The 72,089-nt window shown below is 39.8% G+C and overlaps 1 pseudogene; it reads right to left on the bottom strand.

Annotated features, from left to right (window-relative positions):
- Positions 1–29,335: 29,335 nt before the first annotated feature.
- Positions 29,336–37,613, bottom strand: LOC145655527 (cytochrome P450 2K1-like; annotated as a pseudogene).
- Between the last annotated feature and the right edge of the window lie 34,476 nt (positions 37,614–72,089).

Raw genomic sequence — 72,089 nt, 5'->3', positions numbered from 1 at the left:
ATCTTAGATTAATTTTCTTGCATGGTGTAGCTAACATTATAACATTGACTCACACTAAAATGATCTTTAAAATATCTACAAAGTGTTTGTAACACTACATGTTTCTTGGCAACATATCTACAACATTTAGTTTCCATTGTTAGAAAGGTTGTCTGTTGTTTGGCGTTAAGAGATAATTTATCATATTCCCAAAGCAGATATTGTGATAAAGGTCTCACTGTTCCCTGTGCCTGCATGTGAAGTTTGTCTTAATTAAGCTGTTGAAACCTTAGGGAACTGTTTCTTCCTTGCCACTGAAAATCACCTTGCGTGTTTACTTCAAGCTCAGCGAGGCAATGGCATCCTGTTGACTTATTTCTCCTTTGTAAGCACGCAAACAGTAAAAAGGTGGGGTTTTGTGCAAAACATATGTAACTGTTTTTAATAATCTGGGGTCAGTGTGTGCTTTTCTAGAGTTGTTTCACAAGCATTTTAGTGAAAAATATATTCAAACTGAATTCTATCCAATCTATCTCTCTAATGTCTCTAATAATAGGGCCGTGTGGTTTTGCTTATGGAAACCAGGCAGTTAGACAGTGTGTCGAATGTTTAATGAAGGGAGAAGATTATGAAGTCTTGGGTAATGTTATCACTGTGGAATTAGACACCCGTCTTGTTTTTATACCTCTTGGTGAAAAAAAATGACCCCTGAGAAGTTCTGATCAAAGGAATCTAGAAATTTTATAGACAAAATTTAAGATATAACCAAAGATGAAAGTTACAGCCTTACATTTCTTACATTACTGCCCTTCTGCAGACCTGAACTGTTTTGCCTAATGTGTAAGTTTTGAGTCACTTCATTTTTATAACATGACCCCCATTATTTTTCATGTTGAACTGTTTCAGTACTATTTTCATTGTAATTTAGTTGCATAAAATTGCACAATGTCCTGTACATTTTTGTTAAGAAAGCATTGTGTACTGAGCTACAACAGAACAGATGTCCATTTAAAATAAAGGAATATCATGGTTAGCTACATGCTTACTTATAAATGTTCAATAATAAGGGACTGTTTTTTGTTGTTGCTGCTTTAGTTTAGTGTGGAAGATCTCACTACCTCCTTGAGGCTGAATCAGTTAGTTAGCCAACAACTTTAAAAACGACTAATACGTTAAAGTTAAATACAAGCGGAAATATCGTACCTACTCGGTTAGAACGCATTGGCTTCTGATGAAACGTTAACACATTGAGTGAGCTGGCTAAAATAGCTAAGTAGCTAGCTAACAGTAATGTTTATTACCGCCGTAGCTAGGTTAGCTAGATAGAACCAAGTTAACGCGATTATACAGCAAGGAGACCATAAATAATTGTTAAGCTACCAGCACTTTAAGAAAACCATAAACATTCTAAGTATCTTGCTAAAAACGTTTACTTCTTAGTTCTTTGCTCAACCTAGCTATTGACCTTCACAAAGCTATCTAATAATACTTAAGTCAAATGTTAAAAATCAGAAGGTCATTCACAGTAGCTGCTCATGGCCGAGATCAAATCACCTGTCTGAATCCTGATGATGCTAGCTAGGTAGCTAGCTAGACGGGTACCATTAGCTTGATGACATGCTAACGGCTCGCTATTGTGGTTAATGTTCGCAAGCTCGCTAGCTAACTACAGTTGCTGCTAAAAATAAACTTTGCCAGGATGTGCCGACTGTCTATGTAACGTTAGCAACAAACTAGTCCAGCGCGCTCTACTACAATCAAGCAGTGTGAAAATATTACGAAACTGATGTTAATTACCTGTATTCAACCTTTTGGATGTGCCAACGAGGTCTAATGTATCGCAGTAGCGGAGATCAACACGCTAGTGACAGAAGCCTTGAGCGTTTGTCAGGAAAAACAAACACAAAAGAGGTTCTGTCTGCGTAACTTCCGGGAGAAGGGTGCACGAAATAGCACTCCAGAAAAAAAAAACAACCCAATCACATTACCATTTCAAAATGTGCATGTCACAAATGTCATTTTCCCTATATAGTATGTGTTTATAATTCAATTTGCTTTATACCACGCGCCTCTTTCTCTTTAATCTCTGTTCCACTACACAATAAGGTAGTGGTGTGATTAGTTGTGGTAGGCTGTAAGAGCTTCTTTGTGGATGTTGAGACAAGATTTGTTTTTGTTATTGATCTTTTTCATGTATATACAGTCTTTGGCATATGATAACTGCTGCTGGAAACTAGAAATGTAATATATTTCAATCGCCTAGCATATTTACATAACTGTTCTGTTAACTGAGTGGTACAATTTTTATCCTATACTGATCGCACATCAGACTGGAGCATATTTATGCTAGATTCCAGTTTGGCATGGCATGAATGAGAAAGCATGATTAGTCTATCCAACATGCTGTTTCATAAATTGTAGTGTGACGAAATGTGTGCATTTGTTAGTGAGGGCAGAAGTTAAACACACAGCCATGTTGCATGAGTTACACGTCATTGTCACTAATTACTTGGGAATGGGCCACCAAAAAATCCAGCTAGAAGCAGCCCTGTTATCAAAAGCGTATTGATGAAAGACTAGAAAATAGCTAACCCAAATACAACATGCACACTACAGTATAAATGGCAGTATATACATTTCACTGGGGATAAATATCAAGATGTAGACGTATACAATATGTAGAAGTAAATGAAACATTTTACAGTATACAATTCTATTTGCAAAATGAATTAAAATTTGTGACATGTAAGGTACAGTTTTGTAAACATGACAGTTCACTAGGCTGTGTGAATTGCTTCAGCAGTAATTACATTTCTAAGTTTTTCCTAATTCCTAATCACTATTTGCTCCTAAATGACTCCTTTCTTACTGATATTTTGATCTCATTGCTTATTTTGTTGTTGTGCTGTCTGGTGTTGACCATTTAAGGACAGATACCTCCTTCAAGTCTTGATTCCTCTTGAGGATTCTTTGTTACACCCATAGTTTTACCTTGCCAATGTCACCTTTGGCTTGCTCAGTGGGGGGTCCAGACTCTGACATCAGTAAAGCTGTTTTGTTACAATGAATGTAGTAAAAGGTGCTACAGAAATAAATTTGAATTCAATTGAACTGGTTTTCATCAGGACTGCAGAGGATTGTGGTTCAGCAAAGATATGCCATTGGGAAAGAAACAGGTCAGATGCTGGTTAGTATTGGTTTTGAATGCTTTAAAGTGTTTTCCATTGGGGAGTTTCTGAAATAAGTGACATCCAGGTGAAGGGATTTGCAGAACTTTTGGAGTTTCTAGACTGATGAAGCTCAGCAAGGAATGAGAAAGAGAAAAGAGAGAAAGAGAAAGATGACTTTCTGAGCGCACTCAATGATATGCTGCAGCTGGTTTCTGGACTGTGCATTAGTGGAGCCTAAAATGTAATTAAGCTTTTGATTAAGACATACCTGCGCTTCTGTACTTTCTTTGTAATAGTAGAATCCTGCATCTGAAATGAATTTGCAGGATTCCACTGCATTGACCAGTTTCTTAATGACTAATGAGGAGGGTGCAAGAGGATGCTTCCTGAAGTACATTATAATTTCCACATCTTGGTGGTGTTGAGATCCAGGTTGTTTAAGACACAGACACACTAAATTAGGTATATCTGGGAAAGTTCACTATTGGCTCACTCTAGGCTTAATTCTAAAACTAAAATATATATTTCTTTAACTTCACTTGGGATTCTCTGAACCTATGTAGACCCAGAACTAATGTATGCATCTGGTGTCTACAAAAAAGCTACAGTTCAGAATTACAAAATAACTCTATTTAATACCAAACATAGTTTGGAATCTGGAGGGTTCCATACACCCTGGAACATAACATTGTTTTAGTGTGGATGCAAAAGATGCAAAAGATTTGAAATTACCCACAAACCACGGACATACGAGTGAAATTTAGAAAACCTGCTGAGCTTTTTTTTTAGAGTACAGACATCCATTGGGATTTTATACCATGTAAATGTCCTTAAACAGAGATATGGACGCAGAATAACGTTATTGTGAACAGCTACACATAAGAAGAGTTGTTGTATCGTTATAGGCCATTTGAATGAACATAATTTATGGTCCAATACGGTCAAGCATATTTGGTCACAATTCCCATATTTTCACGCGCGAGGTCGAATCTTCGCGGTTACGAGAACTCGCGTCACCATGGAAGCAGTTGTTTTTTGACATAGTGTTTTTTTGATTCCAGACGATGAACTGTGATGAACGATGGTCTGAGAAGAAAATTCCGAGCAAGTCTATGTGTTTACATATACCCAACTTTCAAGATCGTACTGGAATTCAAAAGAGGAAAGTGCTTTTTATTCTTGTTGGAGAACACAGTCTTTGTAAATATCCTAATTGTCAACAATACTGGACAGTGTTGCTTGAACTGTAGCGTTACTGCGATTGCGATTGCTAACCTAGGTTAACTAGCTTAGCTAGTTAGCTAACGGATTCTTTCCAAGTTGAGCTCCTGACAAACTGACTTGGTGATATAGCACCTATCCAACACGCTGCTGAAGTGCGCTAGCTAGCCAACTGGCTATATTGCTTTTCCAAATCAGTGATTGGATCAATGAGTCTGATCAATGATGATTTATGCGCTAATATCGCCGGAGTTACACGAACAACTCCTTGATCACGAGAACTACCAGAGCCGAACAAATGGGGTACAAGAGCTGAAGAACATTATTTCAGAGCTGGACTTGAAAACCGTTTCCTCTGACAGTATTGTGGAATTCATCAATTTTTTACGTAGACTTCTGGATGATACAAACTTCAAAGTCTTGTATGGCACTTTACAGGTTATCAGCCTCCTGGTTCAAAACCTGGACTACGCCGTGGACAGACATTATAAACAGATTGTATGTGTGGCCCTCAAAACTTTGGGGGACACACGGACTGTTCCCCGGAATGAGTACATGAATATTTTTCGTCACCTCATGAGGATTGTAGGTCCACAGAAAGTTTTGGAACTTGTAATAGGACAGCTAAGGCACAAAAATTCCAGAGTCAGAGAAGATGTCATCAACATCATCACAGCTGCTATGCTCACACACCCCAGAAAAGACTTCAATATCCCCAATCTGTGTTCTGTAGTGGCTCCTTATCTTGCAGACAATAAAAAGAGGGTCCGACATGCTGCTCTGGAGCTCTTTGCTGTTTTTGACTGCTGTCTTGACACAGGAAAAAAACAGCTACTCATGAAGGCCATTGACAGGTTGGACTTCACTGGAGATGTGGAGGGACTTATGGCTGCAGTACAGGCACGAAGAGCCAGACATATTCTCCCCCGATTGTCTGCAGATGGTATGGTGGAATACGCACTGGTCATCCCCAAGCCTGGTCAACGGCGAATACCTCAGTTTGGCTCTGGAGCTGACCTGAACTGGGTTATTAATGGAGGGAAAGTTAACAGTGCACAGAGCCACCACACAGAACCAGATTCGGATCGACTGAGTGGCTACGGCAGCTTTGGTTCTCTTACAGATGGCCTCCAGTCACACAAGAGAGTAGTTAGCGCTAGGAAGGCGAAAAACAAGCTACCCTGGGAGAGGTCTTTCCTCCCATGTTTAGTAAACAAGCAGCCTTGCAGTGCATCAAATGCAAAGTTATCTGATAAGGTGGGTGATTACCTCATGAAGTTAATTTTACATGCACACACAGAATTACAAAAAAGGAAAAATAAGGTTAAAAATGAGAGAATGTACTATTTTGAATGCAGCTCCAAACTCAACAAGCTACTTTACCTTTTTTTTCCTTTATGTAGCTGTGAATCTTATTTATTTGTGTTAGGCTACAAGTTGTTTTCTATTCCATATTCCAATTTCCATCAACATTACTTCTTACATTACTGCCCTTCTGCAGACCTGAACTGTTTTGCCTAATATGTAAGTTTTGAGTCACTTCATTTTTATAACATGACCCCCATTATTTTTCATGTTGAACTGTTTCAGTACTATTTTCATTGTAATTTAGTTGCATAAAATTGCACAATGTCCTGTACATTTTTGTTAAGAAAGCATTGTGTACTGAGCTACAACAGAACAGATGTCTATTTAAAAAAAGGAATATCATGGTTTGCTACATGCTTACTTATAAATGTTCAATAATAAGGGACTGTTTTTTGTTGTTGCTGCTTTAGTTTAGTGTGGAAGATCTCACTACCTCCTTGAGGCTGAATCAGAAAAACTGTGGCACAAACTCTGGTAAGTAAATGTCTCTTTGTTTTCTCTTTGTGTCCTCTATTTTAGATTTGTCCTATTTTCTTACTAGGTTTTCAACATACAACCTATAAATACATGTTGATTTGTATTCCCATGTCTCTTGTGTCTTTTACTGTTTCTGCCTTTACTCATGCTTTCATTTTCACACCTTAAATTAGCAGCTAATTATCTAGCTAATTAGTGTGTGTGTGTGTGTGCGTGCGTGCGTGCGCGTGCGTGCGTGCGTGTGTGTGTGTGTGTTAATTTATCTGGACATTTGTCCTTGAACATGCCACCCAGACTTGTAACATGTAGGTCAAGACATGAAATGAAAATGTTAACTCATTGTTTAGTTTTAAATGTGTATGAGTACATGGAATACATTGAAGTGGGTTTCTATCAGTATTCGGACTGCTGCTATTAATATGGGCATTCTTCAGTACTTTTCAATATTCCTGTACTTTATGGAAAAAAAATTTGGCATCATGAAAAATATCCTAAAATCCACACCGAAGCATTAACACAATGTAGCAGTGTGTGGATTATGAAACATGGGAGTAGTATTTATTAGAAACACTAGAGGAAGTCTGAATTTGAGTGTATTTCATGCTCCAGTACTAATTTTAGCAGTGATATGTTTGTAGATGACTGAGTAGAGCACACTAGAGTGGGCACCATGACCACCCACATGCAGGGTGGGTTTACGGTGAAACACATTATTTGTTGGGCAGTTTTGTTTAGCCTAGGATGATAATGCTTCCTACCATTGATATAGAAGCTTAGTATAATACTGGCTATACATGTATATTGATTATAGTTGTCACTTTGTCATTATTTTAACCCGCCCCAACAAACAAACAAAACATTGTCATGTTGCTTTGCTGGCTTCTGATACCACATCTAGATGGCTGCAAACGCAATCATCTATATAACATGGCTTCTTTAATATGCTGGGTGAAACAAGGCCAGTGTTGAGCTCTGGTGTGCTGCAGCGGTCTGTGTGATGTAAGGAATTTGTGATTTTTACCAAGTCCTATTTTAGTTGGCATTGACATTATAAGACTGCAGGCAAGACTAGACTTGAATCTTTTATTGCAGTCTGTTGATAAAAGATCCCACCTGCACTGTTCAAATCCAAGAAGAGCCTACAGAGGTCTCCTGTAAACAATGTAACCATATGATTAAGTTTTCTTAAAATTATGTTAAAGTCTTTAGTTATAAAATCTAAATTGCTATTGCTCACTTTTTGTTTACCGCTTAGTTGTTTTTTGGTATGCATTTGTAGTCTGATGTGTGCCTATTAGTTACATATGCTGAGCTGATGCTTCAAATTGTCCTCAAGTTTCCTGTTTCTGTTTCATTCTCCAGATTCAGTAGAGCCTTTCCAGCCCGATGCTCCAGGATGGAAAAGAGAGACAGTGGGTAGACTTTGTCGAAGCGGTAGCCTTGGTGCGGACCCAGATATTTTAAAAGCAGCTAATCTCAGTGATTCTGACAGAGGTGACTTGTTGATGTTGATTTTACTTTATTTATATATACAAAATGTAGAAAATAGCACATTTGCATAATTTTTGCAATAGATTTGTTTTGTTGTAAAATATTGCTAAATAGAATAATTGGAATCAAGGCATCACTTGACCATAAACTTCACTCACTGAGTGTCAAATGAAAGGAGCTACTGAACATTATTTGCTGCCAAATGAATAGTCATGGAAGATTCTCTTGAGAATAGATGCTCTTTTCCATACAGGTTTGCCCAAAGCCAACCGCTTGCTGTCTGGTAACCCCAGTGTAGAGCGCACCTTTTCAGTTCCTTCCAATCCACCCCCCCCCGGGTCTTTTCTGCTGCCCTCCTACCCTCTGGCCACTCTTCCGGGAGTGCAGCTGACTCCCACCCTGCCTCGTAGATGCCATGCAAACTCCTCACTGTCCATGTCCAATACATGGCCCAACAAGCGAGATACGATCCCTCGTCACAGGGACCCCAGCTCATGGGGGGATAAAACAGGTGAGGGCATAGCTACATTGCTTAGAAAATGTGTCTTTGTTCAGTGGGAAACTGCCAAAGCATTTTTGGCTCTTCAGTATTTAGCAGTGTCAGAATTAAAAATGAATCATACTGAAATATCAAATTGTATTGAAATGTAAGATTTCAGGATTCAATTAAAAAAAAAAAAGAAACTGAATCATTGTTGGGTCACACATTTACATGAGCTCTACTTAATCTGGAATGGATGTCTTGCTTTCAGTTATTCTTTGTTATATCTTTGTGATATCTAATCACATTTTGAGTAAGAACTTGATAGTTGGTAACAAGGATGCCAATTACAGGATGAAAATGTAAACTGTTTACTGTGATTGTAATGCAGCTGCCTTCACTTTTGACTGGTGTGTTTCTCCATATGTGAAGTACACAGAGGTTGATGTGGCTTTGCCTTAAACTGACACTTTTTTACCACCATGACAGGAGTTTTTGGCTTCACTGGTGCTCCCTGCTACCCTGGAGTGACTCTGTCCCCAGAACAGGAGGAGTTGGTAAGAAAACCCCCCAGGGAGCCACTGATTGGGGTGTATGGCCATGCTGTTTCAGCTGGCCATATGGATTCGGAAGAAAGCACTGAGCCAGAAAAAGCAGCGGTGAGACAATGTTTATTTTGTTTTATTGAACAATCTGCTAATATTTATTGATTCCCTTTACTTTAATCTTTCCTAACTTCAGCAGTGGTTTTTGAATGTGCTGTTGATATGGAATGACTTTGTTGCCAGTTTGACAGTAAAATTTTGATAAAATAACGATTTGATAAGATTTTAATGCAAATTGACTCCTACGTTGCATAATTTCAGTCCGGTCCTCCAGGTTCTGATTGACAGTCTTGAATAGAGATGCTATGTGGTTATTCATGTATGTGTATTTGTTGGAGAGGGTAAAGCCGTTTAGGTTTGCAAGGGTTAAGATGCATCAACATCGTCTGGAGCAGCAAGAAGTTCCGCCTATACAGGGGGAGTGGCAGAACATGCAACGATTGAAGCAGAACTTTAGACACATGGCATTTGACGTGGGCTCAGACGACACGGCATCTCTGAAAGGTAACGGTTGACCTCAATGAATGCTCCTCCTCGTGCTTACTGAGACTCATGGAAGCTCTGTAGTCACCATAGCCTGTTAATCTCCTTCCCATCAGATTTGCAGCGCAACGGTAGTGTTCTAGCATCCACGAAGGCTGAACTCCTGGATGATTTGCCCTCGAGCCCCAACAGCACACACGCACCCAGAAGCCTGGTCAAAAGTTTCATTCGTCCCAGCCCTCCCACGGCTCCTTCCAGACGCATGCTGCCACGACGCCAACAAGCCCCCAGTCTGAACAGAGCATGTCCACCCCTTTCAAACTGCTCTGGTGAGTGTCACCTGTTATTCTGCGCTTCATGCATGGTCACTGCTCTTGAGTAAATAGATTTGCTCTAAACGCTGTATCACACAATTGTGTTTTAAAGGCCCTGCACAGTTGTTTGTTTAAAAATGCAAAAAAACAAAAAAAAAAACAACCATATATATTCCAAAGAATGTTAAATATTCCAGTCACCTTCCTACTATCATTTTTTTAAACCATAAAACGACATTAAAAAGAGTGTTGTCCTTTTACCATTCTGCTGTTTGGGCGTGGACCTCAGAGGATTCATTGACAGCCTCTGTGTGAAAAGCTATTAGGGATTTTGGTCAACAGCAGAATCCTTGCTGTGTTTAAATAGACTAATCAATTAGAGGACACCACAGTTCGTATTTTAAGAATACATTTATAGCAATATCATCTGTGCATTTATTACATATTGATCATGTTTACATTAAAGCTATTAAGGAACGTTAGCTAACTAGCGTATATTCGGCTGGTTAATCAGGTCTAGCTAACAGGCTTTGACTACGCACGGAGAGAGCTAAACATGGGACAGGCAGAGACTGGTGGCAATTTCAAATAGTGTTGGTGTATCATAACGTTATAAAAAATACATTTGTTGACCCAAATTGCACAAAATTAGCAAACGTTTGCATGTACTAACGTTTTGTTATATTTTCCATTACTTGCTACGGTATTGAATAAAGTGTCGAATGAAAACAATGGCTGTTAATTAATATCAAAGACTTACTAACTTATCAATATTACCTCCAGTAAGTGTGGGGAAAGGTGTTGTGTTTCAGTTATAGTCGGCAGGCAAATCTAGAGCTGTATTGAGCTCAGTTTGCAAATTATTTCACAGTAAAATGCTTGCTACAAACTCTTGTATTGGGTGTCACTTAGACCCCAGAAAGAAATTTGAGCAACCTTGATTTGGTCTTGTTTGCTGGAATAAAATGTAGAGTAACCCTTTTCCCGTTTGTATACAAAAACTGAGCATTTGTATGTACATGTCATCTCTGTTCCTTGAAAAGAGCTATGTGCAGTGATTGAAGTGTAGTAGGGTCAGTTGATTTCACAGTTCATGTATATGCAATATTACATAGCTTATGATTCCCTATAGTCAATTAGTGTTATCTGTGACATCAAAGATAACACCACATAAAGTGTAAGTCCTAAATAGAAGTTAGGCGGTATAGAAAAAATAAAACAATTAGAGGTTGTTTTATGCACTCTACAATGCCCAATAACTACTGAACTGAAGCAGAAGTATGAAGATAATCACATACTTCCAGCTAATACAACATTTTGAGTAAGGAGAAAAAATACTGTGCAAGGCCATTAAATGTAGTTGGCCATCTTGAATAATGTTATGTTTTGCAGTCAAGTTGATTTGAAACAAAGTTGAACTGGTAGCCCTAAAATAAGTAGTCAGTTTGTTTGTGGTGCGGTATTCCTCTTTAGATGAACTCACACCAGGAACCCCCAGGAAGAATCCCCATGAGCAGCTGGCTTTGCGGCCGTTCTCTAAACTGGACCTTGCTGTCACTCAGAGCTTCAGACTGCTTAGCTCTGATGACTGGTAAATCTCATACCTGTAAAATTATGATGCATTTGGCTAGGGTCAAGTAAAACAGTTTAGTAATTTATGATTTTCTGCATATATGATACATATGCTTAGAAATTAGTAAAGTGATTTTATCACTATCACTTTTTTCCTTTTGTCCCCTCTTTCATAATCTTTTTTCAGTTATGATAACCTACTTTTACAGTTTGTGTTTGTCCAATATTTTCATACAGGGAGAAGAAGATTGATGGCCTGATACTCATGCGTAGTTTAGCACGGTATCACTCTGATGTGCTTAGTAGTAGGCTTCATGATGTCTGCCTTGTTCTTAATCAAGAGGTAAGTGACTATATCTGCTCACTATTGCGTCTGACTCCTTGTAACTTCCTGTGAATCTGTCTGATTCCTAAAATTAACCTATAATACCATTAAATTTTTTGTCATACACCATCAGCCTATGTTATTGAGACATTGCTGCCAAAAACTACACAGATCTTTCAGTAAAGTTAGTATAATGCTTGAAATTATTATAAAAATAATTTTCATCTAAGGGCATTTTAGATGCCATATTTAACTGTAATAATGAGTGATGAAGCCATTTCTTGGCATAACACAAGCTGGAATGTCTTCCTTCCCCCAGGTTCAGAACCTACGCTCTGGAGTGTCACGCGTGGCGGTGGTGACCTTGGGAGAGTTGTACTCTGGCCTGCAGAAAAGTATGGACCAGGAGGTGGAAGCTACAGCCAAGGTCCTCCTCCACAAAGCAGGAGAGTCCAATGCTTTTATTAGGCAGGATGTGGACACAGCCCTGGACTGCATGGTGCAGAACTGCACCCCCACCCGAAGCATGAACGCTCTTCTCGCTGGAGGACTCGGGTCAGTTAACTTGCAGTTAGCTTTCAGCTATAGCTTTCATCTAGCTGCAGCAGTCAAGAGGCCAACAAATGAGAGCGCTTTGGCTGCTGTTTGCTATTATTTTCACTTATCCTTTGGTGTTTCGAAATGTTTTTTGGCATTGGACAGTATTTTTGTTGATTTATCCTCTTAAAGATTTTTTTTAAAGCCATCAAATAGAATAGGATAATTTGATTATGCCTTTAGTTCATAGATAAGTGTATTAAGTTACTTTAAAGATGAAAGAGTTAAACATTGCACTGTATACATTGACTAGATTACTACATATTTGTTATTATGTCATACTTTTTTGAGTGCCTTTAAATATTTCCTTCTCTTTTCTCGTTTGTGTTCTCCTCAAAAGTCATTTGAATGCTGCAGTAAGAAAGTGCACTTCTCAGCATTTGGCTACTTTGATAGAAAAGATTGGCGCTGACCGCTTATTGTCTGGGACAAAAGGTGTGACTAATCGAATTCTACCTGCAGTCTCCAAATTGGCGCAAGACTCTTCCCAAGAAACCAGGTTGGTACCAGGATCAGATGGAAAACTATCAAAGCTTTTCACATGCCCAGATAGTAATCTTTTGGTTTATTCTTTTAGTCTCCTAACTATGACACTCTGAAGTCAGCAAATGCAGCTAAATTGTAGAGTAATAGAAGTTTTTTAGACACAGAGTGTCTTGGCAACTGGAATTGTGTCCTGGTAAAATAAATATACTAATAAATATTGGACTCTGCTTAATTGTAGTAAATGTAGTAGACTGGTACAATTTGTTGGTGTGCTGTGAGTCACCCTTAAGTTCCTCCCTCATGGTTCTCTCATGGGAACGGGGCTGTTATTTGTCTCAGGTACTTTGGTCGCCGCATGCTACTGTTCCTGTCGTCTCATCACGACTTTGATAAGATGGTGGAAAAGTACATCCCTACCAAAGACCTGCCCACCATCAGGGCCACTGTCCTCACTCTGAAATCCAAGGTGACAATTCAGCACAGTGTCTATTTGTATATATGATTAGGATTTTTAATTCCATTCAGCCACTATGCTGTAAGCTTACTGACTAAACAAAGCTTATTCACTAAACTTATTCACAGTATTAGTGAAACCCACCTCAGAGCTGACAAGGTAGACAAATGTTTTAAACAAATACTAAAGTACAGAGCAGTGCAAGGCACCACACATTGTACACAGCAGTATGTATATACAACAAATATATTAAGCCAAAATCATATATTAAAGATGTCAGTGTACAAAAAGATGAGGCAATACAGTTGTCTCCTAGTAAATAGTTTGTGATCTCCCATTATAATAGTTCAAATATTGTATTTACAGTAAGGTATAGATATTGCACAGTGCAGTCCCAGACCCAGTAGTTAGAAACAAAGTATGAAAGAATATTTGGTCTTCATTATCTGGAGAGTCATCACCCAGTGATGCTGATGTGGATTTAGGTCCCGGGTGAGAAGCCTCAGGATACCCCTTCAGCTCGAGGCAGGCGCTATATCCCTTGCGGTGGAATGAGGTATGCCTCCTCTATAAACCGTCAACCTCAGATTGTCAGCAGGTGAATTTTTAAACAATCAAAGCAAAAAACATGAGTTCCTATTGAAACTGCTTTAATCTTTCTACTTTTTGATGGTGATTATGTTGTTGTTGTTGTTGTTGTTGTTGTTGTTTTAAATTTATTGTAACCACATTCAATTTCTTTTTATTACAATAAACCAATCCTTACATTTTCTCTCTTGTTGTGTGTGTTCAGCAAAGATGCCAGCAAAGCACAGGTCCACAGCATTGCAGACAAGACCAAGTACATCAAACAGCTTAAATACACAGACAGGACAAGGTCCAGGTGTGGGATCCTCCCAACTGTACGTGGCGGGCCAAACCACATGACTCGCGGGAGATGAGCGTTCTGTGACACTTATTGCCAAGGTGCTATTTAAACAGACTGTGAGCACACAAGGGGTCACTGACTTATGGCATGAAGCTGAACTCAGAATCAGAACAGAATGACCTCAGCAGCACTCTAGGAAGCCAATCTGATATATTCAACACTTGCTGTCTGCAGAGATGCTGAGAAGTGCTTTGCCAATTCTGTTTGATGTGTTATGAGTTATGCTTAGAGTTATGATGCCCACAAGCTGCTGTCATTTGAGGTGCATTAGTGCTGGAGGACAGGTGGAGTTTAGCAAGTAAATATGGTTGTAGCCATATTATCAACAAGGATAATGGAGTTGAGCCTGTGCAGACTTTGCTAAGATGTTGTGTATACATTTGGCTGTCAGCTGGGCCATGCACTGGACTGACCAAGTATTTTTTCTTTAACTGGAATAAAAAAATTTAAATGTTTTCAAGAATAACACGCTTCATGTGATGTTTTATGGTTTATTGTTTAAAAAATTAATGATATAGAAGTCTATTTTGGTCATGACATCAGTATGGTAAAAAATTAAATACTGGAATTAATTAAAAAAATTAAATACATGGAACAGGATAATCACAACATGATTATACAACAAATTTAATTTATATATCCAAAATGTATTAATTTTATGAGATACAATCTAGTAGTTCCTTTCTGTGATATGAAAAATATTTTGTAAAAGGGTGCTATCTGTTGTAGTTACTGATTCTTATTTTCACTTCTTATATATATATATTCCTGTTAGATCATATAGAAAATTGGTCATTGTTAGTATGGCATACTCCCTTGTGTAACCCTTTTCTTTGACACGCCATCCAGCACAATATCCTTAGATTCAGCCTTAACCTTTAGGTCCTTATATGTATTGACACCCACAGTATAAGCTGTGCAATGACTGATAAATTATTTTTGCTTTATACACACTACTCCAGTGTGACATTTATTTCTGTGTTCCTTTCAATAAAAAATAATCACATCATTGTGGTACAAAGTTTCTTCAACAAAATTCCCTTGCTAAACAAGAGAATTCATTCTAAAAATGTGGATATTGGCAGCTGTCCCTAAACATTGTCAATTCACATCAGAGTGTAACTGGCAAACTGTCAAGACTACTGCAGCTACACATTCTTCTGTTTGAAAATGTGTGAAGATGATCACTGTAGATCATTGAGGCACCTCTATCACTGCAGATCAAACTGCCACTGATTTTACCCCTGATTTCCACTACCTGAATGCACAGACTTTCATTCTTAAAAGGAATGAACTGAAATAAAATGCTATTTGAAAATAATTATTGCTCATACTCTGGGGAGCTCAGATTAGATTTTAGGACATTCTCATTTACAAACAGTCTATCTATTTTTCTATTTTTATTTTTCACTATCTCAGGAAATTGCCTATGTTTATAAATGCTTACAGCTGATGTCTGTCATGAACTGAAACAAAAAAGGGGTCAATCTGACATTTTAGAACTTGAAAGTTGTACAATGGATAAGATAATGTTGTCTTGACATCATGCTCAGAACAAAGAAACAGTAACCTCCCCAAGAAGCAAGAAACCTCCAGCATACACTTCCAAAAAGGCTCAGTAACTGGCAAAAGTGGCACAGTGACTTCTGTTGAGCTGTAACTCACAACCGCAAGGGCCTCTGTGAATTATGACTGCAATCTGAAGCATTAGTGCCTTTAATCTCATGAAAAAGCCTTAGCAGCACGCAGCCCATTGTCTGAAATAAGATAACCCAGCGCAACCTGGTTTTATGTGATAAAGGAGCCCTGACAAACAGAAACACAAGGTGTTACCTTTTTTGGCACATGTATGAAAAGCATGTGCAACGCACAATTATAAGTCAAGGTGAATCCCTGTGTAAAAGGACTGGGAAAAGTGAAATATATACTGGAGAGTGTGATGAATAATTAGGATCTTCTGAGTCTACTATATGGCACTTCTATTAACACTTATAATCATATCCATATTCTGCTATACAGTATCCATACGATGAGGGGTGGTGCCTGTGGTAGATTATGTTATATAGTTGTGCCTATAGTATTTGATTTGCTCCCCTGATAAGCCTTGTAATCCTGGAAATCCCTGCATTGTCATTTTAGTCACTCACTGGGAAGAGGTTGAGTTTTGTTAGAAGTTACAAGAGGTGGGTGTGGATTGTTTTACTTAGCCTTTATTGTTCTGCCAGTTCTGCCAGAGATTAAATCAAACAATATCACATGTGATATTGCTTTTATACAACAGTTCCACAAGTGCCATTTATTAGTTAACACTAATAATCTACAATATGTTATGATTTGTTTGTTTATTTACTAATTTATTTGGTTCTGTCAACACAAATAGCTCCGCAAATGGACTGGTACTGAACTGTCACCAAACAACACAAACATTTTCCCATAGGTTGCTACTTTGTGGAGGTTTATGTTACCACAGGCCGGCTACTTTTATAATGTACATTTATCTGCATGTTCCCATTTATTGTGCAAACAGAAAAATATGAGTCTGTTGACAAATCATTTGATGACGTGACTCTGATGAGATAACAGCAAATGTTACAATCTAAGATAGATAACAATTGTAATTAAGGGTTAATAAAATGCACTTGTAAAGCAGAGTACCATTATACTCTATATCAGCACTCATGAAATCTCTATCGTCTAATCAAAGAACTAACTGTTCTATAATAAACAATATCATTGGATTTTAATGTTGAGCTGAGTTTTGGTCTGTCTTGTTCTTGTTACTTTTACTTAATTTTCACAATAATACACACAACCATTTACATGGAACTCCAATTTCATTGTGCCAACCCTTCCGTTTTTGCACAATAAAAGATGTCTAAAAATGACCGCAACACACATTCCAAAGTCATAAAAAATATGTGATTGCGCTGGAAGTGACAGAGTGTACCTGGAGTCTCATTCAACCTCTTTCTTGATATTCTGCTGGAGATGCTTCCGAATTGACCTGTAAGAGGATAGAAACTGTCTGGGGGTTTATGAAACAGCCAGTGATAGAATGCATGTGTACATGTGTTTTGTATGAGAGAGAGATCGCAAGAGAGAGATGTAGAGAGATCTGGCTGCTTGCCCAGATTTTGGATATATAGCCTTAATGTTTAGCAGACACATTTAGGCCAAGATTTGCCACAACATGACAACAAATATGCCATGACAAGATTGGTTCATTTAGGCCAAGGCTAAATCTGATCCTGGCATTTCATCAGCATTTCTCCTGTGATATTTTATAGTGACACTTAATAAGGCTTGTAGAAATACAACCACCCAGAACCTTCAACTTCCCAAGAATCATTTTATATAATGTGAATGGTTAGTGGCTTTCATGGCTATGCAGAGACAATGGAAAGACCGTAGGTCCACCAAAAGCTTTAATCAGCTACTTTGGGTGGACCCACTTGCACATGAAAGCAGTAATTTAAATATTCAATCCATTAACTGCTTTATAGTTATGCAATTGTCTCCCCTCTATGATCACCACATCTGTCAGAGCATTTTCCCCTAGTCCTGTCTGAAGCAGAGCAGAGCCCTGATCGATGCTATTGTTTTTTGGGCAGGCTTTAGCAAGTGATTGCTTTCTCTTTACACGCTTCTCAGAAAAGACACGTTCTTTGTCTTGTGTTACTCAAAGGTGGTTCTGTGTGCTAAAACAACATCTTGACCTTTCAGCGATGCTGCCACACTGAAAAACAGAAGGCCAAGAAAAAAACAGCTTCTATTCTTAGACTCTCTGGCACTCTAAGTGCTTGCTGATACCTTGCTGACTGCAGTATTTCCTACACCTTTCCAACTGAGAGGCTCCTGAACTTGCAGCACCTCTGTCAATTAATCAATTGCATAACAAGAGTTCATCCACTCTATAATTGAGGGAGATACCCCCTCTAATCATTAACGCTCATCATTACAAAGACCATTAGTGTAAGCTGATGAAAAATTACTATTGGTCCTGATCAAACAAGGTTTCATAGACTTTAATGAGCACAGCAGACGCAAGGCTACACTGGGGGTCTGCAGCCTTTTGTAGTGCTTTTATTTTTAGGACTCATGTAAGGTGGTGCATGACCACCATGTGCATTGTAAGCTGTTGCCTTGGAAACAGGAGAAGCCATAGCACTGGCTGTGCAATGTTGCATCATTCATTGTTATAGCTTTCAAGAAAGCCCAGGTTGAGGAAATCATACATTCAAGCTTTAATGCATGCTTTCATACTAGTGCATAGTCCCAAAAAGCATTTGGAAATGGATGACAAACAGTGGCCACTGCATCCTCCTTAAGCCCAGAAAGCAAGAAGAAATTCTGAATATTGCAGCTAAGAAACCAATTTGTCAGTAGATCCAAATTTGGAAGACATTTCATGCCATGTCTGGTGTTCTTTGCAGTGATGACCAGTCTTACCTAAGCATTTCATTATTCACTGCTGATTTCCAGATATTTGTCACCTGGGATGCCCTACAGTGCTCCTTGCAGTCATAAGCACAGTTGCCCAATGAAATTCATTCAAACCAAGCTTCATTCAGCTAACTGACCTCTGGAAAGAAAAGGTGATCACAGCAGAGTACAGCTAGAACAGAGATAACCATTCTCAGGTCAGTTCAACTTCACAATCTCTTACCCTCTTTTGTACCAGGCCACATTTAAAGTGAATAAAAGTAAGAGGTAACTTGGCATCATTTGGTAGCAAGATTTGTTAACCACTAGACTGATTAAACTGTGCTTTATGTGCAATTATTTCTGAGGATACAAAGCACTCAAATAATCAGAATTTTTTGATGTTCATATTGTCTTCTATATTAAAGCAATTAAAATGTTGGTGGACTGATTCCATTTTCCAGCACAGTAATTTAGCCTTTATGTACTTATTCATGTGGAGCCAGACTATGATAAATCTCTCTCTCACACACTCACTCACTCACACACTCACTCACACACACACACACACACACACACACACACACACACACACACACACACACACACACACACACACACACACACACACACACACACACACACCCCACATAGCAAGTCATATGATACAGGACAAAAAAAGGTGCAGTAATTTTCTAATATGCAGTGTGAAGCACACTCTACGTTACCATGAACATCACAATTCCCCCTACAATTTTTTGCAATTTAAAAAAATATGCTGGGTGAAGTGATGTGTAACTCTGGACACATGATTCAAAGTAAACAATGCTTCGTCATGCTTCTCCACACCAGCCACTCCCCCACAGCAAGGGATGTTGGTGGCAGGGGACAAAAAAACCAGAGTGGTTTAACTAAATCCTTCTAATTGAACAGAATATACCACAGCAAAATTCGATGAAAGATGCAGTTCTTTTATTACAGCTCTTTTACACATGTCCATATTGAGAAACATGTCATTTTAAGTCTGCTGGCCTTAATATTTTATACATGGATGCAGCAGCTGGGAAGAGAATGTTTTTGTCAGTTGCTCTTCAGTTGTCCAGAGAGTACAGACAGCACATACCCTGGAACAAATGCAATTTCCCTCTTCATTAAAATGATTGTTTTTTTTTTATTATTATTATGCCAGAAATGGTTTCCAGCAACATGCTTTCCTTTCTCAAAACTGTGTTTGGACCACTCAAGGACCTATATTCACCCATTCCTCAGGCTATTTAAGTCTTTTTTTTTTCATAATCTTAATGCATATTCCATATGCAGGTTGTCAAGGTTCAGATGGCTTCCTGGACAGCAAAATGAAGGTTAAATGCACATTTATAATCAGTATGGAATAATGCATTCCATTTTGTGATTAGCGATAGACGTGGTTATTTTTACTCCATCCAGATTAATGAGGTCCATATTCTTATTGGTCCAGTTTCCCTAGAATGTTTGCATTTCTCCAGATTATTTGTCTTTGTATTGCTAATCCTAGCAAGCATTGTTATTATTACAAACTCAGCCTGTATTTAATCATCTTTTTTATTCATTTAGTCTTTTAATCATCTTTTCTTATACAGACACATACATAATAAGAGATGTGCAAAATGTTTGATGTATAGTCCATGTATCATATCCAAGAGCCTTTTATCCCTTTTAATGCCTTTTAAAAATCTTTTTTCCAGTGGCATATCAGAGTGTGATTCCTGCTATGCCAAAAGTATTATTACATATTTTTTCCTTTGGCTAGTTTCTGTTCCCATCTCTCCAGACTGCAAGCGTCCTGTGCTGTCCCATTTCTCTTTCACATTCTCTCTCTCTCTCCTGCCCTCTCTCTCACTCCAATAATAGCATACTTCCTGTGGCTCCTGTAGTTCCATTACTAACTGTAACGCTCTCTGAGATCCTAATCATGCTGTATCAAGTGTAGGTAGACACGAAAGCAAAGGGACCCAGTAAATTTTCATATGGTAGTTTACACCAAGATTTGTTTGGAGATCTGTTTTCTGTTGTGATATGTGGAACTGATATTAGCTTTTGATGAATTGCTATAAAGAAATATTATGAACCCATAGAGGGGTGTCATCATTTTTATTTGAAATATGAATGGATGCTGAGGAACACAAAGGTGGGAATACATGTGTAGGTTAAGTCAGGTTACAGTGTGATAAATCACTCCCACCGTCATTTAAACATGCTTTTCTAACCATAGTTTACTATACCATGTAATGGACACCTGAGTCTTAAGGTGGACCCCTAAAGCTACCAGTAAAATGACACTCATGAGTTAGGTGATGTTTCAGCAAGGTCCCTCGCTGTCTCTTGCAGACTCCTCTGCGGTGACTCTGCGGCGGCGCACTGGCTCAGATGAAACCACGTTTCCCCTTTACCCTTCAGGCGTACGGCGTGGCTGGTTCTTTCTGTCACCTGGAATGGACCTGTCCACCTCGGCTCACTCCATTTTCTCTTGATGACTCTCAGCAGCACCCAGTCCCTAACGGGTATCGTCTGGGTTTGTCTGCTCCCTGTCCGGTCCCCCTCCTGCGTGGAGAAAGCTGAAACGATACTTTGCAATTCATTAAAGTATGATGTGTGTGTGAGATGTCTTTGTTTTCTCATTTATTGTTAAGGGTCCCTGGGGTCCTGGAAGTCCTCGACCTGTCTGCAATTCAAAAGGGGTAAAACCAGTTGTTGCATTTACTGAACATCTCATTTGCATTAATGCCAAAGGGAAGGTGTCAACCAAATTTAATTTTGTCTGTGCACAGATTTTGGCCACGTACGTGTACCCCTGTGCTGAGTCCACCATGTCTGTGTAGTCAATTACTATCTCTTCCCCTGGTGTTAATGACAACGGATACTTACCGGGTGCCACCTTAATTGCAGGTTTGGGATTGTACTGTTGACATACTCTACATGTCCCCTGCACTTTTGAGGAGAGACCACAGGTTCTCAATGGGACTAAGATCTGGGGAGTTTCCTGGCCATGGACCAAAAATGTCAATGTTTTGTTCACCGAGCCACTTGGTTATCATCATTTTGGCCTTGTGACATGGTGCTCTGGAAAAAGCATCCCACTAGCAAGTCTGGGTTTGACATCCTAAGACGGCGGCTTCGTAGCTAGCAAGCTATAGCGCCAACTAGCTACTGAAACTCTGCATTTCCATACAATTATGTCGCTATTAACAAGATAGCGAAGATTAATTAGCTACTTTGTTTCATTCTTTGGAAAGGTGCCATTTATAGTGATATAGATGGCTACTTATGTGGTGTTGCTTAAACGTACAGGTTTGATGGTATAGATTGACTTTTGCTAGCTAATATAGAGCTAACTAGCGAGCTAATAGAAATAGCTAGCTAGCAGAAAACGTTCGCCATTAGCGATCACAAAACCAGGTACAACTAGGAAACTCATTGCGCTCCATTGGTTGCCCGAACAGTTACATTTCTAACAGTGATTTAATATCGGTACTTACTTAATACTTTTGTTGTTTTTATTAATTTAACTGGTGGAGTTTCTGTCAGCCACGACCCTCATGTTTCTCCAGTGGTGGTGTTCATCTCTGCCCATCTGAATTATTGCATTTAACTACTTGTTGTTTCACGTTGACCTTTTTTTTTTATTATCGGGGACACTGCGTGTATATAAGCAGATATGATTTCTTTTCCGCCATCTGTTTCCATCTTCTTGTTGTCCATGATTTTTCTTCAAAAGAGTGGACATATTCCAGTTAGCTAGACTCTCTCTTCAGATACCGTTTTAGACAGATAAACGTCGGCTGGCCCTAAATGATGGCTTTGGCTCAACGTCCACGATAAAGCGTCAAACTATTGGCTGTGGAAAAACAACCAGTTTAAGACAAGACATGCGGTGCGTAAAGATACGAAAGAGCTTAAACGTACCGCTTGTCTAAACAGACTTTTGGGGGATATGAATAAGCATAAAACGGACAAGTAAGACACATGAAAATGACCATTGCCAGAGTGAAGGACAACTGATATTCAAGTCAATTATATTTAAAGGTATTTCAACGCAGACGTCGCCCCTGTGTGGCGAACTGTGTTAACCCTGAGTGACCGTGTTAATAGAGTTATGGTTACTGCACAATATTTTATCTTTTTAACCTATCGTCCTTCTTTTTTAAACAAAGTAAAAGCGCATATGAAAAATCTACATATGCTTTCTACTTTATATATATAAATTATATTGGCTGTGGAACCAAAGTATTAATCAATCTTTTTTCTGGAAAGCCCAGTAATATGAAGGCAACCTAGCTTTAGGAGGCTCAGTGAATGTTTACTTTGCATTTCTTGACTGACAGGAGAGCATAATCTCTCCTGTCTTGGACAATAAAGCATTCGTGTGAGTATTACTGAAAAACACTAACCATAAGAGAAAAAAGCATATTTTTTTCAATTGTTGTGTCCTGTGTTCGTTTGGTGTGTGTGTGGGTGTGTGTGTGTGTGTATCCATAAGACAAGCTTCCACTGTTGACAGCATTTGACCTCACCCTCAACCACTCTCCTCCGACCCACAAAGCGGCCAATGTTCTGGACCTGATCTTCACCTGTACCACCACAACATCGGACATCAGTCACCCCCCTCCACCTCTCGGACCATCACTTTCTATCCTTCTCTCTCTCCCTTCCTTCTCTTTCCATCCTGTCCTCTCCAACATGTTCCTCCTTCCTCCATCACAATCTGCACTCCATAACTCCCTCTTCCCTTACTTCTACTGTTTTGTCCACCCTTCCTCACCCTGACTCTCTGTCTTCTCTCTCTTTGGATACAGTTACAAATTCTTTCATTTCTACACTCTCCTCGTTAATGAATCTTCTGTGCCCTCTCTCCTCTAGACTTGCTAAGTCCTCCCCACCTGCCCCCTGGCTAACAGAAACACTTCGCTGCCACAGGAGAGAACGAAGGACTGCAGAGAGGCGGTGGAGGAAATCTCACGTAGATTCAGACCTCAGCTCATACAAGTCTCTCCTTTCCAAGTTCTCACTGGAAGTAACATCTGCAAAGTCATCCTACTACAGAGAGAATTTCAAATCATCAGCATCTGATCCACGCAAGCTCTTCACTATTTTTTCTTCTCTCCTTAATCCTCCCCCTCCCCCTCCTTCCTCTTACTCTTACTCTGGAGGATTTTATCACCTTCTTTGAGGAGAAGGTTGCAGCAATCCGCCAGTCCTTTTCCTCTGTGCCCACTCTTCCAACCAACATATATTCCCCAACATCCAACTCTCTGACCTATTTTTCTCCTCTTTCCTCAGATTAAATTCTTCAACTCCTCACTTCCTGCAATCTGACTACATGTCTGCTGGATCCTCTGTTCCAGACAATCGCAAGAGATCTGCTTCCTTTCATCTCTTTCATCATCAACAACTCCTTATCTTCTGGATGCGTGCCTACTGCATTCAAAACCGCCAGGGTGGTACCAATCCTCAAGAAGGCCACACTTGACAGCTTCAGTGTTACCAACTACAGACTGGTATCACTTCTCTCTTTTCTCTCAAAAGCCCTTTAAAGCAGTTTATAATCAATTCTTTTTTTCACCCAGAACCAGCTGCATGATCCCAACCAGTCTGGCTACAAACCGGCACAGGTGACATGGAGAGGATCCACATCCAAACCATGTAGACTCTCCACTGGTGTTCCACAAGGCTCAGTATTAGGCCCCCTTCTCTTCTCTTTGTATACTCATTATCTTGGTGATGTAACATCTTCTCATGGTTTCTCCTACCACTGCTATGCTGATAACACTCAATTATTTCTTTCTTTTCCACCCTCTGACATGCAGGTCTCCAGATGTATCTCAGCATGTTTGACTGACATTGCGTCATGGATGATAGCCCACCACTTGAAGCTCAACCCCAGTAAAACCGAGCTTCTGTTCATCCCAGGTACTCCCAACCCTTACCATGACCTCACTGTTTCCTTTGAGAACTCCCTAGTATCACCATTCGAAGCTGCCTGTAGCCTGGGCGTAACTTTGGACAACCAGTTGTCGTTTTGAACTCGTTTCTAATCTAACCCGGTCTTGGAGATTCCTCCTTTGTAACATATGATGGATTCGACCCTTTCTCTCACAGGAAGCTACCCAGGTGCTTGTGCAGTCTCTTGTGATCTCAAAGCCAGACTACTGCAACTTGCTACTTGCTGGTCTTCCTCTAAGAGCCATCAAAGCTCTACAAGTTGTCCAGAATGCAGCAGCACGACTGGTCTTCAATCTTCCGAAGTTCACACATTACGCCACTGCTGCGCTTTCTTCACTGGCTTCCTGTAGCTGCACGCATCAGATTTAAAACCTTGATGCTTGCCTACAAAGCCAAAAATCGACCAGCCCCTTCATACATGAGGTCAATGGTCAAAGCCCAATCTATACCTCGAGTAATTCGAACCTCAAGTACGGCTCGGCTTGAAATACCTTGCTTCAGGTCTCATGGATGACAAGCATCGAGACTATTTTCTGTCTTGGCTCCAAGATGGTGGCATGAACTCCCACTTCCTGTCCGGACAGCAGAGTCCCTTGCAGTCTTCAAATGCAGACTGAAGACCCATCTATTTGCAGAATATTTAAAGGACAACTGACACTGCTCCCATATTGACTGACTAAATTAATACTTTTTGTAGGGTATTGTTTATGTTGTTTAACAAACTCTAGCACTTATTGTTTATAGCACTTATCATTGTTTAAGATAGACCTTATGTATTTTGTACTTCTAGTTATTAGCATTCATCCCTGTATTCTACAGTATTCTAGTTCATTGGTATGTCTGATTCTAAACTACTGTACTGTACTTGGATATATTCTATGAGTAAATGACAAAGCACTTTTGTAAGTTGCTCTGGATAAGAGCGTCTGCTAAATGCCGTAAATGTAAATGTGTGTGTGTGTGTGTGTGTGTGTGTGTGTGTGTGTGTGTGTGTGTGTGTTCCATTCTAGATCCACTTCTAGATTCCATTACAGAGTTTCATGTTTGCAGAAAATCAGGAGACAAGACTCTGCCCACCCTGAGGAGAAATAAAAGAGGGAAGAAGCTAGAGGAAGAGAGAGATGTTCTCTTGAGTTGTTTGTTAGCAGTGTTGATGGTTGGCTTAGTGTATGACTTTGCTTCCCATGTTGACTTTGCACTAGCAGTTTGTTTTTGCCGTTGTGTATTTGTATATGTTCCACTTTGTTCCCTTTGTTGTGTTTCACTGGTAAGTAGGAAGTGACTGCCATTTTGTTTGGGGGGTGGGTTTGCTCTGTGTTTTCCACGTAGTGTAGTTGTATGTGTATTTTTCTTTTGTCTGTTTAGGTTTAGTGAGTTATTTTGGCCTGTGTCACTCCTGACGTTATAATCCAGTGTTACACTGTCTCTTATATATATATATATATATATATATATATATATATATATATATATATATATATATATATATATATATATATATAAATATATAAATATCATACTGTCTATTGTACAATACACTGTATATCATTGAACTGTTTTGGTTTGTCGCTGTCTGACTTCATTTCCACCATTCCACTTGATTTGTGGTTTTTATCACATTTCCTCTTACGACCTGGAGCCTTAAATGTTGTCACAATTTTCATTAATAATTTTACAATAAGCATTTAATTATGCTTTAATTGGGGTGCATGTACATAAAGCTTCTCAATGCTTATCTAGGATTTGTTTGTCAGTGTTGTAGATGAGACAAAAATATCACCTTAGGTTAGCACTCATGCTTTGAGAAGCTTTAAGAATATAGGCCTAGATTTAGTAAAATTAAAGTTTAGTTAAGCCTCTTTTCCTGTAAACATTCTTTTAGTTACCTCAACACCACCTATTTTTCACACACATACTGTTAGCTTTAGTCTTTGAGCAAGTAGTATACTCTAGTATCTGAAACAACAGAAAGGACAAAACAATATGAGCTGAAAACAGAAGAAAATGGAAATATAATGCTCTGTAAGTGTATGTAGCATTTAATATGAGAGTGCGCTGACCAAACATGCTGCAATGAACAGGTGATGCCTTTAGGATGTGCAGATTGTGGGGACATTCTGTTTCATGAATTCTAATGGTTTTTTTTAAATACCTAAATTGTTATTACTTTTCTATCATTACTTTTGCACTGTTAGAATAGATCTGTATATATCTATGATAAACTGTGGACCTCCGTAATAGGCATGCTACAGCCCTAGCTACAAAATCTAGATAATTTTCTGGTGTCAGATGATCTAATCTGGTCAATGATGGTCAAGATAGTTGAAAAGCTGGACATCCAGGCAATAGATGTACTTTATGCTATTAAATCATCTGATTAAACTGGTAGACTAGCAAAAGCTACGTTTTGTTTCAGGTTTGATGGTTTAGCCACAATTTCCAACTGGACAGCAGGTCCAGCAGCATAAACAACTTGACCAAGCTATTCAACCAGTATGATTGAGCAGTTGGGTCATACTGGTCAAATCTCAATCTGATTATACTGGGCAACCAGTTTGGTCATTGGTTATGCTGGCCAACTATCTTGTTCTTATCTTATCTGAAGTGTAATGCTTATAGATACATACAAAACACTCTTAATTGTAGGTATTTATCCAGAAACCAGAGTTGTATTATGCAGCATCTCTTTAGATTGAATACTATTCTGTAAAATAGTAGGCAGGTATTTAGACAGAACCTGAATTGTGTTAAATGGGATTTATATCAGCGTTTGTAAGGCTGCGATATGTACAACCTAGCATAAATAAATACGATAGAATGTATAGCACGAATAGCCAGCCATGATAAAACCATGGTAACCTAAAAACGTACTTTTCACTTGGTTGTTGTTGCTTCCCGCTGGTCTCATTGAAGTCCAATCGCCTCTGTGTCCTCTGGAAACAGCACTTCTGTTGTGTTGGGAATGGATTTGAAGCATTTTTGAAGTTGCATGTGTTTTCTGAATTTGCACCGGGTTGTGTTGTCATTTTGATGAATGTGCTTTATGTATTTGCATTGCGTTTGTGAAATGTATCGCAAGTGTTGTCATTTTGATGAATGTGCTTTATGTATTTGCAGCACGATGGGTCTTCCCTGCAACCGTAGTGGGTGTGGAGTGTGAATCAAGCTCCAACTTTGCTAAAATGAAAATGTAAATAAAACATTTTCTCTCTTGCACTTTATGTATGTTCTTTAGAAAGGCTCTTCGTTCGGCTCTACATTCCTTCACTTACACACAACCCCACACCTGTTCCACCTTCTAGCTTGCCAAATGAGAGTAGGGAGGATTGGGAACTTTCTGCTCACCTACCCGACAGGCAAACCTAAAAGCCACCCTGAAATCATGTGATGAGCGACCCCAGCCCTTAAATTCTGACTCGAGATACCCTAACACAAAATCGATTCCGGTTGAGTCTAAAATGAGAAACTCCAAAACCAGTGGCAATGCTTAACAAGTGCCTTTGACCTTGCTATTCAACCATGCCATCTGATGGACAGCAGTGGGGAAGTCATTTTACATTCTCAAAACCTAACCCCAACAACATATACAATGTGTCATCGCAGTGCTATTGAAAATCTTGAGATTATGAGTGAGTGAGCTCTCATAGAGCTCCTAAAATGATCCAGTTCAAGGGTGAACTGTGACCTGATCCTGAACTCAACTCAACAAACAGGTAACGGGGTCAGCATGGTCTACTTTGATGCCAGTTCGCTGTGTGTTATCATACTACCTGACCACAGAATGACATTTAGGCAAATCCAGTCTAGTTCAATGATTATTTAGGACACACTTCCCTTTCAGGAGTCCCAGTTTAGTGTTCCAAAATCCATGGCATTTCCCTTTTGGCTCTATTTAGTTGTTAATCAATTTTTTTTTCTCTTTCTAGTTTTGTGGTAGCTTGGTGGTTAAGGTAGTTGACTTGTAATCAGAAGATTGTGGTTTCAAGCACCACTGCTGCCAGGTTGCCACTGATGGGCCCCTGAGCAAGACCCTTAACCTTCAGTTGCTCAAGTTGTACTCAGTCATAATTGTAAGTTGCTTTGGATAGAAGCATCTGCAAATGTTATTTGTGGTTTTTCTACAACAATTACTATACCTATAGCTTCATTTTAGTTGGTTCCATATACTCAAGCCCTGTTTATTTACTATATATGTTTATTAACATTTAATTTACCATATAATGCAGGATTCACTTTCATTTTTATAATCCCTGCATACGTGATTAGGACTCTGACTAACCATAACCTGAGTGAGACTGAATTAATATAAAGCTTTTTTTAAAGTAATTACACTTCAATTATAATTAACATATTTCCCTACATTTAGCATGGTGCCCTGGTTAAAGGTATTTTGACAAATTTAAAACATACATTGCTACTATTTCAATCCACTAACAAAAAACTTGATCATCTTAGGGAGGACAAGATGCAACAATTTCTATCAAATGTTTCCAGATGATGAGAGTGTTTACAGTGAAATGCATCATACCTTGTGCAGTAGAAATATTAGACTTTATTTGAAGATTATGGCAAAACAGAGGCAGACTTCCCATGTTGTTCATATGTGTCACACTACTGTCAGATGAAACATTTGTAATAATGTATATACGAATTATACTGAGGGATGACTATGAACTTGACTTGGCATGAAAAACTAAAAGCACTGTTAATATTTACTGTAAATTATTAAGGTTCATTCACATATAAGAAATCATACATTTATTATAAAACTGAATGTTACTCAGCAATATGAATGATGAGGGTTTAATTTTAGGTGCCAAGTGTTGGGGCAGATAAGTGAGTTACATGTGAATGTGTTGGTCACGTGTGATGAACTTTGAAATCCAGGTTGCACCAGTGCCTGTGAATTTTTAAATAGTATTTTGCCAATATTATTCCAACCTTGAATGTAAATACTACCCTTACATGTTAAAAGTGAATGGATTATGCCAAGTAGTTTACTGCGCTGAGCTTATGGGGAGAGGGGTCAACGTGAAGCCCACAGCTGGCATGAGGTCCAACTGTTCCTCAGACACGCCAGGTGGAGGAGTGAAACGAAAGTGCTGCAGAAGAGTGGCGAAGAAGAGGAACAGCTCCATCCTGGCCAGACTCTCTCCCAGACACACCCTACGCCCTTAACAGACACACAGACAGACATTTAAAGTACAACATGAAATCTGGAGCACCAGATCAATGACAGAAAATGATTTCAGTGCACCTCCACAGAAGGGCATGAAGGCATCTCTCTTAATGAAGTGTCCCTACTCATCGAGGAAGTGTCCTGGATTAAAAGTGTAAGGGCTCTCCCACTCATTCTCATCCTTCAACACGGATGTCAAAAGAGCAAATACACAGGTTCCCTGCAAAGAATCACAGTTTTAGCTTAAGCAGGAAGCTAGTGACAGCTTTCTCTGGTATGACAACAGTGCAAAATTTAAATTTACGCAGCCATTTTGTCATGTCTTTGTTATATTTATAAACCAGCCAGTTTCAGCTCTCAGTCTCCTACGTACATTTAATAATTTTATCCTATGCATGCTTTTGTTGTATTGCTTTTAGACTCTTCTCAGTTAATCTAACAGCCTGACCTTCTTGATGAAGAAGCCTTGGAAGTTAATATCACAGGTAGTGGTGTGAGGGAGACTCATGGGTACTATGTCTGCCAGTCTCTGTGTCTCATGGATGACTGCATCTGTGTAAGGCAGGTTCTTGTGGTCATCCAGCACTGGCTGGCGGCCTCCAACCACCCTGTCAATCTCCTGTTGTACCTGATCTGGAGCACAACAGAAGATATTGTCTCGTGTTTTTAAGAAGACAAAAGCAATCAACTCTTTCAATATTACAATATAAACAAATACAAGAAGCAACCATGGTAAACCCTCAAACACCATCAAGCACCTCTTTGTCTTCCTCATTGGAGAAATGTCTTGGACACTGGATATTCACATTGCAGTTGGAATTCTTACCTTGTATGTGGGGGTACTTGGCCATTAAGCAGAATGCCCCAGTGGAGCGTTGTGCTGGTTGTCTCAGTACCAGCAGCAAACAGGTTGGAAACAGTTTGAAGGAGATTCTGTGCATGGAACAATGAGTTCTTTTTTCCAGCCTCCTAACCAATAATCAGAAGGGATCAATTAGTCAGCCAACATAAGAGACCACTTTCTTCCATCAGAGTACAACTGAGTAATACCAGGGATCATATAGAGAGATGTTTGAAAACCATCAAACCACTGGCTTTTTCCATACCAAGCCTAATCAGCTGGCCTAACAGTGAACCAATTCAACAAGCATGAAAAGGTTTTCTTAAGAAGTCCCATTTTATTTATATTTTTAAGGAACCAGTTTTGCTGTGCTAAAACCTATAAAGAAGCTTAAAATCATAAGGTTCCATTTATGCTTGCCAACTTAAGCCATTGTTTCATCCATGTTCATTTGTATGGTGGCCAGGAAGACCCAACATGCTGCAACTACATTAAACACATTCATCAAAACACATGTGCTACATTTCAGAAATGCAATGCAAATTCATGAATGTTATACAAATTCCAAAAACATTTTATTCAAAATGACAACATATGCTACATTTCAGAAATGCAGTGCAAATTCAAAAAACACATGCAACTTCAGAAATGCTACAAATCCAGTCACAACACAATGAAAGTGTTGTTTCAGGGGGACACAAAAAGGGGTTATTCAACCAAACAGCCAGTGAAAAGTAATTTATATTTGTGATTTCCAAAGTTTTGTCACTGGTGGTACAGAATGAACAATTGGCCTATTTGTGCTTTGCATTCTTGCACATGTTTGGTTGTAAAGAATGCAGCCTTAAAGAACACTGATAAAACAAAATCCCAACTAACAGAAATATAAACCTGATCCTGCCAGTTAATAACTAGCTAGATGCATTCAGAGTGTGTTACTATTTTAAACTCCAGTTCAGCCTAAAGAGATTCTGTCGAATACAACTAGGTTTCTGTCCATATACCTACTTTTAGAGCGTTATTGATTTCAAACCATATTTTGTATGTATGTAAAAACAACACACTTGAGATTAACTAGTAAGAATAAGACAATTGACAAGATGGTCACTGTAGCAGACCAGTTAAACTATCAAACCTGAACAAAAACATAGTGTATCCTGTAAATTAGTAACACACTCTGAAGGTAGCTAGCTAGCTAGCTAACTAACTACGTATTAAGCCAGAAACATAGTCGCGTTAAATGGGATTTTTTTTTTCATCAGCGTTCTTTAAAGCTGCATTACAACCTAGCAGAATTAAATATGCAAAACTGCTGAGCATGAATAGATCAGTTGTTCATTCTGTATCAACATAATCCATAACAAACGATATAACCATGGTAATCACAAATATAAATATTTTTCATTAGCTACTCGGTCACCACTGGTCTCATAGGAGTCCATTCCCTCTCCGTGTCCTCAGAAACATGTCCGTCGTGTTGTAGCTGTTATTTGCAGGGTTTCTGAAGTTGCATGCGTTTTTTGAATTTGCATCACGTTTCATTTGCAGCACAGTGGGTCTTCACATTCATCGTACATTTGTGTTATTTTTAATTTTATTTTCTGCAATCTGAACAGTGTTACATTTAACTTTCCACTGAATTAAGAGAGTCAATCAAGGACACTCTGCCAATTGTAAACGCAATGTGTATAAATACTGCTATTATCAATGTTTAAACACCAGTTAAAGAGGTGTATACCAAGCTTGAAACAGGTGTTTGACAGTTCATGACTGAACTTGCTTTGGAGCAAGGGAAAGACATTCCTGTCTCCCATGAATATTGCCCCTATCTGTATTGTGAATTGTGTGATTTTTGTGTGCTTGTTTTTGTCCCACACAGAGCATCACGCACACATGGACAATGTTCCAGGCTGCTGGAACTGTCCAAATGCCCCATAATAAGAAGTGATAACGGCCTTTTGAAAGCCAACTTTGATGTTGTCATTCTTGTGACATAGCGAACAGGGAATTCCTTTACACAGTGTGACAATCAGGCTTCCCACACTCATAGAGCTCCTTGTGCAAGTATAGTCAATTAAGCAAAACATGTTAATTTTGTTAGTCTTTCCACTACTGCTTCCACTTACTGTAGTACTAGCAATTAAACTTCACATCTAGTAGTTCTCTAGGTAATGCTGTCAGTTATTAGGGATCCCTGTATGACCTTTATTCTCATTTATCCTGTCTGTTTTTAAAAATGATATTACCTATATGAATCAATACATTAATTCCTTTAGAATTGGTGATTAGTTGCTAAACATCCTATCGATTGTTGATCAAACTCAAAATCTCCCACTGAGATGCAAACGAGAGTTTTCTGTTTCACCATTTGGCAGCCAGATAGTGCTACTGAAGCACTTTGAATTGCCACAGTATATGAAAAGTGCTATATAAATTAACTTAAGTTGCCTACTGATTAAAGGTCAGATTGAGTCGTCTTCTAGTTAGTCCTGTAGATTACTTTTGTTTTCTAAACAAATATTCTCATTTGTTTTATCTGGTTTCTCTCTTTATTCCCTCTATTCTTCAATGTATTATACACTATGCGATTGCTGATTAGTTCAACGTTCCATTAGCTGTCAAGTTTGTGGCTTCACTGGTGGCATTTCTAACCTGTGGTGGATGATCACGAGTTAGACAACTTGCGACTTCCAGTTGAGACTGATTAAAATATTTCCATATGCGATGGTGCCCCATTAATTTACTATAACTATAACAAATTTGATGAGTGCAGAATTATAAATTAGGAGTTCATACCACTACAGAGGTCATATGGATACTCCAAAATATGAGTGGTTGTATATGCACTATGTACAAGATAAAACTTGACACATTAAGCATTTCTGTATACAGCACAAGAAGGACATACCACGTTTTGTTTGCATGCTAGAAAACAGTCAATAAAGCCTCTGCACTCCTGAGGGTTCAGGGTCTCCTGGAGGCTGTGCACAAGCTGCATTATATCCTTCAGAGTTTTTTCACAGTTTGCCATGATAATTTTCCAGTCCTTTAGCCAGAGCCGAAGCCAGGGGAACATATTGTAAAGCTACAAACACACAGATTAACATTTTGTTATGTGCCTCCTACATTTATCCATACATCATCCTATCTTTGTGTCTCTTGCTTATTCAAAAACATAGCAGGGTACCTGTATAGAAGCTGAACCAGTGATCCTGATATTCTCATTGCTTCGGTTTACCATGTTTTGGAACCGAGGATCACTGTATTCAAACCTGCTTCCATATACAATGGCTGAGGTGATATTTGAGGCATTTATTCAATAACCAATAACAGGATGTTAAATGTTCCCATATATTACATTTTGGATAAATGGATAATTACATTATGGATAATTTGGATAATTACATTTTTGGCTCAACTACAAAAAATAGTTACTTCTGGTAAGAGTAAAATAGAAAATATATACTTATGTCTCTTACCCTTAAAGTTCTCCACCACTTCCCTCAAATTCCACATCTCTTCTATGATTCTCTCTTCACTCCCTCTCTTGCCCTGCCCAAAGTCCTGCAGGGTGCTAAGGGCAAAGCGCCTCATCTCTTTCCAGTTCTCACCATTAGAAAACAGAATTCCTTGATCATAAACAGAAATCATTAAACCTTTGTTGTTAAACAGCTAAATGTCAGCGAAATGCCATAAATGTAAATGTAAACACAAAATGCAGAATGGTTTTTCATCTTAACTGTGAGACAACTGCATGTTTTTACAATATTTATATAAAACAGGTATTCATGATGAAACACACATTGGGAAACTGCTTATGATCTATTCCAGTGCAAAACCAAATTATAACCATGATTAATAAGGAAAATAACATAAAATAATAATTGTCTTCAGAAAATGGCCTTTTATGAAGAACATTGCTGGCCTGGCTTCCCTCTGGCTGTTTCACAACGGTTTCCCCTTTTCTCCTAATTCTTCTCTTACACTTTAGTCATGCTCTTTCACCATGAATCTTGTTTTATTAATGTTTCCCTTGTTGGTGTCACTCTGGGTGACTTCTCCTTCAGGATATAAACACCTCCCCTGCCCTTCTTTTGGAAAATCTGATCACACCTCCATCCTTATCCTGCCTGCATACAGACAAAACTCAAACAGGAAAAAAGGTTTTCTGATCAGTCTATCAATGGAGTGCAGAGGCCACCTTCACACTTCAGGACTGCTTTGAAACCACAGACTGGTGGATATTTTGTGACACAGCTGGCACTAACATCAATGAATTCTCAGACATATGTGGAATAGACTTTGCATGATCACTGACTACAAAGGAAGTTGGTACTGTGATAGGGGGGTTGACCTCCTCACTTGCAGAGAAGCTAAATGTTCATTATGCTCGGTTTGAGGAAAACATCCCCCTTGCTGCAAAACTCCCAGTAGATCAGGAGAGCTTTGTGTCTGAGGAGGTCAGATCCTTTAAGGCAGTTAACCCACGCAAGGTACCTGGTCCACAATTGGATACTGGACTACCTGATATGCAGACCCAAGGTGGGGAAAGTAGAAAACAGCTTCTCTTCAACACTGACTCTAAACACAGGGGCTCCACAGGGTTGTGTGCTCAGCCCCCTCCTGTACTCCCCATTTACACATGACTGTGTAGCCAAACACACATCTAACATCATCTTCAAGTTTGCTGATAGCACAACCATCCTAGGCCTCATCACAAGGGGAGACAAGTCAACCTACAGAGACAAGGTTAGTGCTCCAGCTCAATGTCAGTAAAATGAAGGAGATGATTGTGGACTACAGGAAGCTGCATTTGGGTGGTCACTCTCGCCTATACATCAACGTATCCCAAGGGGAAAGAGTCGGTTGAGTTTTTCGGTATACACCTCACAGATGACCTCACCTGGTTCAACCACACCAACACACTGGTGAGATCAGCCCAACAGCACCTCTTCTTTCTGTGAAGGTTCAGGAGGTTTGGCCTGCCGCCTGACATTTTCACCACCTTTTATAGATCTAAAACAGAGAGCAAACCCACAGGTTGCATCACTGTCTGGTACTGCAGCTGCACTGCAAGTGACTGAAGGTCCTCCAGAGAGTAGTGAGGACTGCAGAATCCATCATAGGCCACAAACCTCCAGCCTTACAGGATAGCCATCAGTCCTGCTGCTTGGGGAAAATGAAAATGATGCAGCTAGACAGTAGCCACCCAGCACACAGCCTGCTCACTGTGTGTCACAGGCATCGCAGTTCCCACGGCGACATATTTACGTGCTTGGTTTGGTTTCTGTCCCTGGTATACTTGGCTCGGTTTTGTCAAGCTCTTGTTTTGGTTTCGTTCTGTTCCACCCCCGAGCCTGTATCCCCAGCTGTAATTATGTTCACCCGTGTCTGGTAATGTTTATCTGGATCTTCATCAGTCTTGGTTATTTAAGCCCTGTTTTGCTTTCCAGTTTGTCGGTTATTTTGGTTTGCCAGTTGTGTTTAGATTTGGTGTTGCTGTTGCTGTCATTGTCTCTGTTACTTCCTAGTTAGTTTCCTGAAGTCTACCTCATTCTGTGCTGATGAACAGTTTCTACCCTCCTATAAGGCTCTTAAACAGGATGTGAAACAGTTAGTCCTTAGTATTAGTTCTTGGCAGCACACCACTACTTGAACATTTCCACATAGTCACTATTAACATACAGGGTGTAGTTTATCTACAGATTACCCTGGGCTAATATATTCAATAGCAGGAGGCTCCTTATTAGGACTCTTCTGAAGTCTAGTCACCATCTATTCTGAAAAAAATCAAAACAAAAAAGTAAATAAATAATGAATGAAAAACAAATAATTTACCTAATTAAAATTTAAATAGTACCATGATCAACTCACACACACATTCCATCATCTAAATTGGCTGAATAAGGTTTTCTGAATCCTTGGCTGAAGTCATAGAATATGGGACTGATGTCTCTTGTCTCCAAATTCTTCTGCATGATTCACCAGTGCTTGTTTGACAGTTTGATATCCTGTCAGGACAACTACTTTCTTTGGACCAAAATACACAGTGAATATGGATCCATATTGTTTTGACATCTGCAAACACAAATTGGATGGATAAAAAGTTTTCTGTTAATACAATGTACTCTATACAATGGGTTGATGGATTTTTTTGAATTTTAAGTAAAGACACTGCCATATTTATTTATTTAGTTAGGGTTTCAGAAGTAATAATCACATTGTTGAACTTGTGACTTTATGAGTCAAGACTGATTTAACATAGTCCTTAAATAATAATTAATTCATTAATTTTCCCTGCTAATCAGAGTGGTGCGGTAACGTGCGGTGGCCCGAGTGCCGTAGGGGGAGCGGCAGGACGCACAGACTCCTCCGACTGGGACGAACATTTATTCACATTTAACATGAAACACTAACGGCACTCACAAGAATCACTCACGACTGATACAAACAAGAAACGATTAACATTAAACACATACGGTGAACACTAATACAGTGAACATTGACTATGTTACAGCACACGTTACAGAATAACCAACCGCTACAGCACGCACTCTCCCTCGACAAAAAAAGTAATTCCTAGCGGGGGGTGCATGAACATCCTCTGCACCTCTGCCTGGATCCCAGGATATTGGGGAGAGGACCGTTGTCTGCGTCTTCTCCGGAGGTAGAGGGGAACAGCCCCAGGAATTTCTTGGGGGGGGCCTCAGGCGGTTGAGCCCGGGCCAGGGAGGACCGAGGGGCACCACAACCACCAGAAAGAGGGCGGTTGGGTGGAGCCAGCGGGATCTCCCAAGACCCTTCTCCTCAGCTGACTCGCCAGCGAAACTGGAAAGGTCTGCCCAAAGCCTCAGAGGCAACCCGCCTCTGGGACGCTCTTAGAGCGGCGGGAAAGAGGAGGACCGTTTAGGGATGTCTGGAACCGGGGCGGACGTGCACCCCCGCGTGTCCGCTGAGGCCTCGGACACGTCAAGGAGCCTGCGGGGACGGCGGGCGCCACGTCACAGCGCCTTGTGTTTGTGTGTTGGTGCTATTGTGTGTTTCTGTTTGCGCCTTTTGTGTTTACAGGCGCAACGTGTGGTGGAGTGTACCGGACTGCCCCGAGAGAGGCAGGGAAGCTGCCTTTCTCTCTCTCCCCGCGAGGTCTCTCTTGCTGGCGGCACCTGGCCCGCCTGGGCGCCGGGCACTGCCATGCTGTGTTTGTGTGTACGTGTACACGGTACCTGGAGGTTCACGTTCATTGGACGGATGCGTCGTGATCCGCGCCCCTTGGGAGGGGGTTCTGTCACGGAACGCTCGCCTCCCGCGATTCACGTGGTTCGACCCGCCATGTGCAGTGGGAGGACTGTCTTGTCTGTAACCACACCTGCACCTCGTATATACACCTGCACCTTAATGTATATAAATGCGTGTTAAAGTGTGCAGGATGTTGGTTATTGTTGGCGTAATGTCTGAATGTAATGTGTTTGTTAGATGTATTCTTGTGTATCGTGTTTGTTTAACTTTAACCATTTCATGTTCCTTGTTTGTGATAAGCGTGCCATTGTGTCGTTTGTTAATAAATGTTCGTCCCAGTCGGTAGAGTCTGTGCATCCTGCCCCTCGCCCTACGGCACTCGGGCCGCCGCACCTTACAGGTGCCCCAAGTAATCTTATCATTTTTGATTGCCAATTTATTGAGGTGATCATAACACTATATTTGTGACAATAGCTGTTGTAAAAAATGCTATATACCAACTAGCTAGCTATCTTCTCCGTAAACTAGCTACTGTTAGCTCACACCTACGTTCCATGCAAACATTATTGTAAAAAGTAGAAAAATGAACATTATGAAAACTATTCCAGTGTTTAATTAATATCACTTCCACTTTGTAAATATTTCTACCATGTGAGTCACGTATCTGTGACTATCATGAACAATTGCATCATTTCCTAGATGAGGCAGATGTAAAAGGAGACATTTACAGCGAGGCCTTACTTAGCCATTGTTGTAAAACAATTATTTTGTAGCCTTCTTGTCATTTTACTACCTTAACCCTTTCCTTTTATAAGCTGTTTTTTAATCAGTAACAATTTATGAAACATTAGCTAACCTACTAATATGCAAAAAATAGGCTTGTCTTCATAGCCAGAGTACACATATTATACTGTTACTGTTCCATATTACACAGGGTACTGTTCTGAATGTTTCTTGTAGATAATGGTCTAATGAATCATTGCTTGGTCTTACTAAATGCTACGCTGTCTGCCAGTTCACACAAGCCACCTGTTGCAGTGTTGCTGTCAATGTATTGTCAATTAGAATTCTGTCAGTGGAGGTGCTGATGCCATCAGGGGCTGCTGTGTTCTCGCACACATAGCTGGCACTAAATAACAGGTCTAAACCAAGTTAAGAATGCACTCTTCTCGGTAAAATTTAATTTTTAGCTCTGAAAATGACCAAGGTGTGGACCTCAGTGACCTCATAGCTAGCTATGAGCATGCTCCTAAAGTTAAAGGGGAACTTCATGGATTTGACTAATTTTCTTTATCATTCAATGATTTAGACATAAACAAAGTTATTAAGAGTTTTTTGGTGTGAAATGTGCATTTCTAGACACATTTAGTAATTAGCTGTCAGAGTAGTTCACAGTGGTAGTACTAGAACCACACGTTGTGACGTCTACACTGCAAAAATAGTCACTTAATCTGTTCTCCAAAATGAGCAGTATCTGTCTTCTAAGTTTGTATATGATGATGGTAAAAGAGTGATAAACTTTAAAAACTACATCTTTGGGTCCTATTTTTCCTTACAACATCCTCCATGTGTCTCTCCATCCTACACCTCCTGGTTCTTCTGCTTGTGTGTGTGTGTTCAGTCACTCTCCTTGCATTCAACCAACCAGCAGGTCAGCAGGTGTAGTGTTACGATAGAAATGACAAGTCACCATTTACTACATAATTAATGTGAAGTAGCCCTATTTTGTTAGAATAACTTGAAAGTAGTCTAAAAATGTCATTTTATTTATTTTATTTTTTTAATGCCCTGGCCAGTATTCTTTGGCTGCACTTTAGGGGGACATTGATTTTATTTTTCAATTTTCATTAGTGATGTCACATACGTCATTGTTTGTATGCAGACCTCTACAGGATTTTATATTTGAAGGTTCAGTTTTACAACTAGCTGACTGGGGATTTAGGAACGACAATATCACAATATTTTTTACTAATATCAGCCTTTATCCAGTAGACTCAGTATAATGTGCAAACAGCAGTAAGATGTTGTAAAGGGATTGTGGGGCAAAACATGGGTGCAAATTCACAGAGCTGATGGACCTGGAATGTGGAACAGGTTGCACTGAATGGTGGGAGATGCTAGAGTGACGCTGAAAGGACAAAAGCTGAATGTGACATCATCAGGAACAAGGCGCGATTAACAGTACTCATTAAGTGACGATTTATTAATGAAACACACAAAGAAAACAAAGCAGCTTCAAATAGAAGCAAAAGAAAATAAATGAAAATAAAATAAAATTAAAAACAAGCAGGAACGCTACTAAATGGTGGGCAGGCTCAGCAAAGCCTGTAACAGCAGGGTTAGGGACCATCAGTAGGGTCAGAGCTGATGAGATAGCACCTCTTTTATATCTGAGGTCAATTTTTCAACTAGGAGTGAGATATTGTATTTATTTGATGCTATGAGTTTATGTATTTGTGTTAACATTTTCTGAGGTTTAATTTAGTGTAGTTATATATATGGCTAGGGGGAGTATGGTTACAAAAGTGTCTGATATTGACTGTTTTCTTTAAAACATCTTTGTACAAATTGAAAGTGACAGTTATCTGGTATGTTGTATTTTTCTGACGTCAAAGAAAATACCAGAGAATAACTGTGCCCGGCTGATTATACCTCTCTGCCTCCATGTGCAAAATACAAAGGGTTTGTTATTGATTAAAAACATGGGATTGTTCCATAAAGTTTGATCATAGGGAGAATAGATGCAATTAAGAATTTTGTTTGAAATCTACCAAGTATTCAAGGTAGTACTTATTGTATTGTATTCATAACATTTCAATTTTTTAATAATTTTGTTTATGAATGGAATGCTATTGATGCCTACTTCTTGAATTAAGCTCCTCAATGTCTAATCATGATTGGTTTAAATTACTTGTCCAGTGTCTGATGTAAAGCAATTGGTGGGAAAAGAAGTAGTAATAAAAATTTGTATTAATAAATAAATTTAATTTTGAGGTTGACATTCAGGTACATGCTGATGGCAAACACCTAGAAATCACAGAGGGGGAGAGTTAGAGAGTTAGTGTGCACCTTCTGCAGTTGTTTGACACATTTAGGTCCTTTTCAGGATACGAGATTAACTGGTCCAACTTTTCCAACTGGTCAGCTCTTACATCTTTGAACAACATGGCCAGTTCAATTCAACTACCCTCCTTATTTCCTGTTAATGATTCATTTAAATACCCGGGGTTTGATTCTTTCTTCTTTATCAGTGATGGCAATGGACAATTTTCACACCTTGCTGCAAAAAATTGAGATGATTTATATAGGTGGAGCTCACTGAGAACATCTCTGGGATAAAAATGAATATACTTCTACAACTCAGCTATCATTTTTACATACTCCTGATTTACCTCCCACTCCCTGTATAAATGACATAGGCTACCGTGATTTGGGCTGGCATTTCAACAAGCAAAATGGCTGTTTTTTGGCTTGATACATCATTGTTTATTCAAAAAACCTTTTTCCATAACTCTTTTTCACATTTTGACTTTAGCAATATTCTGACTTTTCCATCTCATCCTAGCGTAAAAATCTTTTTGTGATATTTGGGTGTTTGGGCTTTTTCCAATTCTGCAAAAACTTTGTGGACAGAAACCCCACTACTGATGGTGTCTAACCCTGTTGAGGGTCCCTAACCCTACTGATGGTCCCTAAACCTGCTGATGGTGCCTAACCGAGTTTACGGAGGCAGTAGGAGGGTTTATTGGAAAACTGGTGGACGAAATGATTCCAAGAGCCACCATAAAGACATTTCCCAACCAGGGTGAGAAAAAAAACATCTGCAAGCCTCTGAACTCTCACACTACTGCCTACAACGTGGGGCTCATCAGGAACATGAACAAGTACAAGTCTGTGGCATACGGAAAGCACAGGGCGGTGAGAGAGCTGAATCAGCGCTATGGGAGGAAACTAGAGTCACAGTTCCAGCAGAGTGGCTCTAGATCCCTGTGGCATGGACTATGGATAGATACATAAATATATATACCTACAGAGAGACAGATAGACACAAACCTACCGATAAATACCTGCAGATGGATGGACAGATACATACATAAATATACATACCTATAGATAGATAGATAGACACATACCTACCGATACGTACCTATAGATGGATAGACAGATACATAAACAACTATACATACCTAAAGAGCGATAGATAGATACATACCTATCAATACATACCTGCAGATAGATAAAAACATAGATACATACCTGCAGATGGATAGACATATACATACATAACAATACATAACTATAGAGAGAGATAGATAGGTACATACCTACCAATACATACGTGCAGATAGATAAATACATAGATACATACTTTCTGATACATACCTGTAGATGGATAGACAAATACATACATAACTATACATACCTATAGACAAATAGATAGATACATACCTACCGATACGTACCTATAGATATCTATCTATAGGTACGTATCGGTAGGTATGTATCTATCTATTTGTCTATACAGATACATAAATAACTATACATACCTAAAGAGAGATAGATAGATACATACTTACCGATACATACATGAAGATAGATAAATACATAGATACATACTTACCAATACAGACCTGCAGATGGATAGACAGATTCATACATAGCTATACATACCTATAGAGAGAGAGAGATAGATAAATACCTACAGATACATACATGCAGACAGATAATACATAGATACATACTTACCGATACATACCTGTAGATGGATAGACAGATACATGCATTACAATACATACCTTTAGATAAATACATAGATACATACTTACCGATACATACCTGTAGGTGGATAGACAGATACATACAAAACTATACATACCTACAGACAGATAGATAGATATATACCTACCGATACGTACCTGCGGATACATACATAACAATACATACCTATAGAGAGATAGACAGATACATACCTACCGATACATACATGCAGATATATAAATACATAGATACATACCTGCAGATGGACAGACAGATATATACATAACTATACATACCTATAGATAGATAGATAGATAGATAGATAGATAGATAGATAGATAGATAGATAGATACATACCTACCGATACGTACCTATAGATGTATAGACAGATACATAAACAACTATACATACCTAAAGAGAGATAGATAGATACATACCTACTGATACATACCTGCAGATAGAAAAATACATAGACACCTACTTACCAATACATACCTGCAGAAGGATAGACAGATACATACATAACAATACATACCTATAGAGAGATAGATAGATACACACCTACCGATACATACGTGCAGATAGATAAATACATAGATACATACTTACCGATACATACCTATAGATGGATAGACAGATATGTATGGTTATGTATGTATCAATAGAGAGGTAGATAGATACATACCTACCGATACGTACCTATAGATGGATAGACAGATACATAAACAACTATACATACCTAAAGAGAGATAGATAGATACATACCTACTGATACATACCTGCAGATAGAAAAATACATAGACACCTACTTACCAATACATACCTGCAGAAGGATAGACAGATACATACATAACAATACATACCTATAGAGAGATAGATAGATACACACCTACCGATACATACGTGCAGATAGATAAATACATAGATACATACTTACCGATACATACCTATAGATGGATAGACAGATATGTATGGTTATGTATGTATCAATAGAGAGGTAGATAGATACATACCTACCGATACGTACCTATAGATGGATAGACAGATACATAAACAACTATACATACCTAAAGAGAGATAGACCTATCTAGAGATACCTATCGATACATACCTGCAGATACATAAATACATAGCTACATACTTATCAATACATACCTGCAGATGGATAGACAGATACATACAAAACAACACATACCTATAGAGAGATAGATAGATACATACCTACCGATACATACTTACAGATAGATTACATATATACATACTTACCAATACATACCTATAGATGGATAGGCAGATACATACATAACTATACATATCAATAGAGAGATAGATAGATACATACCTACCGATACATACATGCTGATAGATAAAAACATATACATACTTACCAATGCATACCTGCAGATGGATAGATACATACCTATAGATACATACCTGCAGACAAATAGCTAGATCCATACTTACTGATACATACCTGTAGATGGATAGACAGATACATACCTACCAATACATACCTACAGATAGATACATATATACCTACTGATACATATGTATAGATAGATACTTACAGTGAGAGAGATAGATACCTACCAATACATACCTACAGATGGACAGATGCTTACCTACCAATACATACCTGCAGATAGATATAGTTACATTCCTACCGATATAGATAGATAGAGCGATAGATACATACATACATACAGACACATAGATACAGATAGATGCATACATACATACGTACATACACAGATAGATAGATAGACACTTACATACAGATACATACATACATACATACATAGATACATCCAAACATACATACGTACATAGATACATACATACATATATACATACATACAGATACATAGTTACAGATGGATACATACATACAATCATACACAGATACATATTTACAGATAGATAGATAGATACAGATACATAGTTACAGATACATAGATACAAACATACATACGTACATAGATAGATACATACATAAATACAAACAAGCATACATAGATACATAGTTACAGATGGATACATACATACATACATACATACAAATACATAGTTAGATACATACATACATACATACATACATACAAATACATAGTTAGATAGATACATACATACATACACAGATACATAGTTACATACGTACATAGATACATAGATACATACATACATACAGATACGTACGTACATACATACGCAGATAGATAGATAGATAGATAGATAGATAGATAGATAGATAGATAGATACATACACAGATACAGTACAGATACTTACATACATACACAGATACAGATACATAGATACACAGATAGATACATACATACATAGATACAGATAGATACGTACATAAATAGATACATAGTTACAGATAGATAGATAGATAGATACATACATACATACATACATACATACACACACAGATACATAATTACAGATACACAGATGCATACATACATAGATAGATACATACAAACATACAAAAGTAATTAGATACACGTAGGAAGACAAAGAAGAATTTTAGGTCTACCTTTGATATCGAAGAAATCAAGAATTGTCCTAACTATCCAATATGAGGAAAAGGCACGCAATCGTTATTTTGCAGTGTCGGTTTGCGCTCTGACCGTAATGTCAACACCGCGTGCAGTCGGACCTTTATAAAATAACTTGTTCTATTCTGTCTCACACACACACACACACACACACACACACACACACACACACACACACACACACACACACAGTGACGTCATATACACCACTGTGTCGTTTTAGCGTGATTAAAATAGGCTACTCACAGGACTGTTACGGATCTTTTGCTTTGACTAGCTAGGTTAGCTAAATCAGCTAGGTTAGCTAGCTAGCTAACTATTCGACGAAACTGAGTATACAAACGCAATGGTAAAAACCTGTGGTAAAAAGACCAAAACCTTAAGTAAATTGTTAACTGTTAAAAAATAGATTTCTAAAGCCTGGATTATGAATTATTGGGAGATAGAGGCGACAATGCAGCGCTAAAGACAAAAAAGGAATTTTAACCGCAGTTATGAGTGGCAGCACCAGCAATCGCAGGTGTGAGTGGCATTATATTTACATTTACCCTCCACATCCTTTGTGTCTGTATATTCGTCCTCGATGCGTCCAGTACACCATCTCCAGAAACGCCTCATTTTTCCTCTGTCCTCTTCAGTGACTTTCCACAGACTGATTTGTAAAGGCGTTCATGGGATTCCCCTCACATGTGACATCAGACCACAGGACATATGGGGTTCTAAAGTTCCAAGAGTGTAGATGAGTTGTTTTTCTTTGAATTTCCTAATTTCATTGCTGCCATAGCAACAACTGGCAATGCAAACAGACGTGTCATTAATGTAGTGACTCTACCTCAACCTGGATTGATTAACCATGTACGGCTCACCGGAGACTGTGATACATATAACATCCCAAAGTGTACTTCATTCTGAGCAAAATCTAACTAGCCTCATTACTGCTGAACTATGAGGGGCCATTTAGGGAGAAATCAGGGAAACACGACTTGTACATACATATGAAACATTTTCACATAAATAGCCTACTACTTACATTTGTGTATAATAATTTAAACTTGCATATACACGCACTTGCCCACTCAATCCCTGGTGCGTAAACATAGAGTTGCACTATGCTTATGTTGGTATGGGGATGTCTGTGTGTATATAACAATTTTCTGTGCGCCCGGAAGTCATTTCATTGTAACTTCAAGGCAGATATTTAACATGTGTACAGTGCGTATAATAGACAGAGGAAGACTGTTGAACTATTAATATTACGACAGTTATTGACATTTGTGTAATAAGTAGTGCTTCTCTTAATGACAAATGTAACTTTTCCCATATAGAATTGTGTGCTTTATATTGTTTGGAGGAACTTTTTCTTCTCATTTAGAAATATGTTCACTAAGTGCTCAGATTGTCTTATTATTTATTATGCTCAGTCTCAGCATTTTTGGCAGATTTCACCACGTTATTACGAACGTGGATACGTTATCTTATAATTATAAGCAGTGTGAGATGTGAAGCTAAGCGAATCACATGTGCAGAATTTCTAACAATAGCCTGTTTTGTATAGCCTGGCTAACTGACCAATCAGTGAAATTAAATGTGGCTGCTGAGCTTATTGCAGCTGGGTCAATTTAATTTGATTTAATTGTGTTTAATTTGAAACTCAGCTGCGTGCCATGAGACACAAGTTAATCTGAGCATTTTTTTTTGTTCTAGCTGTAAGATAACGCCGATTTAACCTAGCCATGTTTTAGTTCGCTTGAAATAATTGAGGTTCATCGCTAGAGGGTGCTGTTCACTTTTTTTCTTTTTTCTTTTTGTATTATTGATCAGGAAAAAACTGAAATAGATGAGGTGGACGTTTTCTATGTATGATATGGAATTTGAGTATATGAGTGAATGTTACTATGTAAATGTGTAAGAATTTGTGGATAAGATTATTATGAGATTATTTATAATCAAACGACTACATTATACAACCACATCTTCCTTTTATTTACATATAATACAGATATTTTATTTACAGAGCAGCTCCTCATTGGTTCAGCTCAGAAGCTTCTTTTTGATGTCCTCTTTCTCCAGGTACTCCTGCAGAATTTGTAGATAAGATTATTATGAGATTATTTATAATCAAATGACTACACTATGCAACCACATCTTCCTTTTATTTACATATTATACAGATATTTACAGATATTTATATTTTACTTACAGAGCAGCTCCTCATTGGTTTGGCTCAGAAGCTTCTTTTCAATGTCCTCTTTCTCCAGGTAGTCCTGCAGTTTAGGCATCTCATCTGCCAACCGCCTGAGGGCAGAAGAGACGTGGTGTGAAGCTTAGCCTGCTGTTAAAGGATACAGATATAGTACATCTGTGAGGCTAAAAGCGCTTATTATATGAAGCCTTATAGAGGTCATTTGGAATGATCTCTTTCGATCAACCCTAATGTAACCCTTACAAACTTTCATGAACTCATTTGAATAACACTACCATAGCCCTTAAGAACTTTCCTAAAATTTTTTAGGATGTTCTGAACAGATTATCTCTTAAAGGTTAAATCCCTCAAAGGTCTTAGTCCTGCTCATCCCACATGCTGATGTGTGAGTGAAACAGTGCAGAGGTGTAGAGACCTGGACTTGGCGGCATGCAGGGCTTTCCTGGCAATTAGTGCTGCCGGAGAACCAGAACATGCTTCCACATCCAGTATATTTTACTCCAGTTATTCTTTTTATGAGCCTACACACACACACACACACACACACACACACACACACACACCACACATTGGCTTTTACTTTGCTTAAAAAAGGAGGGAAGATAGGTTAAAAAAGAAAATATTGTGCACTGACCATAACTCTATTAACATGCTCACTCAGAGTTAACACAGATCACCACACGGGGGTGATGTCCGAGTTGAAATACCTTTGAATATAATTTACTTGAATATCAGTTTTCCTTCAATCCGGCAATGGTCATTTTCATGTGTCTTACTTGCCTGTTTTATGCTTATTCATATCCCCCAAAAGTCTGTTTAGACAAGCGGTACGTTTAAGCTCTTTCGTGGTGCATTTGACATACGAGTTTATCTTTTGCTCATAATGCATTAATGACATTTACCATCTCCAGTTAACAATTTACTTCAGGTTTTGGTCTTTTTACACAGGTTTTTACCATAGCGTTTGTGTACTCAGTTTCGTCGAATAGTTAGCTAGCTAACCTAGTGCCTGTGTGTGTGATAGTTAGGACAACTCTTGATTTCTTCGATATCAAAGGTAGACCTAAAATTCTTCTTTATGTCTTTCTGTGTGCATGTATGTTTGTATGTATCTATCTCTCTATAGGTATGTATTGTTATGTATGTATCTGTTTATCCATCTACAGGTATGTATCGGTAACGTACCGATGGATAGACAGTGAGGGAAGCCCATTGTAGGTATGTGACCTACAACCTTCACCTGTCTGTCTTTAAGTGGGTTTCCCCTAAGGCTGGATTTTAAGGCCCTGTTTTGGGTCTACACTGAACACCATCAGTCCATCCAACAGTCCATCATCTTAGCCATTCATCTACCCACCTCTGCCCTGAAGTCATTCCCCTCAGTCCTAGCTTAGCTAGGTCCTCCCTCCTTGTTTGATCAATCTCCCTCTCTTTTTCTATCTAGCTCTTTGTTTTTTCACATTGCACAAGAAACGTTTGTGCGCAATTAGACACGCACGCACGCACGCACGCACAAACACGCACACACACTCGTGCTCACACGCACACACTCGCGCGCGCACACACACACACACACATGCACATGTGTACACACACACACATATGCTGTACTGACTCTGTAGTCTAACTCAGAGCATTTTAAATTTAAAAAATTCCATTGAGATTAAGCTGCAAAACCACATCTTTAATTTGAGAAATTAACATCAATAATGGATGAACTATACAATAATAACTGCTCAGTTTGTTCTGAATCCTCTTATTTAACGGGACCATGAGTAACTGGCCCCATGGCTGCTTGTTTCTCAGCCAGCTGTTTGTCATTACGTTATTAGATCCTGCACTAGAGAGCTAGCAAAGGTCTAGAACAAACCCATTTAATACACAAAAAGGTCTGGAGTAAACGCCTTCACATCACTTAGAGTGTGGCCTCCTTATAGACTGTCTTGTAGGTGTAGTGATGGAGTACCAAACTCCCTCTCATTAACTGTAAACCTGGAATGTATTTATGATGGCCAGTAACCTGAATTTCCAACACCCTAGACAATGCAGACTCAGTACGGTATGCTGCCTTCTCTATTCAATTGCCGTTAAGGGTTCTTATTGATGGGTTGGGATTATAGAATTATGGTGTATTAACAGATTATTGCTTCTGTGTGCTTTGGATGACATGCCCAAATCCACCTGAATATGTCAAAGCCAATCCAGGTGGTGTTTATATGAGTAAGGTTTATATGAGTAATCTTCATCACTGCCCACTGGTTCTCTGGCAGCTCCAAGCGCAGACATGACGAGCGTGAAGAAGTGGGCGCCTTCGCCTCTCCGGGTCCTACACCTGTCCGCCAGGCTCTTCTCACACCCACGCGCTTCCAGTCAGTGGGGGCGGCCTCCCACGACCCCCGCCCACAGCACTTCTCGCGGACGTGCAATGCTGTGCACTTCCTGTGTCAAATGTATGGGTTCGGCGTGCCACTCTACAACGTGCGCTATCATACCAACACCAATGGCTTACTCTGTGTCAACTACAGCGTGCTGGTACCAGGGTTATCCGAACCGTTCTGCGGTGCTGCCGAAGTTCTCCCCTGCCCCAACAACAACAACATGGAGGAGGAGGCCCACCACACCGCAAGGCCATGGGTCATGCCTAGAGTTACTGCTGTTACTTCTCAGTTTGGATAAGCTTGGTTCATTTTGTTGTTTGAATTCTCATGTTTACCGATGTTTTATGTTATGTTTTTTCTTAAGTTGTATAATGTTTTAATTATGCAGTAAGAGTTTCCAGTTTGTAAAGGCTTTTTGTGGTTTTTGCATGTAGATGAGTTCACAATTTTGACTGTGTTGCACATTAAAAAAGAAAGTTGTTGGATACATTTCTCCCTCTTTTCCCACAGATATTAAAAATGTTTTCATTGACTGGGGGGGGGGGGGTTTACACCTGTCAAAGCGTAATGCAAGTGTCCTAATGTGAGCTTGGGCAGGACAGAAACCTCCCATGGAGCAGAACAGCAAAAGCTCGTTTAATTTTCATTTTCAGTAGGTATACAGACCGTGAAAATGGGGCTTCTGGCTTTTTGGGTTTTAAGCAGGAAGTGTCAGAAAAGTTACCACAGGGATAACTGACTTGTGGCGGCCAAGCGTTCATAGCGACGTCGCTTTTTGATCCTTCGATGTCGGCTCTTCCCATGATTGCGAAGCAGAATTCACCAAGCGTTGGGTTGTTCACTCACTAACAGGGAACGTGAGGTGGGTTTAGACCGTCATGAGACAGGTTAGTTTTACCCTACTGATGATGTGATGTTGCAACAGTAATCCTGCTCAGTATGAGAGGAACCGCAGGTTCAGACATTTGGTGCGTGTGGGATTATGACTGAACGCCTCCAAATCAGAATCCTCCCGGACCCCAGTGAGCAAAGACACGTGTGAACGGACCAGGGATTCAGCTGCAAAGCATGTTTGTGGAGAACCTGGTGCTAATTGACCTTAAATGACCTGATTCTGGGCCAGGTTCTTGTGAGTGGCAGAGCAGCTACGTTGCTGCGATCCATTGAAAATTAGCCCTTGATCCAATCTAAGAGGTTTAGCCCGAGGAGGGGGGCTTAAGTGTGGTCCCTAAAGGGTCGGCTGGTGCGCTGCATTCCTGGAGGTCTGGAGCTCCGGAATGTAGCATGGGACATGGTGAGGAGTGTGTCCAGGTGAGTATGTGCTGTGCTGGGCATGAGTGATGGAGCGTAGTGCCCTGGAGGTATGGATGTTCCATAAGGGGAAATGATGTGGAGTGTGCCCAGGTGAGGATGCACTTAGTCGAAGCTTTCTCTCTCCTCCTGCCGTATACTCCCCAACTCGTTGCAGTGCCGACGTAGAGCATGTGGCCGCACGTTTGCTTGCAGCGTCCAGTATTAGTATATCCTATACACACAAACCCCATTCAACCGCCCAGCACGGCTGTCAGAGGGGGTGTGTGACTGTCGATCTACAACAGGTGGTAGTAACACTGAAAGAACTTTTTTAAAGCCAGAATTTACCGAATTTATTTTTTCACATTACATTCTATATTACATAAAGTCATTTACTTCAGATCTCAAGGCAGAGCTGTATGGCAAATAGTAAATTGTTAATACAGATTTTTTTTTTGTATTATTAATAGGTTAATAATATTAGTTTATTCGATCAAGTAGGCTAACGCTGGGTATTGTTAACACCATCAACTACAATGTGTTTATTTCCTTACCTTTATTTACATTCTGAGTGTAAAATCTCATATTTACGTAAACATTCACATAAAAGATTCACAATCTTTTCATCATGAGTGGGCATACAGAGAAACCGCTTTCCCAACGCGTCAGTCCGACGGGACCCCAGAGTTTAGAGCATGGACCCCTTCAGTGCACTGGTAGCCTTTACCAGAGCTGAGCTCAAGACCTGCTCCACTGGGTTGAGCTCCGGTCCCGGTGACCAGAACAATTTAATCAAATGTGTTGTGTTTTTTGTTCCTCTCCAAGATGTTTCAGACGCCGATATTCAGATTTGAGTCTGAGCAAGTTGAGAAACCCACTATGAGGGTTTCTGGGTGCTCTGGAGGAGCATTCAGAAGTACTTGTGACTAGAGAAACACAGCCAACCACATAAACAAGAAATAATGTCAGTAATGTTTGCGGCAGGTGTTTCAAATGTGCCCAGACTCATATTCAAAAATATCCATGTTTCAACAGTTTGAAGGAGGCCATGACACGAACAGTCTGGTGGAAATTCCACAAGATATCAAACTCCACACTCACACAAACTAGTCATTCTCCCATTTGGAACAATCCAGACTTTACCATGAACAAAAATATTAAACTTTACCTCTTGGATAGAAAAAGGCATTACACACCTTAAACATATTTATCATAAGACTTCTTTCATGTCACGCCCACAACTAGCCCCAAAATATGGTATAGAAAGCCCCAGTTCCTACAATACCATCAGCTAAGATCACCTATGTGTTCAAAAATCAATTCCGATACCTACATCCATATCAGATTTTATAAACAAACATTCTTAATTCAAAAAACCTATTATCTAAGATATACAAAATAATAGTGAAATCAAATCTCACAGTTACTCTCCCATCGAGACAATGGGAGGAAGATTTATTACTAGCCCCCGATGCCACAGTTTGGATTAAAATGTGTAATAATAATTACCACATGACAGCAACACTAACCCACAATGCATTCAGTACAAAATAATACAGAGTACATTATACTACACATTGGATGTTTAAAATTGGTTTCACAAGCTCAGCAATCTGTACATATTTTACTCAAAACACAGCTGACGATTACATTCACACCACGTGGCAGAGCACACCTATCAAGCAATTTTGGCAAGTCATCATCACCAACATATCCCATGCTTTAAATAACCATATCCATCCAACACCATCTTTATTTCTCCTAGGAGATATATCATCAACCAATATGACAGGATACTATGTATAACATTATTATATTGATATAATAAAAATATTATTGCAAAAAAACAACAAACAAAAAAAACATACTCATGAACTGGAAAACAAAAAATAATATTAGTGTCACCCAATAGAAAAATCTATTGATAGACTATGTATCAATAGAATAATTCTATTAATTATTAATCAATAACAGAACCGATCATCTAGACTGGACACCATTGATAAAATCCATACAGAGCCAATCCATAAACGATAAATATCACACTCTAATACGTGTACATATACAATCCAACATACATGTACTCGCACATAACCATATATATATATACATACATACATACATACATACATACATACACACACACACACACACACACACACACACACACACACACACACACACACACACACACACACACACACACATCATTCCTGTAATGGTGCAGATGGCGAATACTTAAAAATATTCTATATACATTTTGCGTTTTTCTGTTCATCTGTCTGTCTTTTTTTAATAATAAAGCTCTAAAGGTCCTCTGATGGGGGGTAATAAATTAATATATTTATTTCTCCAGATTTCTAACTCTGAGAGAAAAAAAATGTCCTTTTACAAATTGCACCTCGGCTAGGTTTACATTCCAGGTGATTATTTTAGAATTCAAGGGGAGGAGCTGCAGGAGTTGGAAGAATTAATTAGGAAAAAAGAAGTTATCAGAGCAATAGAGGAATGAAACCCACGCAAGAATCCTAGAGCCGATGGTTTACCTGCTGAATTTCATAAGGTGTGCGTTAGTGAAATTGCTGATCTTCTAGCTGATGTTTTTAATGAAGCATTAGATGGGGGGCAATTGCATGATTCATTTTATCATAGTGTGATATCATTAATATATAAAAAAAGGAGATCCTTGTAAGTTGGATAATTGGAGACAGGTCAGCCTATTAAACTTGGAGTACAAAATTTGTGCAAAAATAATTGTTAATAGGATGTCAGAAATATTGAATGATATCATAGAGTTGGAACAGATATGTGCGATAAGAGTAAGATACATGTGGGATAGTTTAGGAGTAATAAGGAGTTTGGTTATTGAAGGGTCTGAGAGGGATTTTTATATAATAGGACTGGATCAGAAAAAGGCCTTTGATTATATTTCTAGAGACTACTTATGGTGTACATTGGAACATTATGGATTTCCAGAGAGGTTTGTAAATATGATTAAATTATTGTATAGTAAATCAAAAGTACAAATGAATGTTAATGGTGTGTTAACTGAAGATTTTGAAATACATAGAGGGGTTAAACAAGGATGCCCATTGAGTGCTGCATTATATGTCATCGCTATTAGCCCACTATTATATAAAATTAAAAATGATCAGCAATTACAAGGTGTTCACATGTTAGGTATGGAAAGATGGAAAATATCTGCGTACGCAGATGATGTGACGGCTTATGTCAAGAATCAAAATGAGTTTCATATAGTTAAAAGGCACTTTGAAATGTATGAAGTTGTGGCTGGAGCAAAATTAAATGAAAGTAAAAGTGAAGGGGTATGGATAGGAGATGGGCAACCTGTACTAATAGATGTAGAAATAAAAAATGAAATTAAAATATTAGGTTTGATGGTAGTAAATGGTAGATGTAGCGAATGGAATTGGGAGAAAAACGAGTGTGAAATTAAACTAGAATTGGGAAAATGGAGGGTGTCAAACTATAAGACTAGAATACAGGAGGTTAAGACCTTTATTTTTTCGAAATTGTTGTTTTTGGCTATGGTTTTCCCTCCGGATGAGAAATGTATTAAGAGGTTGAATAAAATGTGTGTTCGTTTTATTTGGGGAAATAACAGAAGTGACAAAAAGGGAAATTATGTACAAGTCAAAAGATAAAGGCGGATTAGGGGGAGTTGAGTTAGCTCAGAAATTAGAAAATGCCTTTTGCAAAAATGTAACGAAAGCTATATTTCGGAAAGCAATTTGGGTAGGAGATGTAAATCAGTGGAAAGAAAAGAGGCAAGTCAAGGAAACATGCTCCTTATTTTAAATTACTATATAGAGATTTTTTGTTTAAATATAGGCAGCTTAATATTGATTGGAATAAGTCCCCAAATAAAATGATATATAAAACAATACAAGACTGTGATTTTGGGGGAATGTCAATTATAAGGGTCTGACAGTGACAGAATGTGAAACCTGTGTTAAAAATGTACAGTCTAAAAGTATCTCGGAAAATGTTTGAGATACTGCATGGCTTATATCTGTTGGAAGATTGCCTGTACGATGTAAAATTGCATAGCCGATGAAATGATAGAACATATATTACTGCAGTGCACAAGGACTATTGAAATTTGGGAGAAAATGAAAGGTATTGGGTTTAAATGGGATCATAACAGGAAAAGTATTATGTATGGAGTGTTTAATGAGAATTTGACTGAGAATGTGAAGGACCTTTGTTGGATGATTGTTTGTGTGCCAAATTCGAAGATTTGGAAAACACGATGTAAGATGATTATTGAGCAATGTATAATACCTGCAGAAATAGTTTTTAAACAGATTGTGTGTGAGTTAAAAAGGTTGAAGACGTTTGATATGAGAGGAAAAATTCCCTGGACTCTTTGACATATAAATGGATGTATACCTAATTTACAGATGTAAATTGTATTGTTAATTATTAATGTATAGAGTGAAGGTAGTCTGTGTCCTCTGGTAGATATTGTTTGTGAGGTTTTTGTGATGGAGGGTTTGTATTGAATTGAATTGAATTTTCTTAATAAAGTCAATTTAAAAATGGAGAAAGGCGGTCCTAGAAACATTATTTATTTACATGAGCTTTGAACGAGAGAGTGGGATCCATAACTCCAAGATCTTTAACCGTTAGATAAGATGTGATTGGGAGACCATTGAGGTTCATTGAGTAATTAGACAGTGGGGACCTAGCTAACTCTGGGCCTAATAGAAACACCTCTGAATGTCTCCGAATGTTAGAAATTAATTAAAAATACTAATGTCAATGTATTTACGACACATGCATTTAGGACATGTAATTTTTTCAATTATGCTTGCTACAGAATTAACAGTCAAACGTTCAGTGACTTTGCATGCAGAGTTGTAATTCTGCTTATTACTAGAACTGTGGCTAGAATCAAAATCAACGCTAGTGTCGTTCCTAAAGCCATTAGACTCCTGAACTCTGGCTAACTCCAATTCCAATTCAGATTCCAAAATGGGCACTTTTATACATGCTTATAGACAGTCACACACACACACACACACACACACACACACACACACACACACACACACACACACACATACATACGTACCTACATACATACATACATATCTATACAGACACTCACACATTGTTTTGCATTGGACTAGTGCTGAAGTCAAACGTCACACAAATAAACTATGCACTCCTGTTGCAGTCTTGCACATTATCCTACTTGCTGCTAGAGTACTGTACTAAACCAGCACTGTACTCTGAACTGTTCTGGCTGCTACCGGTGACTGCTATGTTCAGGGTAGCATATCACTGATTGCTATGCACAACTCGCTTTACATATGCCCAGTACTGTGTACTGTACTAAATTGCACTGTCTACTCATTTTGTATTTTGTATTTGTCCTGTCCTGTATTTATTATTGTTTATTTAATGTTTATTTAATGACATTTTGCAGTATATTGGACTGTTTGCACTTGTGTAGCATGTTGTCTGTTGCACTGTTGTTTTTATGTTGCACCATGGTCCTGGAGGAACATTGTCGTGTTTTTTTTTGTGTACTTGTATATAGCTGAAATGACAATAAAACCTCTTGAACTTGAACTTGAACTTGAAGTCCCTCCGGACAGGCCAAGCCCTACAGCCTAGAACTGGGCTGCAGGATCAAGCAGCGCCTGTGGGAAGCACTCTTCTGTCCGACTCTGCGAGAGGAAGTGAAGCCTGATGGACAGTTCAACGTGACTGAGACCTTCTCTACTCCAATTTTCAACAGCTTCGTGCTGCACTTTGAAGTGGACATGAGTGGAGAACCCATGCCTGAACAGCCTAAGAAGAAAAGCCGAAGACACTGACTTTATTATTATTATTGTGATTGTTATTGTCATCCTTGTTTGTATTATTACTATTATTCTTCTTATTCTTATTATTATTGTGATTGTTGTTATTAACTTTTTATATTCTATATGTATAGTTTCTGTATTGTTTAAAATTTGTTTAAGCTTTTCTTAATTTTAAATTTACTCAATCAGTCTGTCCCTTGTAAAATAATTGTGCAATAGTTCATGAGGTCATTGTAATAACATTTAAAATTATTTTGCATTATAATAAATTTACTGTAAATAACAATAACTTTAAATGTTTAAGGTGTGGCATCTTAAATAAATTGTTAGAACTGTACATCTTTTTTCTAACGTTACAAAAAAACCGTTTTCTAACGTTTTCTGTTTCTAACGTTAGTGCCGAATGTTAGCTAATGCATTATGATGAGCCTATCCTTTTTGAGTTACTTACTGAGATCATTCTCATAGCAAGTTCATTACACCTTGTGTACTTGTTGTAGTGCAGTGAGCAGTTTCAATCTTAGTTACAATCTTAGTTATCAAAGACTCATTCCACCCAACCACAATACATCAGAGAGCTGTTTTGCATGTCAGAGCATCTTCACCTTGAGCCACAAAGTTAAATAGCTTTTAGGCCTGGTTCAGGCTTCAGTTCTTACTTCACAGTATTCTCACTGCTGAGCTGAGTATAGAATTCATTTTCTGAAAATAAATGTTTTCCCTCAGAATAGGGAGACATATCTAAAGTTGTGGGGCACAGCAGAACCACTTCAAACTGGCAGTGTTTGAGTGCTGTCGTATGGCAGATTAGGTCTAGTGGAGCTCATTTGATGGTACAGATAAGAAATTTGGCTAACATTACTGAAGGGCACTGTTCAGAGTGCTAGATGACTCCAACATAAGCCCTTAATGACAATTGACATAAACATACTTGAACATTTATAAATGCTTATGCCAACAACCATCAGCTGACATTAAAAGCTGCTTTTGACATCTTTGATATCAAGTTAACATAACTATAATCAAGTGGCACATTTTTGGTAAGATTAGGAGATGTAATAACACTAGGTGGGGAGAAATTACATCACACATTATAACAACTGACTTTGCAGTTATGTGGTTTTTTTTTTTTTTTTAACTAAAATTAATTTTTAACAAAATGTTTAATTAATAAAATATTTTATTATTTAATCCTTTAATGAACCATCTTGTTCTTCAGGTCAGTGAAGACCTGCCAAAAATACTGCGGGTCATTGTTAATCTGCAGCATCTTGCCACTCATGCGGTTAGCAATGTCCAGGGATCGGGCCCAGAAGGCCCCTTTGTTTTCCTCCACCAGGAAAGCTTTGGCTGGGTAGCTGATCTCCTCACACATGTAGGAGCAAGACACATACAAGCATGTGAGCAGGACGGCCTGCAGCTCCTCCTTGGTGGCCGCCTCAGCTGAAATGATGTCGCGGCACAGCATGTAGAGAAAGACCACGGTGCTTGGAATGAGGAAGCTTTGCTCCTGCCATTCTGTCAGTGTCACGTAGCGGTCCACAATGCGCAGCCACTGCACAGGCTCGTCAGCAGTCAGGTCCTTCAGCAGGCAGCAACGCCGGCACAAGAACACACCCAGGCATGTGAGCAGCTCGTTGGTGGAGGACTGCATGAGCAGTCTACGCATTCAGTGCTGGCCTGGCCCAGCCTTTCAGGCTTACTCGCAGTGGGGGACTGGGTTAAAGAAACATCACAAAAGACAGTTCACAACTGAAACCGGATTATGAGTGATAACAGTGGGCTCCATTTAAACTCAACCCAAAATAATCCCAGTGATTCCAGACTAGAGCTTTTTTTTTGGTACAATCAAAAAGAATTGTGGTACAGCATTAAACAGATTTAGCCCCAGTATTTATAAATTGCTTCTTTGACACACTTACCATCGCTCGACCCAAGATAAATAGATGGTGTCCTGATAATGGAGGAAGACGCATGGATGGTGTCATCTGAACTGACTGACAGGTGACTTTTTTCTCACCATTGTGAGCAGTCTACAGTGCTTCAATCTCCTATGAAAATGAAAACAAGGAGTTAACCAGGATCTCACAAGTGCACAAAGCCATACTTTTAAAACATAACATGAAAGTGCTAGCTAGCTGCAATGATAGTGTGTGTGTGTGTGTGTGTGTGTGTGTTTGAGAGAGCGTGAGTAATATATCCACTTTACCCTAAGCTGATGCAGGTTTTTCATCAGCCCCTTCATTGATTGAAAGATTCCATCCACATTTTTTATCATGCGCTGCCGTATGCTTGCTCGTGATTGGCAGGGCCTCGTTTCATGCCTCAGCATCTCCAGGTGTGAACGGCCTTCTGGTGACTGGCAAGGCATCTCCTGCCCTTCTTGCTGTGAGGACAATGATGTCACTTTCTGCTTCTGACTGGCAGCCTCTAAAGGATCCAAGGATCCAAGGATCAACAGTCTTAGTGTCCTGACTGGCAGAACACAAAGGGTGCAAAAAAGTTGGTAAATATCTGAGCCTGCTAAAATTCTATTTATAAAAACACCACCACCACCACCACCAGAAATATACTGTTTAACTATCATAGTGCAACAATGACTGTGTAACGGAGTGTAACAAATTCTTACCATCTTGAAGAGCAGCATCAGCCATTTTAGCTCGTCCTCCCACATAACCCTGCCCACCAGTATGCATGTAGGCTTCTGATTGGTCAGTTGGGATAGCTGTTGATCCTTGCTTGGTGGCTTCACTGCCTCCAGAGGCCGAGGAGATGGTCTTTTCTAACAGGTTCTTCCATCTGTGGAAACATCGCTAAAGCCATCAGGTCCCAATTTCTACAACAGCACAATGTTGTTAAAATCATCTGAACATAAATGGCCTGACACCATAAATGTTATCACAAAACAGACACAGCAGTGCTGACTGGTTGACCTTGATGAGAAGATGGTGGGTCAGAGAGAGACAAAAAAACAAACTCACGTGTTTTTCTCAGAGGAAGTCCCAGCCACCAGCTCGTATATCTGTCTCTCTGATGTACTGATCACATACAAGGCCTTGTTATCTGATAGAGAAGAGCAGGTTGTCAAACAATGTATTCAAACTAACCCACATGCAATTTCTAACTGGCTTCTTAATTTTTTAAAAATAAAATAAAGACATAGTTATTCCAGACCCATTCATCTATTCTGGCTATTCATAGCTGTAAGAATAACTACAAATATACCTGTAGCCACAGATCTGACAAGAGATGAATCCAAGCGAACAACGGGGCAAAAGGGGGTTTTGAGGTCCGTGTTCCTACCCCAAACCCCACCCAGTGAGCGCGCTGGACATCGCAAGATCAAACGGTCACCTGAACCCCTTTGGAGTAGCACCAACATGTCTGAGAGAAGCAGAGCATGAATGTCTGGAACACACACACACACACAGAGTGAGAATGGACCTGTCAAGTAATCATTTGCAAGAGGAAAAACAAAAATGTATGCAAGCTTGCACACAGATCACTGAAAGCATCCATTCACATTAAAAGTCCTTGAAACATGTGTATACACATGTATGAACATACAGGCAGATGCAGATGTACACACACACACACACACACACACACACACACACAGTTATTCAGACCATGTCATGTGTGAGGTAGCAGGGAACCAAATAACTCCAAGTCAGCATAGCACCATGCTCTCAATAGCTGCATTCCCCAGAGTTAACAGTGATTTGTTCAGCTGTGATGATCTCTTACCTATAGCTTTATCTTTGTTAACTTTCCAAGTCAACCGTCCTTCGTGGATCAGTTTTTTAGTGGTCAGGTCCAGATTCTACATAGAAAAAGAATATAGTTAATAATTCATACTCTGGATCAGGTGCTCCAAGACCAGAGAAGCTGTTTGGAAGGCAGATGGTGGATACATAGTAAGGCCGTACCTTGAACTGAGCAGCGACAGGACTGGCCTGCCTCTCCAGAGGGGACAAGTCTAGCCTGCGCTGATAACGGCTGAGCTGTCGCCGGTGCTCCGTCTCCCTGACGACCTCATTGACAGCTCGTAGTATCCCACGGCAGCACGCCTGTGCCCTCAGCAATGGCTGCAGGTCTGGAGAACCAGCTGTTGTGGGGGCACATACTAGTGTTAATCCAGGAGAAAGGGTGTGTGTGCTTGCCTCCTTGGTAAGCTGGTATGTGTGTGTATACTGAAGTGTTTTCATGGTTCAATACATTGTATGTGAGTGTTTCTATACATGCCTTCTGTGTGTCTGATGATGTTATCCAGCAGCAAGGGGTATTTGGTGAGTCTCTGCATCTCAGACACTAGAAGGTCCTTTAATTGTAGTCGGCGGCAGTGAGGGCTGGCTTCACATTCCTAACACACACACACACACACACACGAATGAGCCAAGGACATCTAAGTCCAAATGTGGATTCTGTTGACTGCAACACCAATTTATACCTAAAACAGCATCACTAGAAGTTATGTGCTGCAATAAAAGTCAAATCTAAAAGACTGGATAGTCTCCAATTCAAAATATGGGTCAACCAATTCACAACCCAGCCCACTAACAAATATGGCAGAAGCTCTAGTGTTTGTAGGTTTGTCCAAAGGCTTTATACCTCTAAAAAGTGTTACCTGTATAAGGTGCGCGAAACGCGGGTCTTTGCGTTTATTTTTAATGAGCTCCAGTGCCTGACTCTGCTGACTGCACAGGTGAGACACCTGCTCCTGGAACTCCTCTCCTGCAGCGTCTTCAAACTAACACGCACACACACAAACACATGAGCTACTGACATATCAAGTAAAGCAACAAGTATATCCCACACTACACAGAACAACCACTTCATTTTAGACAGCACCAAAAGATGATGTGAACTAGAAAGGGAGTAACACTAGCCAGCTCTCACTCTAGACACCATGATGTCTCCTATGCCTTGAACTATAGGAGAGTCCCTCAGCCTCTTCATGGACTCACACAGATTCGCTGAAACACAAATGCAACACCACAAAACAGAATCTGTTTAAGCGAGCCAGTGTGTATGTGGTTTGTTAGAAAGTTGTGTCAGTGGGCAACAAAACTCTACTTGTGTCATGAAGGCCACCGCAGAAACAACATGTACAGCCTCCAGTCCATACCTGCTCACAGTAATGGCATGGTGCCAATAGCTGATATTGTTCTGTCATTAAATTCCCAGTTTGGGTGGGTTTTACACTTCTTTAATCTTGATTATGATTTAGACACCAAGTAGGCTTCAGAAATTTAGGTTTGAAAACACACTAAGACAAATGGAGGGGATTTGCACGCACGCACACACGCGCGCACACAGAGAGACTGACCATGAAGACTGTAGACCTGGGGCAGGTTGGGGAAGACACAGGAAAGTTCTTCGACGGTCAAAAGGTTCCTCATCTTCTGGAAGAACACCTGATCGAGAACCCTGAGAGTCCGCAGGTGAGACGCTTCCGTTGTGAACAGCTCTGAGGAAGAGGATATAGCAAAGTCACTACAATTTCTTACAAACGTTACACAATTCAGAATTCCACATGTTCATGAGTCAGGATAGAATTACCATATGTGCATAATAAATAGAATACTGCATGTTCAAAAGATTTAGTAGCTATTTAGTTTAAGTTAGATCAGTAAATAATTTTTTTTCATTTTACATATTAACTGTGTACTGGGAGTTGTCTTTTATAGTCAGTTGCTGTGCACCACATTTGCTGTTTTACCATATATGACAGCCTGCCGTTCGATCTCCCGGGAGCCGAGAGAGGCGAGTGTGTGCGGCTCCACTGTCTCCTGCCAGTTCTGACAGTGGACCGTGTCCTCTTCCAAAGCAGGTGCATCAGCCAACAACGCCAGTGGTGTATCCACACTCCTACAGGAAGGGAAGGAGGCATGGGGAAAGAGAGAAAGAGAGACAGAGCTTCAGCAGCAACTAACTAAGATAAATCAAGGTGATGGATATGGATGTTAAAGAACTGGACAGCAGGTGTGCATGTGTGCTCATTAGCATCAGACTAATGAGGTGTATATAGTTATAATTACATCTCAGTCATGCTCATGGATCTCTGCGTCCTGCTGCAAGGCGGTGACATACCTGTCCAGAGTAGATGCTGGAGGCCGGACATTCATGGCTCAGGAACCTCAGCAGCTCTTCCACTAGTGTGTCTAGTGAAATATGTTCAATGTTGGATGATCTCTTTAGTGTTCGTTTCAGTATCGGTTCATCAAGAACACCTTTTCTGAACGGGTTATCACACACAACAATGGTCCTTAAAAAGTCCACATTACCTATTATGATGTAATAAACCGAGGTGTGGGAGCTGCAGTACTGATCTAAGCCAGTTAGCTAGCTAGCTATGTTCTTGCCCAGACACTTTAATGGCTCATGGCTGGTGCAATGACACAATATTCAACATTTCCTTCTGATTCTACTTTTAATTCTGTGACATTAGCTAAGCAACTATAAAGCTACTCTTGTCCAAAAATGCCAGTGTCGTTAGACGTATCAAAACGTATCAAACATAGCTTTAGCTAGGCTAGCTACTCAGACCTTCTATGACACAATCACAACTTAGTAAATTCATAGTTGTTAATCACAGTAAAGTGTTTTTTCTTTTTGTTGTTTGAAAAGAGTTACCTTGTTACCTTGCTAGCTAACAGTTAGCTAGTAACAATGCCATCAAAAGTAGTTCTCCACTGATACAAGATAGCTAAGAGAAGTTTGGCTCAGAATGTGACTGATTGAAAAACAAAAATACATCACAAATAGCGTTATGCAATAATACCTAACGTGCATACATCAAATACAAACAGTCCCCAATGCAAACCTCTTTTACAAGGCAGCTATTTAGCGTCTGCTACTTCTGCAAAACAAACTCAGTCTTGCATGTTAGTGTTAGCTATCCAGCTAGCTAGGCATTGCTCCAGGACAGGTTTTAGTATAGCCAAAATAATTTGATTGCCTGTTAATTTTTTTAAAAGGTTGATGTAGTGATGTGACGTTCTACTAAGCGTGCCCTGATAAAAAGCTAATAAAATAGCTAAGGGCCAGATTCTGTTATATCATTAGTTAATGTCGTGTCCGTTGACGCAGGAAAGAAGAGACAGGAACCAGTGCGTTACCCTGTGACCTTTTATTAATGCAGAGCTCTGGAGATGTCACTTCACAACACAGTGCGAGTGAGACCTAAAGCATAACTTTGCAACAGACAGACTTATATTTCTCTCGCCTTGTGACACTTCTGCTTTTGTGTTTTTCCATCTCAGCCGTCACCTCTGTTTGACCGTCTCGTACACGTGTCTTCTTGCATAATCACACATATGCACGTCTAGGGCATTTCCTGTTATGTCTGGACATACAGTAATTATTTTATTTATTCAAGGATTAGTCCTATTCCATTCTGCGCATTATTCTCTACTAGTGTAAGCTTAGCATTCATTTAATTTCTGAAACCCCACAATTCCCCCTTTTGATCTCTACAAAGAGATCACCAATCACACTCCTTTATTCTGGCATCTCCTGTCTCTACGTCCCTTTCCCCCTGTATCAGTAGCATCATCGTGATACCCTCATGCACATCTTTCCTTTCTATCATAGCTGAGATTAGTCTAACCATTAACGCCCTAATACATGGAATACAGCAGCACCCGCATGTCACAGCAATTCCCGTGAATGTGGCTAATGAAACCATCAATGACACAATTAAGTCTTTCCACTGACCGAACCGGCTCACCATCCAGGATTCCAACTGGTTGTTTATGCCTGAATTCTCATGCATTTCCTCTGATAGGGTCTTCAAACCATCCAATGCTCTACTAACTGACCCATCCGGAGCGGTATTATTAGGAATGAATGTACAACACATATCCTCAAGCATAGCGCAGACGCCCCCCTTTTCCGCCAACAACATATCTCATGCCATACGATTTTGCACCGCCATCAGTGAGGTTGGTCCCAGCTGATCTCTAAGTCCTTGCACTGCATCCCTAGTCAGGTTGGCTAGCCTGAGGACATTATAATGTACATAGTTAATCCGATCCACATTTTTATTTGGAGTAATGGGGAATAATGCGGAAAGTATCGGAATATTCTCAAATCCCCCTGCTATCTGGTCTGCTAACTTATACCTGTCCGGAACTCCACGAGGTATTTCTATTGCATCTATGTATGTGGGGGTATTCCTTGTTAAATCAAAATGGTTTGCCTTTCGCTTCTGTCTTGCTGCATCAGTTACCGGGTCCCTGTGTAGTTTTTTGCCTATCAGTAATAAAGGAGCTGCTAACCTGACCATGGCGCATGTCCCCTCCGAGTTCTCTGGCATGTTAACAACCAAAGTCATCCTTCCACAATAATCATACAATCCTGCTCGTGCCCATGAACCCACAGACTCGTTCCCAGTGACTGTGCGGTTACACCGCCGGGATGTGCCCCAAGCGTACTTGAGGTGTGCTTGAACTTCTAACGAAGCAAGTGTAGTTCCCCTCCCCCTTTTTGGGTGAAAATAGTCCTGTTCTGGTTCTGTTACTGATGGGGGGGAAAATAACGCTCAAAGTGTCACAATTCTTAGGGTTTCTTTCCTTAGTCAGGCCAATCATGCACACATAACCCTTGGGGTCTTTTTGTGGGAATAGGGGTGCCGGGGTTGTTATAAGTCTGGGTCTTGTGGCTGCACATGCTACACATCCACCAATCTCTACCCCCATTCTGCTTCACCGTCTTGTTCTTAATGTTTTAATCCTTTCCTACTGCCATGCTATTATTTAACCCAAGCGTGACCAAACTGTAAATGGAAACACACAACACAATACACCAACAAATAATCAAACAACACAATTGTCCAGAAGTCATCACTGGTGTTCTGTTCTTCTTACTTCGGGGTCTAAGGGTGGACTACCTTCACCCTTTTGCTCCCGGGGATTATTCTGCCCCTTCTGTGTGGGAGTGAACACCTGACCCGTCCGGGTCAGGTGAGTTAGGTGATGTTTCAGAAAGGTCCCTTGCTGTCTCTTGCAGACTCCTCTGCCGTGACACTGTGGCGGCGCACTGGCTCAGATGAAACCATGTTTCCCCTTTACCCTTCAGGCCTACGGCGTGGCTGGTTCTTTCTGTCACCTGGAATGGACCTGTCCACCTCGGCTCACTCCATTTTCTCTGTCTGCTCCCCGTCCGGTCCCCCTCCTGCGTGGAGAAAGCTGAAACGATACTTTGCAATTCATTAAAGTATGATGTGTGTGTGAGATGTTTTTGTTTTCTCATTTATTGTTAAGGGTCCGTGGGGTCCTGGAAATCCTCGACCTGTCTGCAATTCAAAAGGGGTAAAACCAGTTGTTGCATTTACTGAACATCTCATTTGCATTAATGCCAAAGGGAAGGCGTCAACCCAATTTAATTTTGTCTGTGCACAGATTTTGGCCACTTTGTTTTTCACATTTAGATTCATCCTTTCCACCTTACCTTGAGACTGAGGATGATACACTGCCCCAAATGAATGTTTCAGACCCAGCATTTTCTCTAACTCCTGCAAATTGCGCGCTGTAAAATGAGTGCCATTATCTGATCTCACCTTTCTCGGAAACCCATGGTGAGGAATGTACTGGTTCACCAGGAACTTTACCACTGAAGCACTGTCTTCCCGTTTTGTTGGCCACGCTTCCGTCCACCCTGTGTAGTTGTCTACGCGCATCAATACGTACGTGTACCCCTGTGCTGAGTCCACCATGTCTGTGTAGTCATTTACTATCTCTTCCCCTGGTGTTAATGACAACGGATACTTACCGGGTGCCACCTTAATTGTAGGTTTGGGATTGTACTGTTGACATACTCTACATGTCCCCTGCACTTTATGATAGCTACTCTTTCTGGTCCCTGCAAGGCCTTTGCCAGCTCCCTCATTTCTGCCTCATGTTTAATTGGTTTGTTTCCCGCTGTCCTAAACCCTGCTCTCATCCATTGTCTTAGCTCCACATGTGCTGCCCCTACCGTGTAAGCAGAGTCAGTATAAATATTCACTTCCTTGCCCTTTGCTAACTTCAAGGCCTCCACTACTGCCATTACCTCAGCTCGCTGTGCTGATTGCTAACCTTTCAGCCTTTCTGCTTTCACCGTCCAAAATTCATCTACTTCTCCCTGTGTTTCTGCCACCACTGCACACCCTGCTTTTATATCCCCGTATGGTCCTCTAAATCCACATCCATCGGTGAACATGTTCCCTGCTCCTGGAATTGGTTCTCCTTCTAGGTCTGGTCTCACCTTCTCCTGCTTTTTGACTTCCTGTTCGCACTGATGAGGCTCTTCTCCTCCCATCATGTCTGCCATGTTGATTCGTTCATGCGTGTACGTGATGTGTGGTGCTTCCAAAATTTTGCTGATCCTCTGTTGCCTTAGTGCTGTCAAGGCGAAGGCTTGTGAGTTCACGTATGCTATTACACTGTGTGTGGTTAGTACCGTGATTGGATGTCCCATTACCAGATGCGCTGTTTTCTGTATGGCTTTAGCCACTCCTGCTGCATGTTGGGTGCATGTTGGGTGTCTTTTTTCCATGTTGTCTAGCTGTGTGCTCACATGCATGAGTACTTGTCTCTCTCCCCCTTTCTTAGCTCACAATCTGATTCCAGTTTTTTCAGTCCTATCAGGTAACATGGAAAGGATCCACTTCCAATCCATGTAGACTCTCCTCTGGTGTCCCCCAGGGCTCAGTATTAGGCCCTCTTCTCTTTGTATACCTGTTCTCTTGGTGATGTAATATCTTCTCATGGCTTTTCCTACCACTGCTATGCTGATGACACCCAATTATTTCTTTCTTTCCCACCCTCCGATACGCAGGTCTCCAGACTTATCTCAGCATGCTTGACTGACATTGTGTCATGGATGACAGCCACCACTTGAGGCTCAACCCCAGTAAAGCCGAGCTTATGTACATCGAGAACTCCCTGGTATCACTATCTGAAGCTGCTCGTAGCCTGGGCATAACTTTGGACAACCAGTTGTCATTCTCTACTCATATTTCAAATCTGACCTGGTCTTGCAGATTTCTCCTTTGTAGCATACGAAGGATTCGGCCCTTTCTTTCACAGGAAGCTGCCCAGGTAATTGTGCAGTCTTTTGTAATCTCAAAGCTAAACTACTGCAACTCGCTACTTGCTGGTCTTCCTCTAAGAGCCATCAGCCCTCTACAACTTGTCCATAATGCAGCTGCATCACTGGTCTTCAATCTTCCTAAATTCATATGTCACTCCACTGCTGCGCTCACTTCATTGGCAGTATGAAGTAACTGACCACATCAGATTTGAAATCTTGATGCTTGCATACAAAGCCAAAAATGGACCAGCCGCTCTATACATTTTGTCAATTGTCAAAGCCCGGTCCACATTCACCCCAAAATCCAATTACACCAACGACCCTCAAAACAGTCCCAACACATGGGAGTGGGAAAGCCACACAGGATAGAGGGCCATTCTTCCTTCTCCCTTTCACAGGTTAGTTTATAAAAGGGAAATGTGATGGCATAATCTAGCATTAGGCTATTAGCATCCAGATGCAGCTAGATTAAGGTAGAACCTGGTCCTTAACACTGATCTTGGACAATTTCATTCTTTTTTGAACCATAACATTAGCCATTATACAACAAAGGCCAAACTGGAGTCAGTGTAAAGGAGCCACTTCTACCAACATCTTAACAGATCAAAGTATAAATCCTTTCATATGTGTCAAAAACCAACCCTGGCATCACTGAGCCATTTCAAGAGGTGAGGGACGAGCTTCACAGTATTTACACTACACAGAAGGTGCCCCTTCATAGGTAATGACATGATATCAGACAACAAATATGTTCCTTTTTGTTCCCTGCAATGTTGACAGGAGTCAGTCCAGAACAGGGCTGCACAAATAAGTATACAGTAATGAGCAGTGAAGATGATGTCTTGCCACAACACAATGGCAATCCCAGTACGCCCTGCCTTATCCATTGTGCGTAAAGAGAGGCCAAACCTTTATTTTCTATTCTGTAGAACGCTTAAAGAAATAAAATAAACTCCTTCCACACTCTTTATTCTTTGCTCTCGCATAGTGTTAATTTATAAAATAAAGGATACAACATAGACATATGATGATATTAATGCAAAATACTCTCTTGGAGCCCATGTGTCTTGCAGGGGTCCCAGTGAAAAAGAACCTGAATTTGTTTAAGTCACCCATCCACACATTCCATAAGGCGAAGAGAGCCACAATCTTGGATCAAGTTGACATGGGCTGATTATGGGTCCTCGAGCAAAATGGCACCTGTTGGGTTGCCAGTTTGTCAATGATGAAGTGAGTGAGTATTAACATACATGTATTGGGTAAAGTGCTTGGGGGGGGTCCCTTTAATGGGCAGATTCATTTCCTCAGCCATACATTTTCAGTCTCATTTTAGTTCCATTTCTTCATCTTCATTGACTCTTTTTTTTTTAAACTGTCACCTCAGTTCCCTTGTTCCAACTTTAGCTTTACCTAATAAAAAAAAAACACCTCACATATCTGGACTTTCATTTGAATGCTTTTTATTCCAACTCGGTGCATGAGCTGAAGGTTCGTCTGTCCTGTCTCTCTTCTCAGTTGCAGACAATACAATATTTGCAGGTTTCTCCCAGGAGAAAGGCATGCTGGGATTCTAGTAAAGAGCTACACAGGATGTATGAAATGGCAGGAATGCCACACCCTTAGTATGTGTGTGTTCATGTTTCAAATGTGTAAGTAAAACTCTTTACAATGTCTCGTGTAATAAATCAAAATCCTGTAGAATGGATCTTGGGCTGAACTGGTTCTGTTGGCCCTTCTTCGTTACCTAAACAGGTTGGAAAGATGACCATACAATTGCCACAGTCTGCAGGGGTAGTACACCATAAGCAACATAATTACATCAACTCCAAAATCAATACTAAACATTATTCAAATAAATACATAAAATTCTTAAAGTTAAAATTGGGAATTGCTACAGGTTTGAAGGCCAGTTTTCAGTCTGGCAATAGCAAGACCCAAGATCTGCGGTGATGTTTTAATATTCAACTGTGTGCTCCATTTAAACTCAACCCCAAATTATTCTAGTGATTCCAGACTAGATCTTTTTGTTTGGTACAATCAAAAAGAATTGTGGTACAGCATTAAACAGGTTTAGCCCCAGTATTTATAAATGGCTTCTTTGACACACTTACCATCGCTCGACCCAAGATAAATAGATGGTGTCCTGATAATGGAGGAAGACCCATGGATGGTGTCATCTGAACTGACTGACAGGTGACTTTTTTCTCACCATTGTGAGCAGTCTACAGTGCTTCAATCTCCTATGAAAATGAAAACAAGGAGTTAACCAGGATCTCACAAGTGCACAAAGCCATTCTTTTAAAACATAACATGAAAGTGCTAGCTAGCTGCAATGATAGTGTGTGTGTGTGTGTGTGTGTGTGTGTGTGTGTTTGAGAGAGCGTGAGTAATATATCCACTTTACCCTAAGCTGATGCAGGTTTTTCATCAGCCCCTTCATTGATTGAAAGATTCCATCCACATTTTTTATCATGCGCTGCCGTATGCTTGCTCGTGATTGGCAGGGCCTCGTTTCATGCCTCAGCATCTCCAGGTGTGAACGGCCTTTTGGTGACTGGCAAGGCATCTCCTGCCCTTCTTGCTGTGAGGACAATGATGTCACTTTCTGCTTCTGACTGGCAGCCTCTAAAGGATCCAAGGATCCAAGGATCAACAGTCTTAGTGTCCTGACTGGCAGAACACAAAGGGTGCAAAAAAGTTGGTAAATATCTGAGCCTGCTAAAATTCTATTTATAAAAACACCACCACCACCACCACCAGAAATATACTGTTTAACTATCATAGTGCAACAATGACTGTGTAACGGAGTGTAACAAATTCTTACCATCTTGAAGAGCAGCATCAGCCATTTTAGCTCGTCCTCCCACATAACCCTGCCCACCAGTATGCATGTAGGCTTCTGATTGGTCAGTTGGGATAGCTGTTGATCCTTGCTTGGTGGCTTCACTGCCTCCAGAGGCCGAGGAGATGGTCTTTTCTAACAGGTTCTTCCATCTGTGGAAACATCGCTAAAGCCATCAGGTCCCAATTTCTACAACAGCACAATGTTGTTAAAATCATCTGAACATAAATGGCCTGACACCATAAATGTTATCACAAAACAGACACAGCAGTGCTGACTGGTTGACCTTGATGAGAAGATGGTGGGTCAGAGAGAGACAAAAAAACAAACTCACGTGTTTTTCTCAGAGGAAGTCCCAGCCACCAGCTCGTATATCTGTCTCTCTGATGTACTGATCACATACAAGGCCTTGTTATCTGATAGAGAAGAGCAGGTTGTCAAACAATGTATTCAAACTAACCCACATGCAATTTCTAACTGGCTTCTTAATTTTTTAAAAATAAAATAAAGACATAGTTATTCCAGACCCATTCATCTATTCTGGCTATTCATAGCTGTAAGAATAACTACAAATATACCTGTAGCCACAGATCTGACAAGAGATGAATCCAAGCGAACAACGGGGCAAAAGGGGGTTTTGAGGTCCGTGTTCCTACCCCAAACCCCACCCAGTGAGCGCGCTGGACATCGCAAGATCAAACGGTCACCTGAACCCCTTTGGAGTAGCACCAACATGTCTGAGAGAAGCAGAGCATGAATGTCTGGAACACACACACACACACACACACACACACACACACACACACACAGAGTGAGAATGGACCTGTCAAGTAATCATTTGCAAGAGGAAAAACAAAAATGTATGCAAGCTTGCACACAGATCATTGAAAGCATCCATTCACATTAAAAGTCCTTGAAACATGTGTATACACACGTATGAACATACAGGCAGATGCAGGTGTACACACACACACACACACACACACACACACAGTTATTCAGACCATGTCATGTGTGAGGTAGCAGGGAACCAAATAACTCCAAGTCAGCATAGCACCATGCTCTCAATAGCTGCATTCCCCAGAGTTAACAGTGATTTGTTCAGCTGTGATGATCTCTTACCTATAGCTTTATCTTTGTTAACTTTCCAAGTCAACGGTCCTTCGTGGATCAGTTTTTTAGTGGTCAGGTCCAGATTCTACATAGAAAAAGAATATAGTTAATAATTCATACTCTGGATCAGGTGCTCCAAGACCAGAGAAGCTGTTTGGAAGGCAGATGGTGGATACATAGTAAGGCCGTACCTTGAACTGAGCAGCGACAGGACTGGCCTGCCTCTCCAGAGGGGACAAGTCTAGCCTGCGCTGATAACGGCTGAGCTGTCGCCGGTGCTCCGTCTCCCTGACGACCTCATTGACAGCTCGTAGTATCCCACGGCAGCACGCCTGTGCCCTCAGCAATGGCTGCAGGTCTGGAGAACCAGCTGTTGTGGGGGCACATACTAGTGTTAATCCAGGAGAAAGGTTGTGTG

This window comes from Electrophorus electricus, unplaced genomic scaffold (genome assembly GCF_041902795.1).
Source record: "Electrophorus electricus isolate QZ-2024a unplaced genomic scaffold, ASM4190279v1 Scaffold27, whole genome shotgun sequence".
In the NCBI taxonomy this organism is placed as follows: domain Eukaryota; kingdom Metazoa; phylum Chordata; class Actinopteri; order Gymnotiformes; family Gymnotidae; genus Electrophorus; species Electrophorus electricus.
This window is presented reverse-complemented; position numbering and strand designations above follow the sequence as displayed.